Genomic DNA, 66,967 nt, shown 5'->3' with positions numbered 1-66,967 from the left:
GAGGCGCGCTATGGGGCCCAGCTGGCCCAGCTGCAGGGGCTCATCAGCAACATCGAGCAGCAGCTGTGTGAGGTGCGCTGTGACATGGAGCGCCAGAACCACGAGTACCAGGTGCTGCTGGACGTGAAGTCCAGGCTGGAGCAGGAGATCGCCACGTACCGCCGCCTGCTGGAGGGCGAGGACTCCCAGTGAGTGGCCCCTGCTGGGGTGGGCCCAGAGCTACTCCTTGCAGCAGGGGCCTGTGGCAGAGGCATCAGCAAAGGCCGGAGGCCGCGGAGAGTTGCAGGGGTGAAACTGAGAGCACTGGCTGGGGTGTGACTTGAGCACAGAAGGTCGAATTAAAGCATCTGGACTAGATGCTCCCGGTGTCTACCCGGGAGGGGTGTGATCCTCAGGAGTTCTTAGAACCTCCACTCTGGCTGCAGGGAGAAGAGCAGATCAGAGGGGTCTCGGTGGAGCCAGGGAGGCCCTGGAGGAGGGTGGAGCGGGCAGTGGGAGCAGGGGCCAGAGAAGTCCCGCTGTGTGGTGGGGGAGGGCAGCGAGGGACGGGGGTGTGCAAGCAGGTGTGTTACAGCTGAATGCAGCAGGGCTGGAGTGTGGGGCGAGCATGGCTCTCCGGGGGCTCGGTGGATGTTGAGTGAGCGCATGGAGTGGGTAATGCCTGGGTTTCTGGCTCCGGGGACTGGTTGGAGACCTCGTTACCCGGGTTGGCAGTGCTCTGGTTTAGAATTGGGAGGGCTGATGGGGCCCGGCCATAAAGGTGCTGACAGTGTCCTGGAGTCGCCGTGGTTAGTTATGTAATCCAGCATTTTGCTCTGATGATGGGGAAGTCCATCTGTAGTCCAGCCACAGCCTCTCCTGCTTTAACTGAGTTGGTTTGTTGGGCCCTTTAGGATATGGAAAATCTGCTTGCTCAGCTTCTTGTAAATCCCTGGTTAGCCACAAGTGCCTCTGGCCTAGGATTGGGATGTCCTCTTTCCTTGTTTCTTCTTCCTGTCTCACTGGGCCCTTTGATTCTTGTGGTGGACATTCTTCGCTGTGATTTCTCTCTGGTTTGGGAGGGACCTCTTCCCAAACCTCCCCAGCCATGCCTCTTCCCAGTAGGGAGCCCCAGGGGGCTGGGTTCCACCTGCATCTCTGGGCTGACCGGTCCTTTTTCCCTGCAGCCTGGCCACCCAGTACTCCTCGTCCTTGGCCTCACAGCCCACCCGAGAAGGTAAGAGCCTGCCCGATCCTATCTGGCGGGAAGTGGGGGGAGGCCGAGGACCTTCCCAGTGGGAGACTGGGGGAGGGCCTTGGCCTGAGTTTGCTTGTGTTTCCTCCACTGCCCGCAGCGGTGACCAGCCGCCAGGTGCGCACCATCGTGGAGGAGATGCAGGATGGCAAGGTGGTCTCCTCCCGCGAGCAGGTCCACCGCTCCACCCACTGAAGCCCTTCCTGCCTGCAACTGCCCAGCCTCGAGGGCCAAGGGCCGCCCTCGCTTCCAGCTCCTAGCTTCCAGCCCCCAGCATGCCACCGCCACACCCCAAGTGCCTGACTGCACCCCCGGCCAGGAGCTGTGGCCTTTCTGTTCCCTGTAGCCCTCACAACGGGCCTCCTGGGTTTGCCTCAGTGACTGCTATTAAAGCTTTGCCTGAAGTTTCATGCCTGGTGTGATCTGCTTGGTTGTCGACTCAGGGCAGTGTGGAGGGAGGGGCGGGGGGAGGGGAGAGTTTGCTGAATGGTCAGGTGGTGTTTGTCACCTGCCAACCTGGGCCCCACCTGTCTGGGCCCTCGGGAGGACCCTGGAGGGAGGCAAGGAGTGAGCGTGGGGAGTTGGGACATACGTCTGGCTGGGAAAGCTCCTAAGAATCAGCTCCTGGGTCTCCATTGCCAGGGCTGGTCCCTGGGAGGGCTCCACAGGTTTTCCCGGGAGCCACACCTGTTACAGACATTGCCCTGCCTCAGCCAGGGCGGGCCCAGGTTCAGGATCAGAGGGAGAAGGGCTGGGCGGGGGGCTTTCCGAAGGAGCGGTCCAGAGCGCTGATGGGGAGAGGAGGTGGCAGCCGCACAGGCACAGTCAGCGCAGGAAACCAGACCGGCTCTGCCCGGCCGGGGGTGTGTGCGGGGCGGGGTGGCGGCGGTGCCTGTGAGCGTGGGGGGCGTCCTGTTTGCTTTGGTGGCTTGGCAGCAGCTGGGCTATTGGGGAATCTCTCTCAGCTGCTGGCAGGGGCTGTCTGGGCCTGCCTGGAAAGGGGAAGCCACCGGCAGTCTGAGACACGACCGCATTCCGCCCAGCGCCCAGCGGGCCTGCTGAGACCCCGACCCAGGCTGGCTGGGCGGGGCTGTGGGCGGGCTCCAGCCCCCCCAGGGGCCTGGTCTGGTGGAGACTCCAGAGGAGGCTGGAAGCAGGGGACTGACTTGGGGGGGTGTCTCAGGAAGACCTGGCCCAGTGTCCTTTAGGGTTCCCAGCAGGACCTGCAGTAAAGGTCCCCACCTTGGGACACCGTGGCGGGAAGAGGGGGAGCGGTTGAAGGAAGTGGAAGGGGCATGCCCCTCGCATCTCTTTCGGTTCCCCGTGGACCTCCCCTCCCAGCCTGCCATTTCCTATCCTCAAGTGAAGCTCCTTTTCTGCCTGCCCTAGCCCAGGACTTGTAGGAGGGAGGTGGGGAAGGCTCAAGAGGAGGCTGGCTCACCAGTGGGTCCCAGGGATGGGGCAGGGCAGTCAACTGACCAGATGGGATCAGCCTCTGGAGGGTCTCCTGGGTGATGGGGCTCTGCAGAGGGGGCCAGGGCACCCAGCACCCCGAGGACTACGGGTGCTGTGGCATGGGGGGGTGAAGGAGGCAGCCCTGCCGGCTCGGCTCTGGAGTTAGACGGATTAGACACTGCTCCTCTCTACGCCCCATTGTCCTTATCTGTGAGGGTATCGGTCTGAGACCTGGCAGCCCTCCTGTGTGGTGTGGTGGGCCCGGAGCTCAGGTCTGGTTTCCAAGGCAAGACAGCGTCTTGGTTCTGCTGGTCTCCCCAGCACGCAGCTCGGGGCCAGAGCCGTATGCAGCGAGGAAGCAACCTCAGGCTGGGGCTGCCTGGCTCTCCAGCCTGTTTCCACACCAGACACAGGGTCCAGGTGGGCAGGCTGGGGTGGCAGCTGCCTGGGAGGGCCTGGGGACGGTGACGTCCTGGCTTTTCCTCTTCCCCTATTAGGTCATGGGAAAGCATAGCTGGAGGGCCTGCCTGAATCACAGGTGACAGCCCGAGACCAGAGATACGCGCATGTTCATGCCGACGCCCAGCACGGGGGTTCAGAGAAATGAGGCAAAGCCCCACTGGTGGGAGGGGAGGGGGCCCGCAGCCACCTGGGAGCTGGCAGGCGGCCAGCGGTGATGAAAGCCCAGGGGAATGGAAAACCAGGAGCGAGCCTGTTGTAATCGCTACGCCCACTTGCCGGCCTATAAAGAAGGCAGGCGGGTCCCGGCGGCAACATGCTCCTTGGGCTTCTCTCTCCTTGAACCCTCTTGCTTTGTGCCTGCCCGCCGCCATGACCACCACCATCCGCCAGTTCACCTCCTCCAGCTCCATCAAGGGCTCCTCCGGCCTTGGGGGTGGCTCGTCCCGCACCTCTTGCCGGTTGTCCGGCAGCCTGGGTGCTGGCTCCTGCAGGCTGGGGTCAGTGGGAGGCCTGGGCAGTGCCCTCGGTGGGGGCAGCAGCTACTCCAGCTGCTACAGCTTCGGCTCGGGGGGCAGCTATGGCGGCAGCTTTGGGGGCAGCTTTGGGTCTGTGGATGGGCTGCTGGCTGGAGGCGAGAAGGCCACCATGCAGAACCTCAACGACCGCCTGGCCTCCTACCTGGACAAGGTGCGCGCCCTGGAGGAGGCCAACACGGAGCTGGAGGTGAAGATCCGCGACTGGTACCAGAAGCAGGCCCCGGGGCCCGCCCGGGACTACAGCCACTTCTACCACACCATCGAGGACCTGAAGAGCAAGGTAGGGCCTGCGGGTGGGTGGGAACTCGGGGGCACTGCATCTCCCCATCCTCATTCCGCTCCCCTGGGCTCCGGCCCTTGGCCGAGGCCTCGGGTCTAGCCTGGGGGCTGTCTCAGGTCATCCAGGGCAGTTTGGCTCTGGCTTGGTTTCTGGAGCCTGCCCTGGGGCCCCTGTATGCTTCATTCCCGCTTGGGTCAGCAGTCTGGCCCAGGGGCACGTGGGCATCGTGGGCTCCCTCGAGCTTCGGTTCCATTCTCATGAGCTTCCTGCCCCCCTTATGGGTCTGGGGGACAGTCTGAGTGGATGCCCGAGGAGGGCGGGCCCATGAGGGGCTGGATATGAGGTCCCCTCTCTCCTTGGAGCAAGAGAGGGTTTGGAGTGATGGCAGGATGGGGGTCTCAGTGAGCTCCCAGTGGCACCTGAGGGGAGGAGGAGGCAGGAGAGGGGGGCGGGACCTTAGGAAGTGTCTTGTGTGCCTTCTTTGGGCATGTTTCTGGCTTCCCCATCCCACCTGCTGCCCTCCTCAGCAAACCTCGGGGAGCCAGACTGCCTGTTGGAGCCCCGGGTCAGGGGTCACCAGGGTCCTAACTCGTGATTTGAAGCTACTCTTTAATGAGGGCTCCTTTAACCTCCTTTTGGGGAAACTCTCAGGGGCATTGTGTCCCCCAGTGTGAAAGAGGAGGCTTCCTCACATCCCCTCCTCTTTCTGGGATTCTGGGGCAGCTCCTGCCAGGGACCATCGTCCGTCCTCTCTGGGCACTCCCAACCTGCCATCTTCCCTCATGGAGGCAGATGTGCGTGTGTGTGTGTGTGTGTGTGTGTGTAGGGTGCTAGGGGGAGGCGAGCAAGTTTCAGGGCATCTGAGTCCTGCTGGTACTGCCTCTACCAACCACCACACTCAGCAAAAGGCAGGAAGGGAGGGCTCCTGGGGAAGCAGCCACATCCTGGCCTGCAGCGGGGAGACCCCCTCCAGGACCCCGGCAGATCTCCCCCAATGTAATGACCCGAGGCTGCCCCTTCTCCCCAGATCCTCACAGCCACCGTGGACAATGCCAGCATCCTGCTGCAGATTGACAACGCCCGCCTAGCTGCCGATGACTTCCGCACCAAGTGAGCCTCAGCCAGTGGGCTTGGAGCCAGAGCAGGCTGGGGGAGGAACTGGGGGCACCCTTCCCCAGGACTCCTTGATCCAGGACTAGGGGTAGGAAAGCCCTAGGTGCTGTTGAGAGCCCGCCTCTAAGTCCAGGATGCGGCCCATTCTGAAGGTCCCTGGGCTCAGGCAGGTGATGGAAGAAGAGTTGGTGGGGGTAGGAGGCAGGAGGACAGAGTTAGGGAGCAGGGGGCTGTGAGGCCTGACCCGGCGTGGTCTCCGGCTCCCACGGCTGGAGTTTGCTTCCACTCCACTCCCTTGTCATTCCTTACAAGGCCTTTGAGTCCTGGGGAAGGCAGGTGCTGGGCCCAGCCTGGACCTGCCAGTCTACGCGTCTAGACCTAATTCCCTGCATTCCTTTGCAGGTTCGAGACAGAGCAGGCCCTGCGCATGAGCGTGGAGGCAGACATCAATGGCCTGCGCAGGGTGCTGGACGAGCTGACCCTGGCCAGAGCTGACCTGGAGATGCAGATTGAGAACCTCAAGGAGGAGCTGGCCTACCTCCGGAAGAACCATGAGGAGGTGAGGGCTGGAGCAGCAGGTCAGAGAGGCTGTGCAGTGGGTGGCAGGGCTCTGGGCTGTGCCAAGGCAGAGACTGTGGGAAGAGGGCAGGCAGGTGCACCGAGGCTGGGCACCTCACGGGGCTGTTCTGTCTGCAAAGCCCCGAGTCCCGAGGTCTGGAACTGGTGTGCAGGGCAGCCCCCTCCACGTTCCACCTGCTCGATTCACTGAATCCGGAGACCTCCGGGGCCTGCAGGCCCCCTCCTGCCCATCCTGGCTGCTCTCAGGAGGCAGGGGATGAAGCAGGTCTCCCTGCTGTCCCAGTTCAAACCCTTAAATCTGGACCCTAAGTAGAAGTTTGGAAACCAGAGGGGATGTTTTGGAGAGTCCACAGTCTCATGCTACTCCCAATCTGTGGTGGAGGCAGAGCCCACACCGAGCAGGTGACAAAGTCCTTAGGAAGGTCAGCGGGCACAGGAGAGGCAGAACAAAGAGGGCTCCTAGCAGGGGCTGGAGGCTGGGAGTGAGCGATGGCGCGGCCTGGAGCCCCCCACAAACCCCGTTCTCCACAGGAGATGAATGTCCTGCGAGGCCAGGTGGGTGGTGAGATCAACGTGGAGATGGACGCCGCCCCCGGCGTGGACCTGAGCCGCATCCTGAACGAGATGCGCGACCAGTACGAGAAGATGGCGGAGAAGAACCGCAAGGATGCTGAGGACTGGTTCTTCAGCAAGGTGGGGCTGCTGGGGGCCAGAGGCCTCTCCTGCAGGTGGGGTGCAAGGTTTGACCCTTGGCAATGAGCTCAGCGCTGGGGGTCCTGGGGAACTCTATTCTCAGCGAGCCTCGTGGACCCCAAAGAACAGGGTCACCAGCATGTGTAGCTGGCGCTTGGCTAGCGCTGGGGCCGGGGTTGGGGGGGAAGCCCACTGGGAGTAAAGGTAGAGGGCACAGAGCCGGGGAGGCCACCTTGATGCCAAGGAATCAGGCTACCAGGCCTGGCTGGCTCTCAGGCTTGCCTCCCACTGGTAGCGAATAAAGACAAAATTTAGCATTCCGAAGACTCCTGGCTTCAGGCAGTGGAATGTGGGGGAGAACACAGGGTGACCTTGTTGGGGAGGGTGTCTGAGAGGCTCAGGAGTGGTGAGGAAGGGAGCTGTGCCTGGGGTGTGATGCAGAGCAGGGAGAGCCCCAGGTGCCTGGGAGGCTGTGGGGACCTCTGACGTGAGACCCCAAGTTCACGTTGCCTTCTGTGTTTTGTCTGCAGACAGAGGAGCTGAACCGCGAGGTGGCCACGAACAGCGAGCTGGTGCAGAGCGGCAAGAGTGAGATCTCCGAGCTCCGGCGCTCCGTGCAGGCCCTAGAGATCGAGCTGCAGTCCCAGCTCAGCATGGTGGGCCCCTGCAGGGTGGCGGTATGTGCAGGGCCCCTGATGGGGCATGCACCAGCCATGCTCATCCCTGGTTCTCCCTCCCTCCTGCAGAAAGCATCCCTGGAGGGCAGCCTGGCAGAGACGGAGAACCGCTACTGCATGCAGCTGTCCCAGATCCAGGGCATGATCGGCAGCGTGGAGGAGCAGCTGGCCCAGCTGCGCTGCGAGATGGAGCAGCAGAGCCAGGAGTACAAGATCCTGCTGGACGTGAAGACCAGGCTGGAGCAGGAGATCGCCACCTACCGCCGCCTGCTGGAGGGCGAGGACGCCCAGTGAGTGGGGGAGCCCCTGGGGCAAGGTGGGGCAAGGGTGGGCTTCTCAAACCCACGTCTAATCTCCTCTGTGTGTGTGTTATTTTTTTTTTTTTTGCAGCCTGTCTTACAAACCCAAAGAACGTAAGGATCTTGTTACCTGAGGTTTGGGGCTGCACGGGGTTGGGGACCATCTGCACCTGGCTGGGGGGGGGGTGGTGTCCCCAGGACCTCCGGGGAATGGCAGCTGATTGTCCGCAGGGGTGGGGGAAAGGACCCATTTAGGGTTCAGGGTTTTTTCTCAGGGGATTCAGGAGGGTGACACTTTCTGTTCAGACAGTGGGTGAGCAGGGCAATGACCCTTACTCTGGAGAGCCTAGTCTGATGGGGAGACCTGGTCCTAGCTCATGGGGAGTTAGAGGAGTTAGAGGCCTCGTGGTCTTTACTCTCGAGACCCTGCAGATGAGCAGGAGCCGTCCTGTCTCTGGGGTCTAGTCTGTGGGAGAAAGGGAATTGGTCCTTGTCCCCAGACACCAGTCTGATGGGGCAGATAAGGTCCTAGACCTAGGGTCCAGGTGACGGGGGGACCTAGTTCTTGGCTTGGAGGTCACAGGGTGATGGGGGAGGACAGAGCATAGTCCAGGCCCTGGAGATGGTGGAGAAGCAAGATAGACCTGTTCCCCACCTGCCGGGCACCTCTCTAGGGCGGGAGGACCAGCGGCAGAACCAAACATCCACGGGGACAGAGGGAAGGGAAGAAAGGGCGAGGGCAGCGGCCAGGGCAGGAGGGCACACGTGACGTGCTGTTGGGGGACCAGCCCAGGCACTGGGGGAGACACCAGTGGCAGCGGGGGAGAAGCTGGCTCTGCTTGGGCGCTGGGGGCCGAGCGAGGGTCTCTCAGCCCTGCTCACCTGGATGTGGTTTCCTGCAGCCGTGACCACCCGCCAGGTGCGCACCATCGTGGAGGAGGTGCAGGACGGCAAGGTCATCTCCTCCCGCGAGCAGGTCCACCAGACCACCCGCTAAGGACGCTGCTCCCTGACTGACTCCCCCCCTCCAGGGCCAGGAGGCAGCCTCCCCGCGGCCCCCGCGGCCCCCGCGGCCCCTGCAGCCTCCGGCCTCCCCGGCTCGGCCTCCCCTCTGCGTCGGTCCTGCCTGACCAATAAAGCTTGTCCACTCAGACGTGAAATGTGTCCTGGTTGTGGCCTGTGAAGTGGGCCCGTGAGGAGTGGGCGATGGAGTGGAGAGGGGAGATTGGAGTGGGGGGGATCCACGAACACCCCTTCACCCCTTGTTGTTGATTTGGAGTGAGGGGACATCTTAGAGGGGAACAGAGTGTAGAACTGGGCAGAACTTGGGCGTTTTGAACTTGCCAAGGGCCTGAGAGCTGAGGGAGGGTGTCCGGGCAGCACCAGATCCAAGGTGTGGTCAGCATATTGGGGGCCTCAGGTGCCTCTTGCCCTTTAAGTAGGTCTGTGACCTCGGGCTGCTGCCGAGCCTCATTTTCTCACCCATAAAAGGATGAAGTGAGAGCCGGAGGCAGACATAGCCAGCAAGTCCCCCCCCCCAGGTCCTGGGGGTAGTGTCCACCTCCGAAGCGGGCGGGAGGGGGTCAGGACCGAGAGGAGTGCCAGGGCGTCCTGGGGGAGGCGCAGGGCAGAGGGAAGGTGGGGGCCGGCTGCATGTTTGGTCTCAGCTTCCTGTGTGAGTCTCAGGGAACCCTAAAAGGTCAGTGGGTCTCTCGGGATACTCCCATCGCCTCCACCCCAGGAATGTGAACTGGAAACTCGTGCTAGGGAAGCTGCGGGTCCCCTGGAAGTGTGGGAGCAAGGGGGGCCCTCTCATGGGGGTGTTTCCTCAAGTGGTCAGCTGCTGCAAGGATGGGGCTGGAGAGCCACTGTAGATCTGGGGGGGGTTGTGCTACCTTCTCTGGCACTTTGCCTCCCCCTGACCCCAGTGGCCATAGCCTGGCAGCGGGGGCTGGTGGGAAACTGGCCCGGGAAGGGGAAGGGTGGTCCTGCCCTAGCCACTCCCAGGACTCCCCTTGAGTAAATCTGGCGCTGGGTGGGGCGGGTCTTATTGTCTAGTTTTCTCGAAGAAGTGGGGGTGAGCGGAGGGGGCACAGAGGGGAGGAGTGCCTCTGCCCCAATTCACTGGCCAGCCTGGGACTGGCTGCCGCTGCAGAGTCAGATCAGACGAGGGCCCTCCAAACATCCGGAGCTGAGGGCGGGGCCCGGGCAGGCAGGGGGCAGGTGTGGCTGAGCCCCCTGCTCCTACCTCCCCAAGCCCCAAGGCCTGGGGGCTGAGCCTTTCTATGAAGTGTGTGTGGGGGGAGGACTTTGGGCGGTCACCGGCCCTTTCTCTACCTTGGAAACCGCAGTAAACAAAGGGTGTGATGAAACCCAGGTAACGGCCCTTCGGGCCCTGACATGGGACAGTGGGCTCCTTTCTGCCAGGAGCCCCCACTCCCCTCCCAGATGCTTCAGGTACAGACGTCATCCCAACGCTCCTGGCGTCTGGGCCTGCAGTGTCTGGGCAGGGAGTGTGGCTCTGCCTCCTGGGCACCGTTAGGGCTGGATGGAGGGCGGGAAGGAGGTAATGCTCCCCCACCCTGGGCTCCCTCTCCTTTCTTTCCCTTCTGTCCCCCACCTTCCCCCCCGCCCCCCCACCATTCAGCCACAACTAGAAGAACCGGCCCTGGCCTAGGCCTGCTCATCCAGAGGGTGACGTCATTTATCTGGAAGTCCCGGAAGCAGCACGGGTGCCCCATTGTGTAGAAGGGGACATTGAGGCTCCGAGGAGCTGTGACTCAGTCCTTGTCTGGATCCCGGCATGCCAGGGGTGGGGCAGCCCATCTCTGGGAAGAGGAGCTGGTGAGCCCCACCTCCAGCACCACCCCAGCTCTCAGGCAGGGGATTCAGGGGAATCTCTCCCAGAGAGGTCCACTCCTGCTAATGGGGTGAATGAGGAGGGGCCAGCGCGTGAGGCTGTGCAGAGACATCCCTGGACGGTGCCCCTCTGCTGGGGCTGAGGCCCCTGCCCGCAGAGTGGGTGCTTGGGAAGCCATGACAGGGGCAGCAGAGCTGAGCCAATAGAGGAAGCGGTTATCACACGGGGGGCAGGGTCCCCTGGATGGCCCTGGACCCACCCTTTCCTGAGTCCCAGGCCTGGGCTGGAGGGGCTACTAGGGACTGGGGCCTATGGTCCCCTTTGTGAATGGTATGCAGAATTTTGGGGGAGTTGACCCAGGCTGCTGGGAACACGTGCCTGTGGCAGGTGTGGGGGTCCAGCTGTGGGACTCTCCAGAGGGGCTCGCAGCATCTGCACCGTGTTGGCCTGCAGTTGCCCTCGGAGCTTCATCCACTGTCATGCGATACGCACACCCCGGTTCCTGGCCTGGGCCAGCCCCTGGGACTCTCAGCTTCCACCCCCACCCACCGGCAGGGTGACCTGGCCACGCTTCCCACAGGAAGGCTGCCCAAGGTGCTGCGGCGCTCGGCGCCTACCTGTGTGGGGCTGGGGTTGGGGGTGGGGGCGAAGGGACACGGGCTCTGCGCTGGAGGCTCAGATCTCTGGGGCCTAAAGGACCCCGGTCTAGGGGTGGTAAGGAGGGCAGAGTGGGGTGCTGACAATCTTCCATTAGCCCTTCGCAGGGTGTTTCTTGTGCCTCCCCACGCTGTGGGCTTGAAGAGAACAGTGGGCAGCAGCAGGGAGGTCTTGCCTCCAGGCACAGACCGAGCTTGACCGGGCTGAGGGTCCCTCCATGATGGAGCAGCCCCTACCCTCAGAAGGGGGTCAGGCATGGAAGCAGGGGAGAGGACCAGATATGGCGGGCTGGTGCTCGCAGTCAGTGAACTCCAGGCCTGTCCTGGCCCCGGGACTGTCACCAAGCCAGCGCCCGCGCCCGAGACGGGTGTTCCCTCCCCAGGAGCCTGGACCGTCCTTGCAGACTCCCCCGCCCTCCCCCTCCTCTCACCACACGATCCCACAGAATTGGTGTTACTCTATCCCCCCCCCCACCAGACTGTATGCCCTGAGTGCCCAGCAGTGCATGGCACATAGTAGGTACTTGACAAATGAGCGTTGAATAAATGCAGTGACAGTCTGCGCCTGAGTTATTCCTCTCACTTCTGATCCTCTAACGTGTCTGTCGAGCTACAGCACCATTTCCCAGAAGAGGAAACTGAGCCTCAGGGAGGTGGAAGCCTTTCCCCAAGGTCTGACTCTCCCCTGACCACTCCCCCCGCAGCCCCCTCTGGCCCTCCCAGCCCTCCTACCCTTTCTGCTCCTCCCTCCAGTCCCCCCTCCTGCCCCAGGCCAGCTCCAGGCTGCTCTGTCCTGACTCGTGGGGAATCTTCTCTTTCTTCATCCTGCCCTGAAGCCGTGACTCTGGCTGCCACCAGGTGCTGGGGGCCCCTCTCCTTCTGTTTCTTTGGGGCTTCCTTTCCCTCCCTTTTGCCCCTGCAAGGCCTCTTGGTCAGCAGAATCCCCTGGGAGCCTGTAAGCTGCGCACAGCAGGCTCTCCGGGGAGTGCTGATTGCCAAGGGTCGAGAGCTTCCCACGGGGAGTCTGGTGCTCTCCGGGCTGGGGTTCATCACACAAGTCGGGGCGTGCATTGGCCAATAGTGGTTCCCGTCCAGCTCAGGTATGAGGTGACCTCATACCCGAGATGGGGTGGGGTGGGGGAGGAACCCATTGCCTGCAGGGGTGCCAGGTGGGTGGGAGTCCTTGTCCTGGGCCCTGGGATTAGGGCAACCCTAGGGAAAAGCCCCCCTGTTCCTTCTTTGCCAAGTCAGGCCTTTGTGGGCCCTGCTGGAGCTCCTCCTCATCACTCCAGGCACCTTCTGGGGGAGCTTCTGGGGGCTTAGGGCTGGGAGGGCAGCCCCCCTTTACTGTTGAGGCTTCGGGTGGGATAACGCCCACCAGCTGTGTCCTGTGGGGCCCCTGCTCCCCAGGTTTCCTGCCATGAGACGCTGTGTTCCCCAGCCTTAACATGCCCCTCCTTGGTCAGATGATAAGTTCCAGGGTCAGAGTCAAGTCATCACCCCCACCCCCGGCCCGTGCCCGGCGGTGGGGCTGGTCTGTGGTGTGGACTGAGTGGTTCGGGCTTGGTCGGCAGCTTCCCTCAGCTTCTCAGCCCACGCAGGTGCCCAGACTGTCAGGGCCCAGCCCTTGTCTAATCCCACCCCGACTCCTCCAGCAGGGCGGGGCGGGTGGGCTGGGGCAGAGAGCTGACTCTACAGGGGAGTCTGGTTCCCCTGGGGGAACTCGAAAACCCTCCTGGGGGGTACTGGGAGAGTGGGGGTGAAGCTTGGTTATGGGCTTGGAGCCGGCTTGGAGCCCCTGCTCTTCTGCTTCTGTGCTTTTAACTTGGGACGAGACTGTCCCTCTCTCTGCTTGGGCTTGGTGTCCCTGACGGTTATTTCCAGTTCTGAGTCTATGAATGGACCTGACCCCCAGGCCCCATACCTGAGACTGTGGGGTTTCTGTCCAAGATTCCAGGGGACCCTCTGTACATTTTGGGTCAGGGAGGGGAACATTAGCTTCTCTCCTCCGGGCCTGGCCCTGGAGATGGGGTTCCAGGGGTATCAGCCAGCAGTGTTCAGGCTGAAGCAAGTCCTCTCTCGACTCCTGTCACCTATACTTCAGAGCAAGGCTGTGGCCAGCTCTGTGGGTCCCCCCAGAACACCTCAAGGAGGCCTCAGTCTTTGGTCCCACCAGCCCCCATCCTCTCTCTAGGCCCCAGTGCCAAGCTCATGCCCACCACTGGCAGAGCTTGTCCCAGACACCATGGGGCAGGGGATGGTCCATCCCTGCCTGCAAGGCCTCATGGAATAGCAGGGTTGAGCTCTGGGTTTTAATCCTGATTGCTCAGTTTAAAGCAAAGTGACTGGGCTGATCACCCCCTTTTCTCTGGGTTTCCTTCTGAATCCCTACTCCCCAGGGTTAGTTCAAGACCATGATGTGGGCCTCCCTAGCGGTGTAGGGGTTAAAGTCTCAGCACTATGAAGCTATCACTCAAGTTATAGCCAGCCACCGTGGCACGGGTTTGATCCCCAGCCAGGGAGCTGACCCACATGGAGCAGCAGACCTCTCCTGTCTCGCCTGCTTCTCCCCTCAGCAGTGAATTTCAGTCAATTCCGCCTATTCTGCTCCCCACTCTGCCTTTGGTGATCCTCTCACCCCCACACCTTTGGCTTATACCCCAGCTCTTGTATGCATAAATAAATAAAATAAATCTTAAAAAAACCTCACCACGATGTACGATTGAGACATACCAGGTTGGTGGAAAGGACTTGCGCTGCGTGAGCTGAGGCACAGGGTTCAAACCTTGACTGGGGTCCTGGGGAGCCCCCTCACCCATCTGGCTCCCTTGTCTGTGAGTGGGTGGCAGGAATAATGCCGCACAGAGACCATGTTACACATGTAAGCACTTCACGCAGCACCTGAGTGAGCAGGTGACCAGAGGATCACCCGCCTCTCCTCTGGCGAATGGATGGAGCTGGCCTGCCCAGCCTGGAATCTGTGTGCAGAAGGATGCTGCTGGGAACTGAACCCCATTAATGACTGTTTTCTATGTGGGAACTTGAAAACCCTTGGAGGGGTCAGAGGTCCTGCATGGCGCTCGTGGCAGGAAGGGGGCTCCCTCCCCACAGCTCACAGTGGGTGCCTGATGTTGGAGACATGCACTGGGGGTGGGCTGCTCCAAGGTAGTGATGCAGGGGTGTAAAGGAGAGGGCAGGAGTATGGGACGGAGGTGTTAGAGCATAGAGGCGGGTGCGTGGAGACAGGTGAGGGGCAGCCAGGCTGGAAGGGGAGGCTGAGGGCGAGCTGGCCATCAGGGAGGGTCAGCAGGGCGCTCCGTGCATGTTTCCTGTGGCTGGTGGCATGTCCACCCCTTTCACAGATGAGAAAACTGAGGCCCAGGGGGCTCGGGGCAAAGTAGGGGTTCAAGTCATCACTTGTCTGACTCCACAGGGCTGGCTGGTTCATGTCCATGCACATGTCCCCTCTGGAGGCCCCGGGGCCTTGAAGGCAGCCTCTGAAGTTGGATTTGGACCCGATAGAGGAAAGAGCCAGGATTTTTTGGACTAGAAAGGACTCGGAGACCATCCAGTGAAGCCACGTCACTTCACTGGAGGGGAGACGGACCCAGAGAGTTGCGGGGAGACAGCAACAAACAGGTCACACAGCAAACAAAGCAGAGGGAGGTGTGGGCCCAGCTCTGCGCCTGGAGCCGGCATAGAAGGTCCCCATGTCCCAGACAGCCCCGGTCCCCGTCACTGAGGCTCTTTCGGGCAAGGCTGTCACCGTGGGGCAGGGAGACCTTCCACTGCTGACTCACCGCCTGGGGACGCAGCCGCCACAAAGCCGCCGTGTCAAGTCCCCGCTGGCCCCTGGGGCTCCAGGAATAGAGACAACTCCTGCCGCCCATCCTGAGTCACGATCCACTCCATTTGTGTTTTCTCTCGGCCCCACACCCCCAGAGCTGGGTGGAACTCCCAGCCAGCGCACGGCCAAGTGAGTGGACCCCAGCCTGAATAATCCGGAGCAGGGAGTTGGACGGGACCGGAGTGACGAAATCCCGGGGAACCCGAGTCAGCAGTTGGGAGCGCCCCGCCTTCCCCAGGTGAGTATAAATGTTCCTGGGGTTTGAGGCAGCACCAGCATCTTCCCAGCCTCGCAGAGCACCTTTCTCCTCTCTCTGCCAACTCGCTCGCTGCTCGCTCACACCCTCCTCAGCACCATGACCTCCTGCAGCCGCCAGTTCACCTCCAGCTCCGTGAAGGGCTCCTGCGGCATCGGCGGTGGCTCCAGCCGCATGTCCTCTGTCCTGACCGGAGGGTCCTGCCGGGCCCCCAGCGCCTGCGGAGGCCTGTCTGTCTCCTCCACCCGCTACTCCTCTGGGGGAGTCTGCGGGATGGGGGGCGGCTACGGTGGTGGCTTCAGCAGCAGCAGCAGCTTTGGTGGGGCCCTGGGTAGTGGCTTCGGCGGTGGCTTCGGTGCAGGATATGGCGGTGGCTTCGGTGGTGGCTTTGGTGGTGGCTTCGGTGGTAGCTTCGGTGGTGGCGATGGGGTCCTCTCTGGCAACGAGAAGATCACCATGCAGAACCTCAACGACCGCCTGGCCTCCTACCTGGACAAGGTGCACGCCCTGGAAGAGGCCAATGCCGACCTGGAGGTGAAGATCCGGGACTGGTACCAGAGGCAGCAGCCCAATGAGACCAAGGACTACAGCCCCTACTTCAGGACCATCGAGGACCTGAGGAACAAGGTGAGAGCTGGCAGGGCAGCTCTGCAGGTGGAGTGGAGGAAGGCCGTGGCTGTGGTGGTCCGTAAACGGGGAGACTGAGGCCTACCTTGGGGAAGTGGCAAAGGGCACCCAGACAATCGATGGCATAGGTCCCTTTTCAGCATTTAGGTATCTCCCATTCCCTGCAAGCAGGCCTTGCACTGTGCCTCTAGCCTCTCAGTCTCGGGCCCAGGATGGGGAGGTGGGAGATGGCGGGAGTGCATCCCCTGTATGTCCTGAGCTAGGGGACTCCATACTAGTGGGGGAGTAGAGCCTGATCTCCCAGCCAGTTGGTCTCCAAATTTGGGGAGACTGTTTTCTTCCCTCTCTGCTCTTTGCTCTTGAGCAAGGGTTCTTGGCTCACCAGGCCTCCTGTCCTTCCATCCCCTGCAGATCATCACGGCCACCATTGAAAACGCTCAGCCCATTCTGCAGATTGACAACGCCAGGCTGGCAGCCGATGACTTCAGGACTAAGTGAGCAGACACCATGGAGGGCAAAGGGCAGGGGAACAGTGAGGTTGTCCATGCAGAGGACCAGCGGGTCTTCAGCTGTGGCAGCCTCATGGATGGAGCCTGATACCCTGACCTCTGTCCTGCTAGGTATGAGCACGAGCTGGCCCTGCGTCAGAGTGTGGAGGCCGACATCAATGGCCTGCGCCGGGTGCTGGACGAGCTGACCCTGGCCAGGACCGACCTGGAGATGCAGATCGAGAGCCTGAAGGAGGAGCTGGCCTACATGAAGAAGAACCATGAGGAGGTAGGTCGCCCCTGGTGTTGGTGGGGAGACTGGTGGGTCCGGTGGGGTTGCAGCTACACTAGGGTCAGGAGACAGGTGAGGTGAGCTGACCATCTCTGACCATCCTTTTCTAGGAGATGTTTGCCCTGCGGGGTCAGACTGGTGGGGATGTCAACGTGGAGATGGACGCTGCCCCTGGCGTGGACCTGAGCCGCATCCTGAACGAGATGCGCGACCAGTACGAGCAAATGGCGGAGAAGAACCGCAGAGACGCCGAGGCCTGGTTCCTGAGCAAGGTGGGGCATGGTCCTCAGGCCTCCGGCTGGACTTCCCAGCCAGGGCACCTCAGGAGTGGAGCCTCACTTTCTGCTCTTCTTTCCTCTCTCAGACAGAGGAGCTGAACAAGGAGGTGGCCTCCAACAGCCAGCTGGTGCAGAGCAGCCGCAGCGAGGTGACAGAGCTCCGCAGGGTGCTCCAGGGCCTGGAGATCGAGCTGCAGTCCCAGATCAGCATGGTAAGAAGGACCTGGCCCAGCCCTGGCCCAAGTCACCAGTAACGACCACCCCTCTTCAGCACTGCCACATTGCAGTTCTGCCCTCTCTTCCCAGGAGCAGGGCTGGAGGGATCACTCTACCCTTTATATAGAGGGAGAAAGGAAGGCCCAGAATAGTGGAATAACTTTTCTCCATGTTGCCTGCCCCATCAGTAGTTCAGCAGGGGCCTAACGCTTGGTCTCTCTCAGGAAACATGTCCAGAGACCCAGAAGGGCAGGAGTGACATCCCCTTCCCCTCACCATTGACTCTGACTCTTTCTTCCCCTCACAGAAAGCATCCCTAGAGAACAGCCTGGAGGAGACCAAAGGCCGCTACTGCATGCAGCTGGCCCAGATCCAGGGTCTGATTGGCAACGTGGAGGAGCAGCTGGCCCAGCTGCGCTGCGAGATGGAGCAGCAGAGCCAGGAGTACCAGATCCTGCTGGACGTGAAGACCAGGCTGGAGCAGGAGATCGCCACCTACCGCCGCCTGCTGGAGGGCGAGGATGCCCAGTGAGTGCTGGCCCTAGTCCTGCCCCATGGACCCTTCAGGGCCTGGCTGCTCCCAGCACATCTAATGGCTCTGTCTGTTTCCCCACAGCCTCTCCTCCTCCCAGCAAATGTCTGGCCAGTCCTATTCTTCCCGGGAAGGTAAGGCTCCTGAGTGAGGGTCCTCTGCTTATTTCCATGAGGGCTGGGGTTGGGGCCAGTGGGGGTTTCCTCTCCCAGTGTGTGTGTGTGGGTTGTCTGGCTCCCACAGCCCTTTTCACCTCCTCTTTTCTCTCCCACAGGTTTCTCCTCCTCATCCTCCACCATCCGTCAGACCAGGCCCATCCTCAAGGAGCAGGGCTCGTCCAGCTTCAGCCAGAGCCAGAACTCCAGGCCCTGAGCTGCCTCTCCCAGAGCCTGTTGCCCACTTCCCGGCCTCACCTCCTGAAGGCCTGGGTCAGGCCTCTGCTCTCCAGGCGCAGTTCCCAGCTGTCTCCCTGCCCCCTCTGCTGGTGGTGGGCTAATAAAGCTGATTTTCTGGTTGATGCAAACCTCTGTGGTCTCCATTCTTGAACCTGACTTGGGGGAGGGTGGCAGTTGAAGGTGTCTCCCAGGAACCATTCTGGGGCCCACAGCTGGAGAGAGGCAAGTGACAGAGCACAGAGAAGAGCTTGCAGGTTCTTCTGGGAAGGCCTCATGCCATCGTGCATTGGGGGGAGTGGGAGGAGGGAGCCCATGTGAAGCATTTTATGGAGGTGATTTCTTTAGACCCTCCTACCACCTCTGTGAGGCTGGGGTGGTTGGGTCCTTTTAGATAGGAGACAATCCCAGCATTCATAAAGCCCTGTGGATGCAGCAGTTGGGGTCACCCAGGTCTGCCTGGCTACCACATCCATGCCTTTCTCTTATGCTGCTCTAACGTTTTTAGGCATTTTAACCCAAGGACTCCAAAGCTGGAGGTCTTCACTCTACCCCTTGACACCTCACATTTGTACACAAGGATCTTTGTGTTAGTGGATGGAAGGAGGAGCCTTCTGCCTTGGTGTCCATGGTTAGAACTGGGCTCTTTCTTCTCCCAAACCAGTCCTTTTTATCAGCCCTATTGATGCCTGCCTCTCCCTCATTCCCCTCGCCAGTGAATTGAGTGCTGAGAGTCTCCTAGGAAATATCTTCCCTCTGTGCCCAACTCTGCAATCTCCCCCTTTCCCCCCCCCCTTACCCCCATCAGGTCTGCTTCCTCTCTCCCTAGTACTGGGCCCCTTGTCATCCATCTCCCCCATTCTATTTCTGTCTAATGACCTTTCTAACAAGAATCAAGGACAAGGATGTGCCTATCCCATTAACCACTCCATGTTCCCTTTTCCTCTAGTGCTCAGCGCTCAGCCTCCAACTACTTGGGGCCTTCCTGTCATTCTGCCCTGCACCCCAAGAAGCAACCGTACCAGACTAATTGCAGTGTCCCACATCTCTCATTTTCTATGGGGGCCTTCCATATTTAAAATTTATAATAAAAAATCTAAGTTGTATATGTGTAACATTGTAAGACTTATTATGAAAAAGAGCCATTCCTAGCGGGTTGTACGTCTCCATTCCCACCTCCTACTTTCAACTCTTAGCTGTTAGTTTTGATATTTTCTTCCTTATTTCTAAACAATGCACTTATATTTTTTGGTTATTCTAGCTTTAGTTTTTAATCACTAGAATTCCAACTATGAAGGGTGAGGATTTAGTTTTCTTATACAATATTGTCCCTCCCTACTTCTTCCTACCCTCTCATATTTTCACTAGACAAATGCTTAATGTTTACATTATGCTTATTTAAAAATTTTGATTTGCTGAAGCTTTCTATTTACCTATCAGTCCCTAATTCACTCCAGAAGTATAAATTTCCTCTTAGTAAGTTTAAACACTGTATAGCACATCAATTTCATCTTGAAGCTATCCCTCCTGGAGTCCCCTCTCTGGTCTGGTGTGTTCTGGGTGCTCTTTACCCCTGCTATCGTCCTGGAGCCTCCTTCTGTTGTCATCATGGGCATTCCTTCTTTCTTCACTGTATTCTTTGTTTCCCAGATCCCATGTCTTCTCTTTTCTTTTTTTCTCCCCTTCATTTTAGTGAACTCATCCACTAGTAGTTTCCAGAGAAAGGACATGTGACCTTTCATGTCTGAAACTATCATTAGTCTACCCTCATTCTTGATGAATAGTTTGGCTGGGTATAAAATTATAGGTTGGAAAGAACTTTCCCTCAGCATTTTGAGGGCATTGTTTCATTGTTTCCTAATGTCCAGTGTTGTCACTGGGAATTGTAATGCTATTTTGAGTCTACATCTTTTGTGCTATTCTATTCCCACATCTTTCCCCAGAGCTTTTAGTTTTTGCTCTCTCTCTCTAGTAGAGAATATCACTATCTATAGCTTTTCCCCTTGGGTAGTTTTTTTCCTAGGAAGGATGCCGTTAATGTCCTACCTGGAGTTTAAAAACATACCGACTTTCAGGAAACCATGTGAAAGAAGGGGGTGTCATTTTAGTTAATCTGACTTATTTCAGTTAATTACTCCACACTTTGCTGTGCTTGGTGTCTCAGGGTTTAAAACCCTTCTGGGTAAATTCTCTAGAGTAAATTTCAGTTTCTCCCCAGGTAAAGGAGGAATGACTGGCATTTGGTTGGGTGGGGGAGTGAGGAGTTTATGGACCTGCTTTTTAGACAGAATTTTGATCCATCTATCTTTCTAGCCCACTGGCACCCCACTTTCAGAGATACCTGGCATCTCCCATTCCAGAGACTTTTAGCACTGTGATGTGTAAATCTGCTTGCTTCTTGGCTTCTCCCCAGGAAAGCACTGAGATTTCTTTTCATGCTTTTTTCTTTCTGTTTTTCAGAATCTCATGTTTTGTTACAATAATCTCCTCTCCTGTTCTCTCTGTCTAATATGGATTTTTTTCTATTTATAGTAATTTTAGAGGTATTTAGAAATTGAAGATAAACCACAGGTTTCACACAAAGTGCTGCTCTACGTGGCAAAATATTTTCCACCTTTCAAGCCTGCTGAGTCTGATTCATCACTCCTAATGCATTACCATCATTGGTTTTTCAGCAAACACATCTCCCTTCTTTTGGTCAACAATCCTATCATCAGGGTCATAGGGTGAGCTTATGATTCAGACTGGGCCCCAAATTCCAGTACCAAAGGTAATCACTAATAACATTTTGATGAGATCTTTCATATAGATAGGAAATACATATTACAAGTTTTGTGTATACATGTATATGTTTTATATACAAAACATAACTATAATCACCCTGAGTATCTATACTGTCTCACATAATTCAATTTTTAGTAATATAAAACAAACACTTCCTTGTGTTATTAAAAATGCTATACATTTTCAACACTTTCTGTGGTTGTTTTTTCTTTTCTGGTTGCCATTTAAATCAAAACAACAATGAATGTCTTTCTGCAGAAAGCTTTTATATATATTTTGCCTCTATTCCTCAGGCTAGATTCCCTGATGTATAATTACTAGATAATAAGATAACAAATAGTTTGAGGCTCTTGATTTGTATCATCAAATTGCTTTAAAGAGACGTTGTACCAGTTTACATTTTTTGCCAGCAGGGAGTGGGAGAGGTTATTTCAATACACACTCACTAACTTTGACTATTATTTAAAAAAAAAACACCTCTTTTGTACATTGATTGACCTGCTATTTTTAAAACTGAAACTACACAGAGATAGAGCATCCCTGAGCCTGGGTTTTTAAAAATTCCCACGCTGGATGGGGCACGTGTTCCCAAGATGCTCAGTGAGCTGTCAGAAGGCGGATGGAGAACGCCCTCTTCCTGGGCATGAGGAGTGATTGAACAAAGCTGCCCTGAGGTGTCTTCAGAGAGCTGGCCACTCAGCAGTGGACCCTTGGGAAGCCCCGTGAAAAAGGCCTCCATTTGACCAATGGGAAAACTGAGGTTCCAACTAATCAAGAAAAAATAACCCAACTCCTTGGGTTTCCTCGCTAGTTAGGTAAAACTCCCTGAGGGTGGAGCCACACTCCTGTTCCTTGCTGTGTTTTGTGGAAACAAAATCTGAGCCCTTTTCAAGATGAACACTATCAACACAGAATGTGCTGGGGCGGGGACCGGCTTCTCTGTCCAGAAGCGCCTGCTGCCTGGGTTGCTCAAGTTAAGCCCCAAGTCCCAAGTCAGACCTCATCTGCTCTGTGTGGCCTTCCCCAGTTCCCAAGATTCTGGAACTTGGGATGAGAAGGTTGAGAACTCGCTAGTGTTTCTGTAATGTCTCTATTTTGAACACACCCTTAGATTCTTTATGCTTGAGTTAGTGTCAAAGTTTGTGAAATACTGTTTTAGATAATTGCATAAGTGCTGAAACAATGGCCAGAGTGAGAATTAATGATAGCCTATAAAGTGCATCTGCTGATGTAAATGAATTAGTGGTACGCTTGTAAGTTTTAGCTGTCTTTGGGCCCATTGTTCATGGAAGCTATAAAAAGCACAGTTCCCTTTTGGAGTCTGAGATAAGTGACTGCTGTTTGCCTTCCCATTGCTGAGGGTTGTTGTTTATGCTCTTCTAGCAGCTTCATGAAACATAAACATGAATCAAACCTGTTATTTTGCTTGTCCCCAACAAACTTAGATAGCACCCAGCACAGAAGGGACATGCAATTAATATTTGTGGAGTCAAACCATGGGTTTGGGTAGAAGACTTTGCTCTTTCTGGTCTCCATGGAAACTTCTCAGAAGCAAGTTCCTTGAGGACAGTTTTCTCTGGCTTCCACCTGCCTTTTGTCACATGGGTATCAGGCAGCCCCCTTGGGCAGGCGTTGCTGACCTGCCTTGGAGAGAAAGTAAGAATCTTCCTGAGCCATGGAGGCGCAGAGCCTGGTCTGCAGGAGCTGGGGCACCAGACAAGGACCTGCCTCTGATGAGCTATGTGGTCATCTCCGTGAGCACATGTAGTTCTGTACTCCTCCCACACCCCCATCCCCAAGAGTCCAGGAGCCTTGAAGGGCTTTGAGCAGATCAAGGGGTGTTACAGCAAGGATGATAGCAACTTGGGGGAGTTCAGGGAGTTCATTTCTGACCAGTGTTCCTGTTGACACATGGCTGGAGGCCAAGGGTCTCTTTCTTTTCTACAATGATAGGATTGTTACACATCAAACAGATCTGTTTGGTTCCTTCTGATTTTTTTGTCAATATGTTTATTGTATTGCATTTATCTGAAAAGTCTCCATAAAAAATGATGGCTTGGTTTAGGAGCTCTCAGCAGCCTGCCTCAAGCTCTGAGGAAGCTTGCCTTCATCTTGGGATGGCTGCGCTTTTTTTTTTTTTAAAGATTTATTTATTTATGTGGGCCCCACCTGGTTGAGTGCTGGGCTGCAAAGCTTCCCCGCAGCCTCTGCAGTGCATTAGATCCCTGGCTGCTGGCGAGGGTCCCACTTGGCACGCAGACCTCTCCTGCCGCCCGCTGCTCCCCTCAGCAGTGTACTTCGGTCCTTCTGCCTGTTCTGCTCCCCACTCTGGCTCTGGTGAATTCTCTCACCCTCCCGCGCTTCTGACTGTACCCAGTGCTTGTATAAATAAATAAATCTTTAAAAAAAAGATTTATTTATTTATGCATACAAGAACTGGGGTGGAGGCCAGAGGTGGGGGTGGTGGTGAGAGGATCCACCAGAGATAGCTTGGGGAGCAGAACAGGTAGATCCGGTGAAATACACTGCTGAGGGGAGCAGTGGGCAAGACAGGAGAGGTCTGCTGCGCCATGTGGGTCAGCTCCCTGGCCAGGGTTCAAACTAGTGCTGCAGTGGCTGGCAATAGCTTGATAGTGCTGTGTCTAACCCCTGTGCCACCAGGGAGGCCCTCTGCCTCTTCTTTTTTAACTTCTTTCTTCGACTTCTCATAACTGGGCTCTCTGATAAGACAGCAGGAGGTCTTGGCCACCTCTTCTCTCATGTCTGGACTCATACTGTTGTTTGTGTACTGAGAAGACTTGACATTACTACCGCCTTTCCTTCTTACAGCAGGTCTGGGACAGGCAGCTATGTCCTGCCTCCTGAGGCTGAGCTGGTCCAACTCCTCCTCCCCACCACTCCTGCTGAAACTACCCCCTAGCTCCCTACAGCATGCAGGAGCCCCTTCACAGGTGAGGAAACTGAAGCTTAGGAGGCTGAATGCTTTGCTCAAGGGTGCATGACTGGAAGGTGGGGTGTCAGCTGGGCCCCCAAGCCATCTCCATGGAGCTCTTTCAGATGACCAGACACCTGGCCTTGCTGGACTCGACCAGGTTCCCAGAGAAGGAGAGTTTCATGTGGACGCAGCCCATGTCCACCTGGAAGCTGCTCTGGGCCAGGGTTTGTCAGGGCTCAGCATGGATGGTGCTGCAGGGAGAACCTTGTCCTGGGCAGCGCGTCCCTGGCCATCCTCTCTTCCTCTGCCTAAGGCGGTGGGGTGTCTATACCTTGGAAATTGTAAATTCGACAAACCAGGGCTTGATCTGTTATGTTTTCCTGATTATCTGGACTGCAGTTGAGGCACAGGGCTCAGTTGTTTTGGTTTTACTTTTCTCTTTAACATAAACACAACTTCACCTGGTATTCATGTCACAATTAACCTGTTTGTCAATTGTATCCATTGGTTGTAAGAATTTGGCGAGAGATTAGACCCAAGAGATTGGCAAGAATCAATGAGAGCATCCTATGAGAATCAATGGATGTGAATTTCCGATAAAGAATATCTCTTACAGTTGTAAGCTGAGTTCTTATGTAATCCTTTTTATGAGAAAACTTACATATAAAGAGAGAATCTTGCTTAGCTCTTAAAGGTTGGGGCCAAATCTGTGTGCCTCCTTCCCCTGATACCGGACCCTTTGTTTTTGATCATGGGGGGTATGATTGCCTGCTGGGCTGCTTGTGCAGGATTCTAGACACTGGCCACACCAGGCCACGAAGAAGCTTCCTGGGTTTTTCAATTTTGTGCTGATCTTCTCCCTTCCTGAGGCTGAAGGGTGAGTTCAGGGCTGCCTCAGCTATGGCTCCAGCCTCATGGGTGGTTGTGCTGTGCACATGGAGCCAGGGGCAGAGTAAGACGAGGCGCACAGTGTGCGTGTGCGTGTGTGTGTGTGTGTGAGAGAGAGAGAGAGAGAGAGAGAGAGAGAGAGAGGAACTACTTCCTTCATGTTGGGTTTGTGACTTGCAGTCACACTGTGCTCATCTGTGTATCTGTTACCTAATTTCGTAATTTATTTTTCGTGCCCCCTTGCTGGGTATTTGGACTTTGATTATACACAGGTCGTTTATCATTAGCTGCCCAAATAACCTCTTTTGGAAGTGAGCGACACAGAATTGGGGGGTATAAGTGCAGATATGCTGATGGGCGGGGCTGTGAGGAGAGGCACAGGCCCCGGGGAGGCTGCGTGACCGGGAGGTCACTTCCACCCTTGGGCCTCAAGACCCCACTGGGGCACCTGAGCTGCAGATTTCCCGCCTCCTCACCCCAGGCCAGGGGAACTGCTGCTCCCCTAGCCCTCGCCCAAGCTGTCCTGCTGACGCCTCCTTGGCAGCACTCCTGTCCCCCAGACTCCACCCTGGCCAGAGCTCTCACTCTCCAGCTCGCTGCTGGCGGCCTCAGCGGCTCTCCCGGCTGCTTCTTTCTGTCACTCCAGCGCCCGGCTCGGTCCTGGACTCCTCTTGTTCCTTGTTTCTCTATTCCTGATTTTTTTTGCCCGCTCTCCCCATGAGATCACCCTGCCCCCTGCTCCAACCCCAGGGCTAATTGAAGGGAACTTCTAAGCCTCCCGATCACACTGTGTCCAGTGCCAGGCTGGCCACTTGCCACGAATCCTTTGCTCCTCTCAGTGACGCCGCCAGGTGGGAACCGGTATTATGTCCACTTGTTGGGAAAGAGATTGGAGGGCTGCAGTGGCTGCCGTGGTGGGGGGTGTCTTCAGACTGGAACCCAGGTCTGATGGACTTGGGGGACCCGCTGCTTCTCTGGCCCCACGTGGTGTCTCAGCCTGGGGTCAGGGAGAAGGTTGGGGGGGTGACCTGAGCCTGCTCCTGAAACTCTCCCTAGGGAAACTGCTCCTTTCCTTCTGCGCAAGGAGCCAGAGCTGGCTGGGCCCTCTCTCTAGCCTTTCCTTTCCCCTCTGTCCAGCCAGCCAGGACTCCTGACACAGCCGTTCCGCCTCCCAGGCGCGGCCTTTCCTCACAGGTGCAGCTGGAGTTCCCACAGCCACACCCTTGCCTGGGAATGCCCTCGCCCCACCCCACCCAGCCAGGCTCTTCCTCCTCTCAAAACCTGAGTCAAGCACACCCTTTCCCAGAAGCCTTCCTTCCGCGTGTCACCCATCCCACCGGGGCTCCACGGCTCTGGGCTCCCCACAGCCCAGGGAGCAGTGAGCTCCAGGCCCCTTAGCCCTCCCCCATCAGGCTGGGCATCCCCCAGGGCAAGGGTGTGCCTCCCCCAGCAGGCCAGAGCAGCTCCAGCAAATGAACAGGCCAAGTGCCTGCTGTGGGAGAGCAGTGTGTGCCCCACAAACCACGGCGGTAAGCGAGAATGGAGGGAGGGGGGCACAGATCACAGAGCCAGGGGGAGGGCGGAGAAGGGGAGAGGCCCAGGTGTGGGAGGGACTTCCTGCAGGGCTGAGCCAATGCCGTCTCTCACCTGGATAATGGCAGGGCGCCTTCCTGGCCCGCTCCCTCTCCTGCCCCACTCCCAAAGAGTGTTCCACAAGCTCGCCAGCCCGGCTCTTGTAAAACACCCCTGGCAGCGTCACTCCCCTCCTTAACGTCCTTCATTGGCTCCAGGATAAAGTCTGAGCTCCCTAGCGTGACTTTTATCACCCGGCCTCTGCTCTCCTCTCATCAGGCGGACCCAGCCTTCGGCCCTGCGCACCGGCCAACTTAACTGCTGGCTGTTTCCGTTAGACCAGAGTTTGGCACCTGCTCAGGTGCTGCCCTGAGCCGTGGGGTGTCCGTCCTCTGCTGCCCCCACTTCCTCTGCTGTCTCAGCATCTACTCACCTTGCAGTTCAGCTCAGTTTAGATGGGGTGTGTGTGTGTGTGTGATGGCGCTTTCTCTGGGTTTCTTTGACTCTTCACCCTCTTGTCCACCCACACTCCCACGCCCACCCACCCACGTCCATTCATCCTCCATTGGCCCATTCATTTGCTTCCTTCCATCCACCTGTCCACTCGCCTGTTCATCTACCCATCTGCTTTCTACTCATCCATTTATCCACCCCCCCAACCCCCCACCCACCCATGCTTCCATGTTCCTTTGCCATGTCTCCTTTCTCCTCTTCATCTTGCCTTAGTCTTTCCTTCATGGAATATCTACTTCATGCCACAGTCTATAGAAATAATTTCTTATCTCTGTATGCTGAACTGAGGCTTAATCATAAACAATGTGAGGAATTTGCGTAGGAGGAGAGGACAAAGTGGAATTTCTAGCAGAATACCAAGCAGAAGCGAGGAAGCGGGTGGGGTCAGGGCTGCTGGGGCTGGAGCTCAGGTTTGGTGGGCACTACGGGTGACTGGTGGAGGGTTGAAGGCTTACTTTCTCTGAGCTGGCAGGTGGGTGTGAACCCATCTGTTGCTGGCTCCTGGCCACGAAAGCCATTCATATTTTTAACAACCCAAAGGTGATTCTGGGGTGCAGACACCGCTCTTTTCACCCCACATCTCACCCTGCTTAACTCAGATTCCTGAGTGATGCTTGTTAAATAAACACTTTGCACCGTCAAAGCAGGCTCTGCTGTGTCGCTTTGAACACAGCCCTTCTCTGGGACTCAGTGTCTCCACCTGTACGGTTCAGAGGCTGGTCAAGGTGACCACTCTGTTCATCTCTGACTTTGGGGTGCCTTCTAGCATGGGGACACCTGCTGCTGAAAAGTGAGGCTGGCAGCCTGGCAGAACTGGGCTTGGGTCTGGTTGAGCAGCTTCCTTGCTCTGGGCCCTGGGGACTTCTGCCACCTCTGAACCCTCGTCCATGGTGTGGGATGGTCAGTCTCGGTCCAGTCAGCTTCAGCAGCTGGCAGGCTCCCACAGGCCACGCCCATGGCAATGCTTAGTCAGCCCAAGACTCTTGACCCAGACAGGCAGGCGGATCTGAGAAACCAGAGGGTGGCAACATTTTCTCGGGGAGAGGGGACCCAGGGCCTCGGGAGGTGCTCCAGGCTCCTGTTGGCGTTCATGTTGGCAATGCCGCCCCCAGGCTGCCCCCGGCCCCATCATCTCAAGGGAGTGTCTTAGGGCACAGAGAGGGTTTGAGGAGGCCCCACCTGGCCGCAGGGCTGGACAAGAGAGGAAGAAAGAATTCTTTTATGGGCCTGCACCTGACTCTCCCACCCCAGCCTCTCCCGAAGGTCCTGGGCCCGAAGGAGTCCAGAATGACCCTGCAGGTCACTGAGAGCCTTTCTCCTCCTCTGATGGACACAAAAATGAGTGGGTAAGAGTTGAAGGGAACACACTATAACTGCCTCCTCTCGAAGTACCTTCCTCAAGGTATTTATTAATCTCAGCAGAAAAGGCAGTAACATCGGGCCTCCCTGGTGGTGCAGCGGTTGAGCGCTGGGTTGCGAAGCTGCCTGCAGCCTCTGCAGCGCCGGTTCGATCCCCGGGCTGCTCCCCGGCCACCGGAGGAGGGTCCCGCATGGCGCGCAGACCTCTCCTGACCTCTCCTGCTGCCCGCTGCTCCCCTCAGCAGTGTACTTTGGTCCTTCTGCCTGCTCTGCTCCCTGCTCTGGCTCTGGTGAATTCTCTCACCCTCCGGTGCTTCTGGCTGTACCCAGTGCTTGTATAAATAAATAAATAAATCTTTAAAAAAATTAAAAAAAAAATAAAAAAATAAAAAAAACTTTTTAAAAAAAAATAAAAAAAATAAAAAAAAAAGAAAAGGCAGTAACATCACTGTGCAGGGACTGGGCAAACACCGCCTGGGCCGTGGGCGAGGCCACCATCCCCAGCAATCAGACACGTCAACTCGAGTCTCGTGTGCCCGAGACAGGGAAGAAGACCCCGCAGCGCTGCATGGTTTCTTCCCAAATGCATGACCTCCCGTGATGGCGAGAAAATGTCAGAAAACCCAAACGGAGGGATTTTCTAAAAATAACTGACCGGGATTGGTCAAAAGTGTCGAATCACGAAAGGCGTAGAAAGACAGAGGGGCTGTCAGGTCATGCAGGAGACGGAGGAGACGTGGCAGCTAATGGCAGCTAATGGGACACGGGTCCCGGATGGCACCTTCGTGGAGAAACTGGTGAAATTTGAATCAGGTCTCTAGTTGGTCAGTAGCATTGCATCAGTGTTAATGGACTGGTTATGGTAAGTGCACAATGCTTACAGAAAATGCTCCCTGAAACAGGGTTCAGGGGACACATGAACTCTGCACCACTTTTGCAACTTTGTCTGAAAATCTACCATGATCTCAAAGTAAAAAGTTAAAAAAAAAATAAGTTTTTTTCTGGAGCCATCGTCTACCTGTGAAGGAGCCAGAGAAACTGGAGAGTGGAAAGTGTGGCAGAGACCTGACATTCGGTGACTCCCAAACTTGTATGTTGCCCTAGAGGCTGCTTCCAGAAGCTTCCAGATTGGCCCTGTCCACATCTTATCATCACCATCTCTCCACCAAGTTTTCACCACCGCCTCTGCAGCGCGTATGGTTCCCGGCCTCTCACACAGCCTAGTGGGTGAGCAGCGCCCGCCTGCCCCATGCATGTCCACCTGCAATGCCACAATGTGACCTTATTAGGAAATAAGGTCCTGGCAGATGTAACAACTGAGGGGAGATTTTACTAGATTAAGGTGGGCACAGAAGGCAACGTGTGTCCTTGTAAGAGAGAGAAAGGAACACGTGGACACCCAGAGATAAGGCCACATAGGACTGAGGCAGAGATTGCAGTGACCCCACCATAAACCTGGGGGGAAGGAGCCCCCTGAGGCTGGAAGAGGAGGCAGGGGGCTCAGATGCCCAGGCCAGGAGGAGGGATTCTCCCCGAGCACCTTCAGAGGAAGCGTGGTCCGCTGACACCTTGACTTCGGGCTTCTGGCTTGGGGACTGCGAGAGTGACTCTTGGTTCAGACCCTTTGTGGCCCTCATCACAGCAGCCCCGGAAGCAGACACGCGGACTATGCTTTTCTGACGTCCGCCGGCATCCCGAGTGATTCTGCCGCGCACCCTGTCTTCCCTCCCAGGCTGCGGGTTCTTAGGGGCTGGGGCAGCCTCTTCCATTGGACGGGGCTCCAAAGGCAGGGCCATGCCTCCCTCCCCAGACTGTGCAGCCCCAGGTCCCCTCCTTAGCCTCTCATTCCCTGGCGTCTGGCCTGGTCCTCAGCACACAATGCCGGCTCTGTGGGGGGAGGGAGGGGTGTTTGGATTGGCATTGGTCCCCCACTGAAGGCTGGCGCAGGGAGACTTGCTAACCGCAAGAGGCACCACCCCGGCTCCTCCTTCACTCTCCTTCCTGAGGCAGCAGGAGCAAGGGTCAGGCAATGGCGCCTGCAGGAAACCCACCTAGGACTCCAGCAGGCAGCACCCCCATCCCACTCACCCCTGTTGCCCAGCGAGCTGCCTCTCCTCAAAATGTCATGAGCTCGGGGGGCCATTTGCTTCTAGCTCTGGTCTGCAGAGGCAGGGGGCTGGCTTCGGGTTCTAATCCCGGTAGATCCGGGTACCGGGTCAGACTTGACTGTGGGGTGGGGGTGGGGCTGGCGAAGGCCTCTTCCTAGACTGTGTGTGTGGGTTTCTCTGTCATCAGTTCCCACTGCTCTTATTTTTTGGATTTCCTTTGAAGGAGGTGAGGAGGGGTCTCTTTTCCTTTCCACTGAATCGGGTGAGGGAGAGGGGGAGCTTTCCTGGGTGCTATGTGCCAGGATTCTATTTGTGGAGGGAGACAGGATGGTGGGGGGCAGAGGAAGCCAGTGTGGGCTCCTGCTCCCCAGATCCCTCTGGATGCTGCATTTTTCTTGGGTGAGCACACCCTCCCCCCAACCCATAGCCGACAGCAACATGCCTTCGAACAAAAACATCTGTTCTGCAGCCAAAATCCCTCCAGCCTCTAGTGGGGAAATTGTAGGGCTGGGCCAGGGTGGGGGGAATGGCCCCTGGAAGGAGATTAGGAGTGTCTGTCAGGGGTGGGTGGGGTGGGGCGGGCCCTCGCTTACTCACATCCTTTGAGTCCTGGGTGGCAGATCAAGGAGCCCACAACCTCAAGTGTCTGCCTCAGCATTGTCTTCTGAGCCGCGAGTCTGTGTGTGCATGTGTGCATGTGTGTGTGCATGTGCGTGTGTGTGTGTGTGTGTGTGTGTGTGTGTGTGTGTGTAGCAGCTCTCTGATTTCTGCTGTGGTGGCAGCTGGGAGGCGGGTGGGGGCAGGGGGAGGCTCTGCTTCCTTTCTGGGAGCTCATGACTCCAGGAAGAGCGGGAGCCTCCAGCGGGGGCTGTTGGGGCCTGTCTGGGGAGATGGGACGTGTCAGGCAGCCCTAGACATGACCACATTCCTCCCAACATGCCTGCAGGGGTCCGTGAGTTGAGGGGCTGGTGGTAGGGTGGGGTGGTGACGAAGGGGGTGCTGTTGGAGGTTGTCTGGGAGACATGGGATAACTGAGGTCTTGAGTGTCAACCTGGAAAACAGGACCAAATGGATTCCTGGGAGTGTCCCCCAACCCTAGGGACCTCAGGAGTCAGGGACTCTCGAGTCCACTCCCAGGTGCCTGCATTCCCTCCCTTCACCAAAAAACCCCCAACAAAACCCCCTAAAAATCCTTGAGCCAACTTTAGAAGGGGCTCAAAGAAGAGACCCTGCCCCAGTCCCTTCCACCGGGGCTGCTCTGGGGCCCTGGAAGTCACGTGGGGCTGGAAGCAGAGAGGACCTTCCACATGGCCTAGTCCAGGGATTCTGCTCCACCTGCTCTGGGGCCCAGGTTGGGTCGCGGCAGCACTACCAGGCTAGCCATACTCCCTCACAGCCTCCCTTCACATGCACAGTCACAATGAGTCCTCGGAGCTGACTCTGCAGGAAGCAGGGTGGGGGAATCATTCCCGGTTTACAGATGAGCGCACTGAGGCTCAGAGCAGGGCCTGGCTCACACAGGAAAAAGACAGTGCGGGTACTCCTCTGACCTCATGCTCTTTCCTCACACCTCTGGCGGCACCTGATGCCACCTGCCCTGGGCCAGACTGAGCAGCCCGGCTGGGTCCTTCCCTAGCTGGTGGGGGATCTTAGGGTTTGTGCTCAGGTTGGGAAAGTCACCTGGATTGTCCTTCCTGGGGGTTTCAGAGTGGAAGCTCCAACCACCTGCCTGGCTGGCATCTTTCAGGGATGTGACAGGTTCCCTTGCCCAGCAGGAAGGCCTGGGAGGGGCGCGAGTCCATCTTGTCTCCCTTTATAGATGGCGATGCAGGGGGTACATCTCTGTGGGTGCTCGTCCAGCAGTTGCCCCGAGTGGTGGGTTTCCTTTAAGTCGATATCAAAGCCCCCCCCCCCTTTGTGAATGGGGAGCTACAGGGTCACCAGGTTTGTGGTCAGAGCTGCTCCTGCCACCTGGCCGAGCCCGGCACACGGGCACCCAGGGCTGTGGCACCCAGGGCTGAGGGGAAAGTGTAGCCTACAGGCCCACACCTCCTCAAGTGAATCACGCCTGGCGGGACGAGAAACCAAAAACACCCCAAACAATGAGTTTCCAGTAAAATATGATAGACATGATGAGGCGGAGAGGAGGGATCGACTGGGAGTTGGCGCTGGCCCCTGGTGATGAAAGCCAAGGGGAATGGAAAATGCCAGGCCCGCCCCTTACTCAGGCGTATAAAGCACCTGCATCCTTTTCCAACTTACCTGAACACCTTTCTCCTCTCTCTGCCAACTCGCTCACTGCTCGCTCACACCCTCCTCGGCACCATGACCTCCTGCAGCCGCCAGTTCACCTCCAGCTCCGTGAAGGGCTCCTGCGGCATCGGCGGTGGCTCCAGCCGCATGTCCTCTGTCCTGGCCGGAGGGTCCTGCCGGGCCCCCAGCGCCTGCGGAGGCCTGTCTGTCTCCTCCACCCGCTACTCCTCTGGGGGAGTCTGCGGGATGGGGGGCGGCTATGGCGGTGGCTTCAGCAGCAGCAGCAGCTTCGGTGGGGGCCTGGGTAGTGGCTTCGGCGGTGGCTTCGGTGGTGGCTTTGGCGGTGGCTTTGGCGGTGGCTTCGGTGGTGGCCTTGGTGCTGGCTTCGGTGGTGGTGACGGGCTTCTGGTGGGCAGCGAGAAGGTGACCATGCAGAACCTCAACGACCGCCTGGCCTCCTACCTGGACAAGGTGCGTGCCCTGGAGGAGGCCAACACCGACCTGGAGGTGAAGATCCGGGACTGGTACCAGAAGCAGCGGCCTGCTGAGACCAAGGACTACAGCCCCTACTTCAAGACCATCGAGGACCTGAGGAACAAGGTGCGTGACTGAGCAGTAGGAGCTGCCATTCCAGCCTCGTTGTGGGAGTAGGAGAGACGTCAGGCCACAGCAACTTTAGATCCTCAGACAGTACAGACTCCCAGCCCGGATTCCTTCTAGCCCCCAACCCTCACCTAGTTAGGGAGAAGTTGGCCTCCCTCCCCCCACCTTGCTCATAACCTTCTGGGCTCCAGATCTTCAGAACAGGTGAGACCAAGGATTCCTGCTCTTCCACTTTACAGAGAAAGAAGTAGGTTTGAGAGGTCCAGGGACCTGCCCGAGATCACACAGCAAATTAACAGCAGAGCCGAGAATCCTTGTGTCCCACCTGTACCCCCTGCCATCACAGGAGGCAGCTACCTGCTCTTCAGCACAGGGGTGGAGTGAGGCTGTAACGGGACCGGGCTAGACACCCAAACCGCTCATTAGCTCATTAGTCTGGGCTGTGGCGGCTGCCGCCCATGAGCCTTGGCACCGCTGGCTCCTTCCCTACAGATAGGCGCGCATGGAAAACCCTCAGGTACCTGGGGTCGGTCCACCCTAGATGCCCTGCGGGGGAGGGAGCCTGGCGGCTTGGCCCCCAGCTCTTTGCTCCCACATCCCCGTGGAGCCTTCCTGCTTCCCTGGGTGTCAGGCTCTGCTGCCAGGTGTGGATTAGGGAAATGAGACATTGAGGGCGGGAACTCCAGCCAATTCAGGGTTTCACTGAGCTTCTGTTTATTCTGCATCCTCTTTTCTAATCCCCTGTGTCAGCTGGGACTCACCTTCTTGGAAAGCCCCGCCTGAGGCCCCATGCCCTGTCATGTAAAGGAATGCCCTCAGAGCAGGGCCAGGGCCGGCTTATGCGAGAGGGAATCAGCACGGGAAGGGGGTCAGAGAGCCTCCGGCTGCCTCCCTCACCTGTGGGGGAGCACAGGTCCGTCTCAGGTCTTGCAGTAGAACCAGGGCCAGAACTGAAAGGGTTGTTTTTTTATATCCCCTCTGCTGTCCAGGGGGCAGCAAAGTTGCCCGACTACTGGGGGTTGTCTTTTAGGCTGTTATGGTGGAGGCAGGTGGGGAGGGGGCGGACAGGCAAGAGCATGAACACCAAGGCCTGACGCAGGCTGCAGGGAGGACTGGCTGGTTGCGCCATTGACAGACGACCTGTCCTTCCCGCCCGCAGATCCTCACGGCCACCGTGGACAACGCTAACGTCCTCCTGCAGATCGACAACGCCCGCTTGGCTGCTGATGACTTCCGCACCAAGTGAGTTTGCAGGACGTTCTGTCTTTCCAGGGTGGGGCATTTTTGGAGCAGTGCTCCCTACACAGAGCTGGCAAGTGCCAGGATGGCTGTGTGAAAAGCCCTGAGGGTGCTTGTAAAAAGACAAGTCTTGGGACCCACCCTTGCAGTTTTGATTCAACTATTTTTAACAGGCTGCCTGGGTGATTGTGACCCACAGCCAGGTTTGGGAACCTTTGCTTTAGGGAGAGGCACTCCCCACTTCCCGACCTGCCCCAGTAGGCAGGAGGGAGTCATATTTGGAGGTCTTGTTGGTTGAAGCTAAAACATCTCCCCTCCCTGAATCTTCAGCATGAATAAGATGAACAAACTGCTGTATTCCCTGCCCTCCGTTCCCCTCCCAGGAATGTTTAGATCTGAGCATTCAATGAGAACTGTGTCCACCCGTGCCATTTTCAAGATTGGCTCCCTAACTACCCACGGGGTGCCAGCTGTGGGAAGAAGCTTCAGGGGCAAGAGAACAAAGCTTTCAGTGTGGCCAGGATGGGTGTCTCATTCCTTTTCTCTTGGGTCATTTCAGGTACGAGACAGAGCTGAACCTGCGCATGAGCGTGGAGGCTGACACCAACGGCCTGCGCCGGGTGCTGGACGAGCTGACCCTGGCCAGAGCTGACCTGGAGATGCAGATCGAGAGCCTGAAGGAGGAGCTGGCCTACCTCCGGAAGAACCACGAGGAGGTGAGAGCTCATGGGAAAGCCACTTGGGAGATGAAGTGGGAAGGGAGAGATGGAATTTAGATGATGGAGGGTGAGGGAGGCCCAATGAGCTGCCAGAGTGAGGCTCCTGACTGTGGACTGTTCTTTGGTTGTGCAGGAAATGAACTCCCTGAGAGGCCAGGTGGGCGGGGATGTCAACGTGGAGATGGACGCCGCCCCCGGCGTGGACCTGAGCCGCATCCTGAACGAGATGCGCGACCAGTACGAGAAGATGGCGGAGAAGAACCGCAAGGACGCCGAGGACTGGTTCTTCAGCAAGGTGGGTGTTGTTGGGGGTGAAAGGGACCCAGGATATCGGCCTCCCAGAAGCTTCCAGTGTGAGCAATGCTTTGTCTTCTGCAGACAGAGGAGCTGAACCGCGAGGTGGCCACGAACAGCGAGCTGGTGCAGAGCGGCAAGAGCGAGATCTCCGAGCTCCGGCGCTCCGTGCAGAACCTGGAGATCGAGCTGCAGTCCCAGCTCAGCATGGTAGGGGCACTGCCAGGCCTGGGGAGGGCCCAGGGCTGGGAGGGAGGAAATGGCCGCCTTACTGATGCCTGATCCTCTCTCCTCCCCTCACAGAAAGCATCCCTAGAGAACAGCCTGGAGGAGACCAAAGGCCGCTACTGCATGCAGCTGGCCCAGATCCAGGACATGATCGGCAACGTGGAGGAGCAGCTGGCCCAGCTGCGCTGCGAGATGGAGCAGCAGAACCAGGAGTACCAGATCCTGCTGGACGTGAAGACCAGGCTGGAGCAGGAGATCGCCACCTACCGCCGCCTGCTGGAGGGCGAGGATGCCCAGTGAGTGCCCAACTCTCCCTCCTGGTCCCTCCCCCTCCTCACTCACTGTCCCTGCCATGTGTCTAACGATCTTGCTCTTCCTGTCTTCACAGCCTCTCCTCGGCCCAGTTCTCCTCTGGCTCTCAGTCCTCCAGAGACGGTAAGACTTTCTTCTCCATACAGCCTGGTTTCGGGACTCTCTAACTCCCAGCAAACCTAGGGTTGGGTAGGGGCTTCTTGTGGGGCTGAGCTGAGGTCTTTTCATCCATGTCCCTTATAAACCACCTTGAGTAGAAGGAACTTTCCTCTAAACCCTCCAGTCTAGGAGCTAGTGGCCTCCACCTTAAACTTCTGTGTCCAGTGTCTGCAGAGCCTGTGGTCCTGGTGGTCAGCACCATGGACAGGGCCCACAGCGTTCTTCCCTCCAAGGCCAGTCCATTTGGGGTGATCTGAACTGAACCCATTAGGTCTGAGTTCTCAGGAGGCTCCTGTCTGAGAAGATAGACTCTGCCCCTGACCTCAGGGCACCCTATTCTGAAAAAATTGTGTTGATGCTATCAGCATTTGAGCAAGAGCAATGACTAAAGTGGCAAATAGGGCAGCAGGAGACAGTTCATGCAAATCCCTTCAGGTCCTTGGTCTCCCCACTCCTGGTTTCTCCACCAACTGTCCACTGCTGGTAACATCCTCTCTCCCCTCTTCCCCAGTGACCTCTTCCAGTCGCCAGATCCGCACCAAGGTCATGGACATGCACGATGGCAAGGTGGTATCCACCCACGAGCAGGTCCTTCGCTCCAAGAACTAAGGCTGCCCAGTGCTGCTCGGGCCCAGAAGACCCCCTGTGTGTGCACAGGTCTCAATGGGGGGCCCCCGCTCCTTCCCCCCAAGCACTTCACATTTGAGCCCTGCCTCACCCTTGCCCCTTCCTGGCAATCAATAAAGCTCATTATCTGAATTGCACAATTCCGCCTCTGTCCGGTCATTGTTGGGGTGGAGGTGGGAGTCAGCGGGGGAAGCTGCTCTTTGAGTTCAGCATTGCACCTGGTTTGGCCTCTGGGATTGGGAGAAAGGAGCCGGGGGAGGATTGGGCTCGGGTCCCAGGTGACTTTCATCACTCGGGAAGGTACAGATGGATGTGTGTACTGGGTCATTTGTTGTGTCCTAGGGGATGGAGGCACATTCATGCACCCACTCACTCATTCGTTTGGTCGTTCACTCATCAGACAGCATGAAGTGCCTTTTGTGTGCCAGATAATGTGCTAGATTAGAGATAATCTTAACATTTTTGTCATTCAGGGATTCCTCTCAGAATATATTGAAAGCTATAGATCTTCTTCCTTCAAATTCCATAAACACACACACACATATACTTGTATACAATTCATGAGCTTCGTGGGTCCCCTAAAGCTCTCCAGTGGAACTCTATGAACCCAGTAAGAACTCATGCTTTACCAACAACTGGTGGCCTAGGGGTTAAGTCTCAGCATTACCATGGCTTGAGTTAGAGTCCCGGCCAGGGAGTAACCCAAATATGGTTCAGCAGACCTCTCCTGTCTTGCCTGCTGCTCCCCTCAGCAGTGTATTTCAGTAGATCTGCCTGTTCTGCTCCCCACTCTGTCTCTGGTGACTCCTCTTACCCCCCCCCCATACCTCTGGCCTACACCCCAGCTCTTCTATGCATAAATAAATAAATCTTCAAAAAAAAAAAAAAGAACTGTCTCCCCCCCGCCCCCCATCCCATCTGCTTTTCCCTCCAGAGTTGAGTCTGAAATTGTCTGATCTTAGCTGATGTAAGGCAACTGATTATCATTGCCAAGCCTCAGTTTCCACAACTGTAGAGTGGGCATGATGGAAGTACCCATCCTGTCCTGAGAATTCCTTAGAAGCTTGCAAACAAACCCCTGCAGGGTGCCTGGCGTGGCGCCAGCTCAGGGCACTGAGTGAGTGATCCTGGGTGAGCTACGTGTCTGCATGGTGGCTTTGTCCATGACAAGGGCATTGTTAGAGGCTTTAGGGGTAGTCTGAGAGTTTCCAACCCGGGCTCTGCTCTGTTAGCTCTGCGGCTTGGAGAGTCTCAGTTTCCCTGCCTTTACAGTAAGCATGGCGTTCTCTGGGAACACAATGAATGAGCGCATATTCAGTCAGGCTGCAGGAGCCTCCCTTGAGGGGGAGTGTCTTTTTCTCTCTTTGGGGGAATGAAAATGGGGGGAGGAATAGGAGGACCTCATCTGAGTGAGGAGTGAAGATTCCAGAGGTGGGTAGGGCTCACTGCCCCGAGCGAGGAAAGAGTTGACTAGTTACTGTGTCAGTCTAAACAGCTCAATCATTCGGTTCTATGAATGAAGCTTCCAGGGGGAGCCAAGGGTGGGACAGGGGTTAAAGAAAGACTTAGTTTTTGAGGGCAGGGCGGGGTATGAAAGCCTGGGCTTCAGGATCAGACACTCTGAGTTGGAGTCCTGGCTTCTACACTGACTAACCTTAAGAGTTTGGAAAGATCCTCTCTTACAAAATGGGGAACAGGCGCGCTCACGACACGTGGCTGATGAAGGATTAGATGATCTCATGAAGGCAATGAGTCAGCATTGTGATTGGCACAGTCAGTGCTCCAGAAATGGCATCGTAAGAGGGTGAGTTATTTAGGAAAAGGAATGAAGTGATGTTGACTCCACCTCACTCTATCTTCACCCCATGAAAAAGAGGTCTGCTTTGTGTTCTGAAAACTTGGGGTGCCTTTTTATCTGAGTTTTGGCATTAAGAAGATTTGATATGGGGTGATCTCTGGGTGAGGGTGGATAATTCACCAGAATGGAGATGAATGTCTACAGTTTTAGGTATCAGAGGACAACTCAGGGAGGAGGAAGATTTGAAGGTACTTCCTTGGGGTCTGGGATAAGATGGTTTTGTGACTCTAGAAGTGATAGGACCCTGGTGGGGAGGGGATGCATGATACTTCCAGAGCACCAGCGATCCTAGCTGTGCAACAAGGTCAAGTGTGGCATGGGGTGTGGGGCGTGGTTCATGTTCTGGCAGCCACGTGGGCCTGGACAGGGGTCAGAACATGTCAGCAGCATCCGTGTGGGCTGAGCCCCGAGTCAGCATTGTGATTGGCACACAGTGCTCTAGAAATGGTATCGTCAGATACTCTGGACTGTACAGGAATCCCCAGACATCACTCTGCCTTGCACCTCCCAAAGAGATCTGCTTTAGAGGAATCTGGGGATGGGAGATTTCCTAGACTGGGTATGGTGGGGTGAGCCCCTCTGCTCCAGCAGCTGCCATTGCTGTGCCGAAGGAATACAGGGGATAAAGATGGTGGCTGGAGGACACCTGACTGAAAGCACAGTCAGAAATAGGAGCGGAGGAAGTCAAGCTTTGGGTTTTGAGGCCCCTGCCCCCTCCTGTGTGCCTGGGCTCCAGAGGAAGAGAGCAGAAGGGGCAGCTGCCCCAGGGTCCCACATAGAGCCCGCTCCCCTCTGCGGTTTCCCCCCCTACCTCACTGGAGCGAGTGGCGCCAATACTTTGGGTCCTGCCCTGACCAGTGCTTCTGTCCACACCAGCATCCCACCAAGACCCGGCCAGGCCCTCTGCCACTGGCCAGACGCCCTCCCGTTTCCCACCCTGGAGCGAACCTATAGGAACCGAGAAAGTGACTCCACAGCGCAGTCTAGTGGAGGCGGCGGGAACTGCTTCCTGCGGCCTGGGGAGGTCACGTGGCCCCTTGGGCTCCAAATCCCAGAGCCACCTGGAGGAGCCATCCGCCACCCACCCTCTCGGATGGCGGAGATCCGCCCCTGACCTCCTCTACCTCGGCGCGGGTGGAGGCCTGCCCAGCTCGTGTGGACAGCAGTGGGGGTGTATATGTGAGCAGCTGGGCTCCATGGCCAGAGGAAGGCTGTCCTCGCCCCTCTCCTCAAGTCCTCATACCCCTGCCCTTTGGGGATCCCTCCCAGGTGGAATATGTTGCCTCACTGTTCCCCTGGCTGTCCCTCTGTGTTCCCCTGTCTGTGCCTTCCGACCCTTGCCCCCAGCATCAGCCTTCCGGGCTTCAGGTCTCTTCTCTTTACTAGCCACCTTCTCACCCACCACCTTGCAAGATGGAAAAGAGCCAGGGTGGACTTTCTAAGATGTCCCTTTACCCCAAGATCAGGGCAGGGCAGGACCCAAAGAATTGGCGCCACTCGCTCACAGCCCCTTATCTCTGCTTGTTCCCCCTTGGGGCCAGGGGCTGCTGGGTGGGGCTGGTTCTCCCCCGCCCAGGTGCAGGGCCCCCAGCTGCATTTGCTGCATCCTTGTTCATTCTTTGGAAGTTTCCTGTGGGAGGTGCTGGAAGTGGGACTCGAGGGGCAGCAGCTGGGCAAAGATTTATCTATGAAGGAAATTTTGTATTGCACTGTTACCAACAAGTGAAAATCAGAATCACTTGCCGGAAATAGAAGGACATGATAGAAATAAATACTCAATTCCTTGCTGGATGCTGTTGTTCCTACAGAGTCTCAGCCCAAGGCTACCTATGGTTTAGTTAAACAGGGCGATTGACAAGTATGGAAGGTGTGGAAGAGGACAAGGTGTCCAATGGACACTGCTCCTTGACTAATAAAAAGGTCAAGAGATAGAAAAAGAAAGCACTTTCCTCCAAAGGGGTTCACTGTCAATGAACACAGTCTCTGTGTGTTGCCCAAAAGAGTCTCAGGGAACCCTGCCCCTTGAGGAGTCTAAATATGTTTTAGCTTCAGCCCATGGCTCATTGCCTCTTCCAGACCCCTCCTGAGAGCCCAGGCCTCTCTCTTTGTGCCTTTGGCTCTCTTTCTGCTCTTAGCATCTACCTGGAAGGGCTGGTCATCTCACCCTCATCTCATGCGTGTCAGGTCCCACGTGCGCCAGACACAGTGCCAGCACTGGTCAAGTACAAGAGGAGCAGGTGCAGGCACAGAGGGATTCCTGCTGTGGACATGGGTGGGGGACCTGAGATACAGTCTGAGAAACTGCCACAAAATACAAACCCAGAGGGAGGGAACCCAGGGAAGCTTCACAGAGGAGGGGGCACATGGAAGGCTTGGCAAGGGTGCATTGGAGTTTTCTGGGTAGAAAAGATGGAGAGGGACATTTCAGTGGGAAGGAATTGGAGGCCCTGAGAATTAGCCGAGGCATGAAGGATGTCTGAGCACATCATACAATTTGGTTAGAGAATTTGGGGAGCTTCAGGAGATGGAACTAGAATGGAAAGCTCTAGATGGGCCTTTAGTGCCATGAATGTGGACCTGATCTTGGGGTAAAGAGACATCTTAGAAAGTCCACCTTGGCTCTTTTCCATCTTGCAAGGTGGCGGGTGAGAAGGTGGCTACTAAAGAGAAGAGACCTGAAACCCCGAAGGCTGATGCTGGGGGCAAGGGTCGGAAGGCACAGGCCAACCCCCTAAGAGGGGAAAGCCCCACACAGTGGGAACCATCCCAGTGACAGGAGTGGGCAGATACTCCTCACCTGCTGTGTATTCCAGAAAGGCCATGCACAGGAGGAAGTGTTCAGCTGCAAGATCCAGGACTGAAAAGAAAAAGAGGAGCTTCTTGCTACCGTCACAAAACCAGCTGGTGGTGACAAGAATGTACCCGGGTGGTTAAATTTCACAACATGCCTCGATATTATCCTATTGAAGCTGTTCCTCGAGCACTGTTGAGCCACAGCAAAAACCCCCAGTCAGCATGTGAGAAAACTGAGCCAGTATCACTCCTGGGACTGTTCTGACCATCCTAACAGGGTGTCACAGAGTCAAGATGTAGTTTTCTGGAAGCAGCTGGGCAGTAGCTTGCTACTTGGGACCGGTCATCTGTCCCCCAACGAGTTCCCCTGCACAGACACACCAGAAATCTGTCATTGTCATCTCCACCAAAACTGGTATCAGTGGCGTGAAGACCCCCACACACCTCCCTGATGCTGATTTCAAGAAGAAGCCAAGTCAGCCTCAGCACCAGGCAGGTGAGCTCTTTGACACAGAACAGCATGAGGAACAGCATGAGGTTGACCAGAAAGCTGTGGACTCGCAAATTCTGCGCCACATTAAAACTCAGCTCCAGGGCCACCTCTGCTCTGTGCTTACTCTCGCCCCTGGAATTCACCCTCACAAATCGCTGTTCTAAATTTCCTACAAAGAACCTAATTAAATAATGATCTATTGAAAAGAAAAAAAGCAAGCAGGACAGACCACGTGGAAGAGGAGCAGGACAGAGGCCGGGGAACAGTGGGGAAGTGATGACAAAGGGCCAGGTGAGGGCAGAGTCCAGAGCGTTTGGGGGTGAATAATTGGGGACAGTGGAACATTTTTTGAGGGTTTCTCAAGCATCTCTTTTCAGAAATGGGTAAACTGTTACATCATCACTGAGAGGAGGGAGTAGAGGCTTGAGCAACCTGCCAGCTGGTGAGCACAGAGCTGGCTGCAGGTGGCATGGCACCAGAGCCCACTGCCCTCTGTGCCTCTCTCCTCTGGCCGCAGTGACCAGAATATGCTCTGACTTTGCCGGGATCAAGGGGTCATATGTTCCAGAAGGATGGGGGGAGCCATTCATCTCTGGAGCCCACCCAGGACTCAGGATGGGCCAGGTGCTTAGCCAAAGCCCCGGGCTTTCAAGTCCATGCTCACCTCTGGGCCCTGCGGACAGACCACAGTGGTCGAGTGGCTTGTGCTTCTGCTCGAAGGTCTGTTGGCATCAGCACCTCGGCATCTCTCAGTGCGCTTTCCCCCAAATCCTTCTTGTGAATTTGCCCTTTTTGGTGCTGGCAGACACCTTGCTGTGGAACCAGCCCAGGCTTCCCGCCTTGCCCTTGTCTCGGAGGCAGGAGGCAGGGTCGGTCTCCCCGAGGGCAGGGTCTGTCTCCCAGTCATCCTGAAGGATCCCCGAGAGCAAGTACTGGGCCCCCCCATCAGGTTGGGGATTTGTGAGCACAGGGTCTGGACTTCCCAGTCATACTGGCAGCTCCTGTGGGCAGGGGCTGTGCCTCCCCATTTCCTGCAAAAACTCCTTGGTGCCCTGTTCCAAGTGGCTCAGCCCACATTAGGCCCAAAATGAGGGCAGGGAGGGGTTTGGACAGTAACTGTCATCAGTAGGGAGGCGTGAACTCTACTCCGGGGGTTTCTGTGCTGGAGGGGCTCAGTCTTAGATCTGCTCTCCAGCCGTAGATTATCAAACTCCAGGATCTAGGTCACCCCCTTGGCAATGCTGCTGATTTATGGTGCCCAGACAGCCTAATATCATTAAATTACCCCACACAATGGAGAGAGGCTGGGCCACCTCCCGGCAGGCACCGAAGGACGCGGAGCCTGGGGCAGCTGGCGGCCTCCCGGATCCCAGAGCGCCTGGGAGTCTGGGGGAGTCCGGCTCGGGCAGCGGCACACCCAGGCGTGCCACCTTCAGTCGCGGTATAAGTAGGCAGCCTTGGGGACAGCTCTGTACCCGTGCTTGGAACCAGCAACACTGACCCACTGCTTCCCACCTTTGAGCTGCGCCATGAGTTGCCGACAGTCCAGCTTGTCCAGCAGCGGTGGCTGCGGAGGTGGCATGAGGGCCTCGTCCAGCAGCCGCTGTGTTTCCTCGGGGGCTGGTGCTGGAGCGGGCCGCTCTAGCTCTTCCAGTGGCTATGGAGGAGGGAGCGCTGGGGCTTGTGGGAGGGCAGGTGGAGGCAGTTTTGGGTCCAGCTGTGGTGGAGGGTCTGGGGCCGGTATGAGGGGTGGCAGCTCTTGTGGCAGCTTTGGTGGAGGTGCTGGGGGCTTTGGGAGTGGGTCTGGAGGCAGCTTTGGGGGATCTGGAGGCTTTGGGGGCAGCATTGGTGGTGGTTCTGGAGGTGGCTTTGGGGGATCTGGAGGCTTTGGGGGTGTTTCTGGAGGAGGCTTTGGGGGTGGTTCTGGAGGTGGCTTTGGAGGGTCTGGAGGCTTTGGGGGTGTTCCTGGAGGAGGTTTTGGGGGGTCTGCAGGTGGCTTTGGGGGTGGCGTTGGTGGTGGTGATGGTGGCATCCTGGGTGCTGATGAGAAGACCACCATGCAGGGCCTCAACTCCCGCCTGGCCTCCTACTTGGAGAAGGTGCAGGCACTAGAGGAAGCCAATACCCACCTGGAGAATAAGATCCGGGAATGGTATGACAAACAGGGGCCCAAGAACGTCCCCAAGGACTACTCCTGTTACTATGACACTATGGAGGACCTCAAGAAACAGGTAGGTGGGAGACTGCTCCCCCAGCGCCCCCTCCACTCATGCACAAGCTTTATCTTCTGAAATGATAAGATGTTTAACTCTAAGCTCAGAAAATAGCCAGGGAATCCATCTTTTGGAAACTGAACTTTCATCAGTAAGAGCCTCGTGCTTGGCTCCTGATGACCTGGTGCTGTGACCTTGTGCTGTGCTCTGGGCTGTCATTGCCATGTTCCCAGCTCTCAGAGTCTCAGCAGAGCAGGGGAAGGTTAATATGGGTGACTTGGGAGCCTCCCCATGGCCTGGGCGCAGCTCGGGAGTGTGGAGGCAGCCTGGCAGGAGGGCAGCCAGGAGGCTCCTCTTAGAGCCAGGGGTCCGGTTCTGGGTTGGCCACCAACTTACTGTGTGGCCACAAGAAACCCAATGCCTCGCTGGACCTGTTCTGTACCTTTAAATGCAGAGGAGGGGCAGACCATCTCTCAGCTTCCTGCTGGCTTAGAACTTCTGTAATCTTATGGAAAAAAAGAAGAGGTAAATTCTGTTGCCAAAAACACGGATCATGTGGCTCAGGCGAGGGGAGTGTCTGTGCCTGTCTTTCCTCTCACTCTGTAAACATTCAGAGATTTCTACTTTGGGAAACTAGAAACTATTTCCCTTCTTACTCCTCCTGGGCTTCTGTAGGGGTCTGGCTTGGTCTTTCCCTCTTTGCTGGACCTAGAGATGTATGCTCAGATGGTGGAGAGGATCTAGAACTCGGGATGGAAGTCACCTCTCCACTCATCCACTCATCCATCCATCATCCATCCATCATCCATCCATCCATCCATCCATCCATCCATCCATCATCCATCCATCCATCATCCATCCATCATCCATCCATTCAGCCATCCATCCATCCATCATCCATCCATCATCCATCCATTCAGCCAGCCATCCACCCATCCACCCATCCATCCACCCATCCATCCATCCATCCACATGTCCATTTATCCATTTAATTTAGTGAGTTTTAATTTAATTCACTGAATTTAGTGAGTTGTTGCTCTGGGAAGACAGAGGGATGTACCAGACTTGGTCTCTGCCCCCCAGGAAATCAGTAGCTAATTCCCCGTTTTCACCTGTTTCCCTTGCCTTCACACCTCCTGGTGAATAGCCTCTGGATGTGTTTTTTGTTCCACCCCCAAATCTTTTCCATATTTTTATTCATGTACAATCTTAGCCATCCTTCGGGCACCAACTCGGTTGCCTCTTCTTACCTCAATTTCCCAAAGCCACAGTTGATCTTTTTTCCTTGAACCCTTCTAGGATATCTGGAACATCATAGTTGACTGTGGGTTCCTTGTGGAGATGTGTCTCAGTGATCCCTAATCCCCCCAGTGCCCTTTGTCACAGCACTTCAAATATTTATTGAGTGACTAAATGAAGGCCACATTGACCATCCTTGGGGAAGGGGCAACGACTCTCTGCCATGTACCAGCTGCTGGAAGCTTCTCCTACCTCTTGAGCATCTTCTGGATGGCGTCTTGACCTTCTGTGGCTATGTCTGGCCTCTTGTCCTCCCAGCAGTGGGTCATGGCCTTGGGCATGGGTTCCACACTGTCTTCTCTTTTTTTAGATTGTGGACCTCACGGTGACCAACAACAAAACCCTCCTGGACATTGACAACACTCGCATGACAGTGGATGACTTCAGGATGAAGTGAGTCCTCCTGCCTCTCCCTGTCCTGTCCTCATCCTTCCCCTACGCCACAGTGCTCTGACAGTCCCTGGCGTGGGGTTGGTGCCTTCTTGCTCACCCCTACCCCTGCCTGGCCTGCAGGTTTGAGATGGAGCAGAGCCTGCGCCTGTCAGTGGAAGCTGACATCAACGGCCTGCGGAGGGTATTGGATGATCTGACCATGCAGAAGTCTGACCTGGAGATGCAGTACGAGTCTCTGCAGGAGGAGCTGGCCGCCCTCAAGAAGAATCATGAGGATGTAGGGTCATGGCGACTTCCGGCTTTTTGGGGAGAGGGAGGAACAAAAGTATAGAGCCCTTGGGGGTGTTAGGGGGGCTATGGAACACTGCCTGGAAACTCCCTCTCCCTTACTCTTGAGGACACTCCCGGCTCCTCCTTGACACTCCTATCGTGGTGGTTGGGCTTTGGCTTCACAACTGTGTCCCCCTTTTGTTCTCTGGGGAGAGCAGAGGGAGCAGGTGAAAGGTGGTGGGAAGACTCCACTTCCTGACTCCATCTCCCTCCATCCCTGGCAGGAGATGTGCCAGATGACCGGGCAGAGCAGTGGGGAAGTCAGCGTGGAGATGAATGCCGCTCCCAGCGTGGATCTCACCCTGATCCTCAACAACATGCGCCAGGAGTACGAGGAGATCAGTGCTAAGAACCGCAAGGACATCGAGCAGCAATACGAGGCTCAGGTGGGTAGGGGCCGCCATTCAGCCTCTGGTCCTCTGCCTGGATCCCTGCATTCACCACGCCCCCCCTTTACCCTCCACTCCCTTCACCCCCACCCTCCCTCTCTCCTGCTCGCTGTCATCCATCCAGCTGCCGATTCGTCCATTGCACACAAACATGATTAGTGAGTAGCTGTTCAGCACCAGGTTTTATGTAAAGTGCTGATGTCTCAGAGTCTGTAAGAGTACCACCCCGAGAACCTTCTTTTATTACATGTGTGTCAACAAAGACAAAACATGAACAACTTACCCAGGGCTTTGTGCTAGGAGATTCTAGTCGAGGGGACGAGTGTGTCTCTCGCCTTACCCTGAGCTCCTTGCTGCCTCCCCTTCTCCCTAGGTCTCGGGCTCTTACCACAGAGCCTGTTGCATGCAGACATGCCTGTAGTGTGTGTGTGTGTGTGTACGAAATAATGTTAGAAAGGTGGTTTAGGGACAAAGTGTGAACAGTCTTGAAGCTTCGCAGAAAGGGAATGTTAAGTTGGGAGAACGAGACAACCCCGCTGGGCTGGAGGGAACCAAGGCTCAGAAGGACTTGTCCTTGACTTTGGTTCAGCCTTGGCCTTGGAGCTGAAGATCCAGGCAAGTAGGGGAAGAACTCGTTGAGTCCTGCCCCCTTTCTCTGTCTTGTCCTCCATCCTTGCCCTACTCCATGGTGCTCTGATGGCCCTGGGGCAGGGGTTGGTGCCCTCTAGTCGGTTGGCAGCCTCTGGTTCATGCTGGTCCTCACTGAGGTCTGGGTTTGCAGATGAACAAGATGCATCAGGAGGTGGCGACTAATAGCCAGGAGACGGACACCTGCAACAAGCAGGTGATCCAGCTGCGGCAGACCTTCCAGGCGCTGGAGATCGAGCTGCAGTCTCAGCTGAGCATGGTTGGTAGTCCTGCTCCAGCCCCTCTGCTGGGAGGTGGTGGGGGCACAGCCAGCTGGGCAGGAGTGGGTCGAGCGGGAGGGGAGAGCGATGGTGTAGCATCCTCCTTAAGCCTCCTCTTGCCCCTAGAAATCGGCCCTGGAGAAATCCTTGGAGGACACCAAGAACCGCTACTGTGGGCAGCTGCAGCAGATCCAGGAGCAGATTAGTGCCCTGGAGGCCCAGCTGGCTGAGATCCGGGGGGAGACTGAGTGCCAGAATCAGGAATATACCCTTCTGCTCGGCATCAAGACACGGCTGGAACAGGAAATTCAGACCTACTGCAGTCTCCTGCAAGGCGGCCAGGATGACTTGTAGGTGCCCCGGGCCTCCATGGGCCCCCTGGGAATTGCTAGGCCCCTGATGCTACTTCAGTTGTTGTGGATGGAGGCAGCTGCGAAAATCCCTGTACACAGGCCTGATGGGCTGAGGCCTTCATCCTATGAGGGCATCTCTGGCTTCTGGGCTTTGGGAAAGGAGGCTGGTGACCCAAGAGAAGGGACTGCTCCCTGCTGTGGGAGAAGCTCTCCCTTGCCTCTGTGCTCTGCTTTGCTGGAAGGAACGTGTAGGAGAGATGATGTTTAGTCTTTTTTTTTTTTTTAAAGATTTATTTATTTCATACAAGAGCTGGGGTACAGGCCAGAGATGCGGGGGAGGGGTGAGAGGATCCACCAGAGACAGAGTGGGGAGTAGAACAGGGGGATTGACTGAAATACACTGCTGAGGGGAGCAGTGGGCGAGACAGGAGAGGTCTGCTGCGCCATGTGGGTTTCTCCCTGACTGGCCAGGGATCAAACTCATGCTGCAAAGGCTGCAGATCGCTTCATAGTGCAGTGTTTAACCCCCTGCCCACCAGGGAGGCCCCCACGTTTAGTCTTGATACTGTGCTTGTGTTTGTATGCGGGCTCACTAGTTTTGTCTGTTTTCTTTCCTGCTCAGTGATTCTTCTGGAGCTCAGCAAATTGGCTTAGGAGGTAGCGGAGGAAGTGGATCCAGGGGACAAAGTGGAGGTGGTCATGGAATAAGCAATGGAAGTGGATCCAGAGGAGGAAGTGGAGGTGGTCACGGAATAAGCAGTGGAAGTGGATCCAGAGGAGGAAGTGGAGGCAGCCATGGTGGAGGAAGTGGATGCGTGGGAGGAAGTGGAGGCAGCCATGGTGGAGGAAGTGGATCTGGAGGAGGAAGTGGTAGCAACTGTGAAGAAGGAAGTGGATCCAAAAGAGGAAGTGGAAGGCTGCAGTCCTCATCCTTGAAACCTGGTAACTGTGATGGCGCACAAGGTAAGGGACAACTCTAGGATGTGGGAGGCACAGGTGTTACTTGTCAGAATATCACTTCTTTTTGAGTATCTTTGAGTTTCTCAGGGGTACATATTCTGAACAGAACTGAATTTTAGGGAGATCTCTAGACTTACCCTGGTCCTGAATTGCTCGTTGTTTTTGAGCAAAATGAAGCTAAGGCCAGATCAATATGTGACATGAGCATCACTGGCACAGGAGGTGGGTGGGAAACTGGGCATTATGTTGTTTATTCCCACATCCATTTTACAGATAGGAAAATGAGGTTCAGAGAAGATAAGCAGTGTATTCAAGGTCATACAACCCATAAATGAGGGACTGAACCTGTGGGACTCCACGAGGGGCACTGGTAACCATCCCAAGAATGGGGAGACCCCATCAGCAACAGTTCAGGGGGTGCAGTCAGTGGTTGGCTCACACACACCAGTTGTACAATGCAACAGCCCAAAGGGGCATACAATGAGTGAAATAATCTAAATTTAAGAAAGAATCACTCAGGTGAATGGTTCCAGGTCAGAGGAGACTTCCCCTGGTGCATGTTGAATTTTATAAAATACAAACTTCATATGAAATTGTTATACAGGACTAGGGGACAGGACTGAATGTGTTGAGGTTAGAGGAACCTGGACGTGCCTGGGAGCTGACCTTCTCTTAGGTGGCCAGTTTTGTGTGTCAAGTAGCCTTGCAGGGCTGTGGAGATGCATCTGGGGTGGGGGCGGGGCCATCTTTGCCTCACTATTGGATAATTTGCTAACAAGACTAACTGGAGGAAGGGGCTGCCTCTTGATCTGTCATCTTGAGAAATGGGAGACCAACTGCCAGGGCAGGAGAACATCAAGGCTGGAGGGGACCACTAGGACCCCAAGGTCTTTCCATCTCAGGAGTCTCCAGCCCATTGAGCCCCAGTTTCCTTGCTCCCAGTTCTCATCTTTCTCCACACCCCAGCCTCTGTCTCCTGCTCCAATCCCTAGCTTCTCCTTGTCACCGCCTTCTGTCTCCACAGGCTACCGGCTGCAATACTAGAGCCCCTCTAAACGTCTACCCAGCCCCAACTGAGGACCCCCAGACAGACAGCCCCTGCGTGAAGCCTGCTCATTGCATCCTGGCATCCGGAGTATCCAGCAACAAGCCCAGGGGCTGGTTTGGGAGGGGCTGACCAGGCTTGTGTGTGCTTCTGGCTGCCCATTGGCTCCCTACCATGGCGACACCTCTCTTCCCCTGACTGGTGTGGGGTGACCCCCTCCCTCCCTGATGCTGACTTCCTAATAAAACTTTCCTACTGCACATCAAACATGGATCTTAATTCATTTGTTCTTTGGGATTAAGAAGGATGAAGAATAGAGGCAAAGAGAGAATCAGTTGAATCCACCTCAAAAAGAGCCAGTTATATCTTCTATGCTCACAACAAAGCATCACATGATTTAGTGGCTTGAAATAACAACCTGTTATTGAATTCATGCTTTTGCAATTGGCAATATGGACTGGAAAGTTTTGTTTTCCTTGAATTGTGGTCGGCTGAGAGTCAGATAGGGGGCTCTGCCTTGGGTCTTGGTTGCATGCTGATTGGGGGTGCCGGGGGTGAAAGAGCCATAGGACGCTCATCCTCCAGGCAGGTTGAGCAAGTGTCCCGAGATAATGAGGAGAAGTGTGCAAGGCCCCTGAGGCTTAGGTCAGAGCAATCATTGTGACTGCATTTCATCGGCCAAGGCATGTTATAACCCAGGCCATGTTCACGAGTAGTGGGGAGAAACGTTTCTTGGGGGGAAGAACTGCAAGGTCATATGGCAAGGGCATGGGTCTAGAGAGGGCAGTAACTGAGGCCAGTTTTTGCAAACATCCTGTCATAGTCTGTCAGCAGGTCTTGTGTTAGCTACAGAGGAAAATAACACAAATGATGTGCTTTTTGCTTTGGAAGATATCACAGATGGTAAAAAAAATATAGATGCAAATAAATAAAGTGCTTTAAGGCAGAGTAAGGAACATTCCACAAGACAGCAGCCAACAATGTTCCCCTTGGACTCTGATAAACAAAACTGCCTTTGCTGCCTATGGCCATTCAGCTGACATTCCAGAAACTACAACTGCATTCCACACCTCTCTAGATGGGTGGGGGAGATGACTCTAGACACATGATTTGGGGTGCAAAGGTCCTAAGATGGGAACATATTTTATGTGTTTGAAGAATAAGGAGGTGAAGGTAGTCGGAGTAGAGTGAGTGAGGAGATAGAGTAGAGGAGCGTGGTGAGGTAAAGGGTGCTCGCATCATGTGGGGCCCTCTAAGAAACTTGGCTTTGTTGCCAAGTGAGGTGGGGGAGGGCACTGCATGCAGAGTTGGAATGAAGGGGTCCAAGATGGGAGATGCCAGAGGATGGAGAAGCCCAGATGCTGGGTTCATTGGAAGGGAAGCTTCGGGGGAGCTAGCCAACCTGATCGCTGCATCAGTCCTTACCTGAGCAAGTGATGGATGCTCATCGTGCTGAGCCAGGGAACGATTTGAGGGTATCACAGCATCTGGCAGTGATGATCTGGTTAACACACTGGGCTTTGAGAGGAGACAGCATGCTCTGAGTCTTATCTTAAAAGACTCTTTGGCTATTATTTGTCAGGAGCCAGCAGGGCAGGGTAGAAGCAGAGACCAGTTTGGAAGGAGGTAATCCAGGTGGAGACTGAAGCTGAGGTTAAGTTGCCCTGAGACGCTGAGATCAAACAGAATGTATCTAACATTTCTTAAAGACTGCTTCCACAGACACAGCAGAGCTGGGTGCCTATCTGCGGATGATACAACCCAGGCATGTGCAGAGGTGGCTGACCTTAACGTGATCCCCAAGCTGAAACTCAGAGACTGCTGATGCAGAACCAGAAAAAAAAAACCAAACCAAAACAAACCAACAACCAACAACCAAAACAAAACACAAAAACAGGAAACAGCTCCCTGGATGGCACTGAAAGACGAGGGTGTCCATCAGCAGGCCCCTCCCAAACCCTGTTATCTGACAAAACGCCATACAGAGACCATTTTATGAATATATAATCAAACTTTGCCAAGTCCATAATTCCCTCTTTCCTAATCCTTTTATGCTCCTTCTGCTCCTCCTCTAAAGTCCCTGCTCCTTCAGGCTGGAGAGGCAGATCTGAGGTTTTTCTCCTTTGTCCTTGCCAGTTGACCCTGCAATAAAGCTTTTTCTTTTCTCAGAAGTCTGTGTTAGAGCACTGGCTCTCTGAGCACCGAGCAGCAAGCCCATCGCTCAACAAAGACTGTGGCCCTTGGAGAGGAGATGGTCAGCGGTGTCAGATTATGGACATCATCTGAAGGAAGCACCATCAGGATTCTGGCAAGACTGTGTTGGTGTAAAAGAATGTCAGGAGTCAGGACGTCTCCGTGTCTTTTGTCTGAGTGACTGGATAACAGGGGTTGTCACTTACGGCCATGGGAAGGCTGCAGGGGAGATGGCAGGGGTAGAAGACGAGTTATAGTCAGATATGCTGAGTTTACAATGTCTATTAGACACTGTTATGGGCTGAAGTGTGCCCCAAGTTTTATCTGTTGAAGCCTTGACCCCTGGTACAGTCAGAATGTGATGTGTTTGGAGATAGGGCCTTCCGTTAAAATGAGACCGTGGTGGTGGGCCCTGATCCAGTCGACTGGTGTCCCTATAAGAAGAAATTTGGACATACAGAGAGACACCAGGGGTCCACTCCCACAGAAGAAAGACCTTGTGGAAGGACACAGCAAGAAGGCTTCAAGTCAAGGAGAGAGGCCTCTGAAGAAATCACCTTGATTTTGGGCTTCTAGTCTCCAGAACTGTGTGAAAATATATTTCTGTTGCTCAATCCATCCAGTCTGTGGTATTTTGGGGTGGCACCCTGAGAAGACTAGTACAGACACTTGGGTATAGATTTCTAGGAGTCTCTTGCTGGCAATCACCCCTTTTCCTACAGAGATCTAAACCCAACCTGAAGCCAGCTTGTTAAGGGAGGTTGGGTGAATCATAAAGTCTCCAGGAAGAACTCAGGAGAATGAAGCTTAAAGGTGGTGCACTCGGAGGGAGGCCCACTCCTGCCACTGTCTACGGGAACAGACTTGGCGGGATGTCCCACCCCTTGCTATGCTAAATCACTGACACTGTTGCTTCCTGAAAATGGATGTTTCTGTGGTCAGTCTTGTCAGAAGGGATTCCATGGGGGTGCTTCCTCCTTTAGGACATTGGCTCCCAGCTGCAGACAGATGGGAGGTGCCGGGTTGGGGGATCCTGGTCATGTCCAAGCTCCCTCTGCGAGGAAGCTGGAAGATTGATTTCTGACTTTTACATTGGGGAGGCACAGCCCCACCTGGAGACTTCCTTTTCAAGGGAGCTGGGTGTCCAAGAAGAACAATGGCCCACAAGAAGAGGGGGAGGGAGAGCAAACATTTATTGAGCACTTACTGTGTGCCAAGCACTGTGCCAAACACTTTAGATATATCACCCTACTTAATCCTCACTGCGGCCTTTGATGTGGTTCATTTTTTCATTTCTGGAAGGAGGAAACTTGCTTCAAGGAATTAAATGACTTCTCCTCCTCCGCCCAAACTCACGGAGCGTGAAAGGTGGAGTCAGCGTTTGAATCCAGGAGCTCTGATGCAGCGAAGCCAGGGTTGTTATGTTCTTACAGGTGAAGAAACTCTAGTTCAGTGTGGTTAAGTAACTTGTCTGAGACGACAGAGTCTATGTGACTGGGTCAAGACTCACCTAATGTGGCTTGGCTCCCAAATGGGTGCTCTTCCTGCCCTCTCTGACCTCAGGCAATGAGTGAGCACCCTACTGAACACAGATAACTCCCATGGGCAGAGACTAGTGAGAAACGCCCCATGTGGAAGCGTAACTGAGCACAGAGCTGAGAGGGGGGCTGACCTCACACGTGGGGAGTCTACCCTGGGACCTCAGTTTCCTCCCCACATTGGCCAGGTCTGGGCTTGCCAAAGAGAGGAGCGGATCACCCCCACAGCGGTGGAGTGCGAGGGACAGCAGCTTGGGCTCTGAAATTCCTTTTGACTCCAACGTTTATTCCAACAGTCTCAAGGTTGTGCTCTCCCTGAGTCCGCTCCCCCTCCAGTCTCTCCTGGAGTCCCTGCTGCTGCTGGCTTCCTGGGCCTCGGGCCCTGATGCTCCCTCTCTCTCAGGCAACTAATTATTGGAGACTTTCTGCAGCAACAGGGATTGGAAATGAATAACATGGGGGACAAAACAGATGGGGTCTCTCTCCCTCGGGGGTCCCGGCCTAGCGCCAGAGCAGGTAATTGCTGACTGGTGCGGACAGTTAGTGACGCGGTTGTGAGGCTTCCTGTGACAGGTGAGGCACATGTCACGTGTCATCTCATTTATTTCTCAAAAGATTTCACAACAAATGTGACAGGTCGATATTGTGACAGGTAGATATAGGGCATGAGGTTCTATTGGCCAATTTACAGATGAGGAAACCAAGGCTCCGAGAAGGAAAATAATTTGCCTGTGCCACGCACTCCAAGGTTGGCCTGGCTCCAAAGCTGGCTCGGTTAGCACCATCTAGCTGCCTCTAATAATTTCTAGCACTTTCTAAGGCCTCTGAAGAACAGAGAAGAGTCCTTTTGAGACAATCCTGCAAACAACTAAGTGAACTCTGTCGTCGCTGGCTGAGGTTTCCCCCCTGAAGGCTCTTTGTCTGAGCTTGTTAAAGGAATGAAAGAGTGAACAACTAAGGAAGGAAATGGGCGTTGGACCAGATGGTTCTGCAGGACCCTTCCGCCCCGACATGATCTGGTTGTGACATGTCCATCCTCGGATGACTTTGATCTTCCTGAGCCTTTGGGAGTCTCTTGCCCAGGAATTTCTCCATCCATCTCTGTGGCCACCAGCGCCCTGGCCTCAGGGACACACCATTCTCACCTTTACTCAGATCAGACCCCGTCTAACCGGACCCCTCTTGCCTGCTCCCCAGCACGACTAAGGCACGTTTGGATTTGTCAGGACACGCTCAGGTCAACACAGGGAAACATCAGGGAAGTGAATCAAGAAAACAGAAAACCCTGAGAAAGAGTCAAGCTTGAGAGCTAAAAGGGGGAGCCCAAAGGGAGCCTCAAAGGAGGCCCTTGATCAAGTCATCACCCTTTCCTTCAACACACCCCTCTCCTGGCCTGCTCTGTGCTGGTCTCGCGCCTCTTGCTGGGGCCGCAAGAGTGACCCAGGCAGACACAGAGGCTCATGGGGAGACCAAGAGCACCGGCAACACAACACAGGGTGCGGAGCTCCCGCCTGGGGACAGCAGGGGCTTTGGGGCACACAGTGCGAGTGCTCTCCCCTGGCTTGGGAGTCAGAGAACATTCCATGGAGATAGTCTGGAGACCTGAAGCGTGGGCTGGGTTGATCCGGTGGCAGTGATGGAGGGGGTGAGCATGCGTGTGCGTGTGTTGGGGGAGGGGCTGCTCTAAGCAGGGGGGTCTGCACCTGACGAGGCCTGGAGGTGAAGCCTTGGAGGAACAAAGCATGCAGTGGGGGCTGCAGGACAGTGTGAGGTGGGCTGGTGAGAGGTAAGGGGGGATTAGTGGGTTGGGGGGAGGATTTGCCCGGTGAGGTGAGGATGCTGAACTGTACCCCAAGTGCCATGGAGGAGCCCACACTTTCTCCACTCTTATCTTTTTCTAACCCCGTGAAGGGGGATGAGCCTCTATTGGCCAAGAACTGCCCATAATCTTGGTTTCAGACAAAGCTCTTCTAGTGGGGGATGAATTTGGTGGGCTCCATTCTGGCTAAAGCTGCACTGGATTGGGGGGTCACCTACCCCACTCCCAGCACCGCTTTCTGTTAGAATCTCAGAGCTCCCCCAGTGCACCCATCACTTGGGCACTGTGCCTGAGAGTCTGGGCCTGAGGGGTGCCTCCTTCTGCTCCCCCAGGGGGTGGGTGTGCTCCATTCAATGGCAAGAGCCTCAGTCCTCATTGTCCTCATATCCTCCCCTCCAGGCGTCCTCATCTGCGTGACTGGCTGGTCCGTGGGGATCTTTATGTAAGTCATCTTTTACCTCCCAACTTCACAAAAGGGAAACTGAGGTGCAGACTGGTATGACTCAGCAGATGGAGGGTCTGGTCTGGTCTCACTCTCAGGCACACTCTCTTCACATCGGCAAAAGCAACCAGAGTGCAGGGGTGGCCAACCCCGCCGGCCCGAGGCCTTGGGATGCCCAGTGGGGAGACCAGGCAGGAATGAGAGCGGTGGAGTGGGGTATCCATGGGCTTTCTGACCTTGGAAACCCACCATTTCTCTGCACCGGGGGTCTCACATCCATCTCTGCTCTTTGCAGCCCCTCAGGGCCCGGCCACACGCCCACCCTTCTCTCAGGCCTGAACATGAATAAAACCAAATCCCTCTGTTCCCTCCCTCAGGACTCAGACACGCTGGGATTTTCCAAGGGAATGTCTGCCAGCCCCGCTGGATGCTCAGGGAAATACAGAGGGAACAAAGAAAATTCAAAATCCCTGGTCTCACTCATAGCAGGAATCTAGAAAACTTAAATAAGGGACCAGGAAAACAAATAACTATAAGAAAGTGAAAATCAAAATCAACAAAAAACTATGAACCAGAGACACTTTTTGGGGGGTGGGGGGGCGGGAGGGGAGGGATTGGGGTCAGAATGGGGGGGTTGCAATTGTATGGGGAATATAAAAATAAAATTTATTATTTAAAAAAAAAAAAAAAAAAAAAAATTCAAAATCCACAACAAATAACCACATTTGAGACACAAAGAGTCTGCGTGTGTGCCCGGGTGTGGACACACGCTCAAAGCATCCTCTTCATAGTAGTTCCCATCTGGAGGACATTCCTGAATTCTTTGGGCCTCCAGATTTCCCAGTGTATGTTTCCCTCTGCCCCCAACACTCCTCAAAGTTCTCCAGATCAAATCCAGTGGAGATATGGAAACAAAGAAACCAGTTTTCTGTATTTCAGACTTTTTCTCCTCCCCCCTCAAATTTTATTATTTTATCCGTCACTGATAAGATTATATGACTTTGGGGGGTTCATTGTATTTGCAGGACTTTTTAAAGTCTTTGTTTTCACACGGTACTTTGTTAAGTTTCCAAGAGAAGCTTATTGTACCCAGAATTGCAAGGATTTGCCAGCTCCTTGGTGGAAAGAGCTGGTGGCTGCTGATGGAGGCTGCTGGGCCAGTTGGGGGTCCCCTGACCCACCTTCTTCAGCAGGTCAGAGACCTTTTAGGAATTTTGGGGGTCTCACTGAAGGTGGACATAGGTCATCTTAGAATTTCTGAGAAACTCCACCCCCAGGGTGAAGTGGGTCAAGGGAAAACAGGTGTACTTTGCTCTGGCCTGCAGGGGCCGACACTGGAAATGGCAGAGAGACTCCCAACCTCCCAGCCTCCTCTCCCGCCTCCCAGCCTCTTCTCCCCCAGGAGCTAGCGGGGCAGGGATACCTGATCGGGACTTGGGGAAGAGCAGAGGAGGAAGTGATGTAGATGGGATGGGTTGGGGAGGGCACATGCAGAGGCCTGGAGGTCAGAGTCAGCCTGGCACATTCAAGAGACTGGAAGAAGTTGGTGCTGGGAAGGGGAGCATTCCCAGGGCTGTAGGTGGAGCGGAGGCTGGGCTGGATCATGAAGGGTTTTTGAAAAACCTGCCAGAGAGGTGGGCCCACTGACGGGGCCTGTGTTCAGGTGTGGAACCTTCTCATATCACATCTCTGGAGAGACCACGGGGGCTGGGCTGAGGCTGCCATGGGCCTTTTGTTCATGCCCACATTTCCTACTTGTGCAGACCAGCTGCTGGCAGTGGGAGAACTGGATGAGGGGCACCCCAGTCCTCATGCTGACCTCTCCCCCAGAGTGTCCCCTCCCCTCCCATGGTTCTGGGAGGAAACTGAAGTTCAAAGAGGTACAGAGACTTGTTTGAGTATCAACAGCTTTGGGGGACTTGCTGCACTCTTGGATCTGAGTCCACGGGCCTGGGACTCCACTGGTGGCATTCCAAGTGGCACCCTCTCTCAGCCCCTCACGAGGGATTTGGGGGCAGTTCTAGACCTCACTGGATATTTGCTCCTAGTTTGCCTGGCTTCCATAGCTTGATGCCTAGGGTTCCACTAAACTCCACCTGTCCTCTCTGCCCCCCAACTGGGAATTGAGGGGACCGTCTTCTTTCAGGAAAATTTTAAACATTAAGGTCACATAGTGATTCCAGCAGGTATGGTACTGGGGAGCGGGCGCTGGGCTGAAGGCCTGCAGGGACGCAGGGCAGAGGGGAGGTAGGCAGGCAGTTAGCACAGAAGCTGTGAGACACCCCATCAGCTCCAACTTCCTTTACAGCTGTGGATGCAGCGACGCCTTGTGGCCATCTTATGCACAAGGCAATGCAGTGTCAGAGAAACACAAACTAGAGCCGCAGTGGAATTACCTTTCCTTAGAGAGAGTCAGCCTCCTCCACTCTTTTGTTGACCAGAGAGGGAAAGACACATGCCCAGGGTCACACAGCTATAGTCCAGGTCTTGGACTTCTCTTCCTTCTGTGACTCTTTCTCTCGTATTATTCTCAGCTCAACACCCCTTTGCAGAGAGGCCATGAGTAGCTTGGAGTGTAGGACTTGTCCACGTCCCAGACAGGTCCTGTCCGCCCCCTCCTCTTTTCAGAAAAGAGCAGGGAAGGGGGTACAGAAAGAGGGAGGTAGGTGGTAGCAGGACGGCCAAGGCAGAGCGGTGTGTCCCGTGTGGCCCCCAGGGGGCACTGTGGCACCGGGTTGGTGGCCCTGGGTACCTCCCGCAGAGAGCTGTGCTTCTCAGGACCAAGGCTTGGTCCCAAGCTAGGGCTGGCTCCCAAGTGGACACTGCCACCTCTTTGCATGGCTCGGATGCCATGAGTCCTCCTGGCAACCAGCTCAGCGATACTATATTTAGCAGAGGCTGCCTTGTCTCCTAGAGCCTCTGAGTGGGGGGAGCTGGGCAGGTGGGATCACGGTCCCCATAGACTGGGGATTTCAGAGACTGAGGATTGCACAAGGCCAGACAGCTGCCGAAGGACTGGCCCCGGTTGATTAAGGGTTGGCCTCTGCGTCCACTGCCCTTTCCTGCATGACAAGCAGCGGCTGCCCTGAGTTGGGCTCACTGCGAATGGGTGTGCCCCAGCGAAACGGAGCCTTGGTGTCAGCTCCAAAGTCCCCCAGGTGGCTTTGGGCAAGTTCACGTAACCCCTCTGTGCCAGTCTCCACAGCTATAAAACGGTGCAATCACCTACCTTGGGAAGTTGTTGTAAGACAGGGTCGTACGGATGTGGAAAGAGCAAGGCTGGCATACAGTAGCTGGCATTACTAATACGGGGGCCTGGGGTCCTTTCCTCCGGATGGGCATCCCTGGAGCAGGCAGCAGGCATTTCTCTTGCTGTTGGAGAGTGCAGGGAGGAGCTTAGAGGAGCCAGGTCTGGTGGGGTCAAGGGCAGGGCAGGGTGGGATGGACGTTCAGGTGTCTGAGGTTGGCCAGGCCTGGTGGAAGCAGGCACCAGGCACCCCCAGATGAGGAGGCGTGGGTTGGGGTGCCCTGCCAGCCCCTCACTGTCAGTCCTGGTCCAGCCTGGGGTGCCCAGGAGAGGGAGGGGGCTGGAGGAGAAATGTAGCCTGGTGCCTCTCCGTGGGGGGCTGTGTGGGGAGCTAGACAGGGAAGCACCTCTAGCAGCTGGGGTGTGGCTACAGGAAGGTGTGGTTTGGGGAAACAGGCCTGGAAAATCTGAAAGGGAAGTACCTGATCTATTTTCAAATAAATGCAGGTGGCCTCAGAGGTAGTGGGGCAAATACTGTCCCCCTGGAGGTCCTGCTGGAGGCCAGCAGCGGTCACTGCTTTACTCAGGCCCTGGTCCTCGGTAAAAATTCCCCCAGGGGGTCCTGCATTTAGCCCCTCCTGTTCATGGATGGATACCTCCCCCTCCCCTGCCAAAGCTCCGACCTGGGTTTGGGGCTCCCCTCTTGGCCTCTGATTCTTTCCTCCACTTCACTCCCCAGTCACATTGAACTGCTCCCAAACCACATTCACACAGGCCTAGGCCCAGGCCCAGTCCTGCAGATTTCCCTGTGCCTCCCCCTCCTGCCGACCCCCGTCTTTAAGCCTCAGCCCAGCAATTGGAGGAAACCTCTCTCCCCTGCACACCCATCCCTCAGTGGCTCCCCCAGGACCCTGTCTCAAAATCCGGGCCTGCTGAGTGGTCCTCCGGGCCGGGATGATGGGGTCCTCACCTTTTTTCTCCTCCTCTGCTGAGAGCTGTGGGCCCTTGAAGGCATGCGTGCACCAGGCCCTGTTCATTACACACCGTGTTTTCATTTACCCTCAACAAACCCTCCAAGTCGGTGTTATTGGCTCTGTTTCAGAGAAGAGGAAGCAGAAGAGGAACCCTAGAGATTAACCGGCCTTGGATGACACAGCTCTAAAATCTGCAGTGCATCTGAGAATCAAGCCCAGGCCGCACTTTACAATGGAGGAAATGGAGCTGGGGAGGGGGACATAATCATCCACAGGTGTGGCTCATTTCAAAGACCCAACTCATCATGACCTCGCCACGTGGTCACACTTTAGCGTTAAAGGCTCCGCAGCACTGCCCAGTTGCTGTTTTGGGGTCATTCCTTGTCCAGCGCTTCTACCTGCCCCGCCTCCACCTGGCTGGCTGTACAGGGAGTGGGCCTGGGGAACCTGGGCTCGCTCATCTCCATGTTCTGCTCCTGCCACCCGGCAGACATGGGAGCAGGGAGGGAAGGGACAATGCATCCCAGGCCGGGCTCACCTGCCACCACGGAGAGCCAGGAGGTCCAACCCATTCAAATTTCTCGGCAGATTTCAATATTCAAGTTTGTCTTCTTTTACAATACATTATATATGTAGTTTTTGGAAGACGTACTACACAAATAATACAATATACAATTTAAAAAGTATGTAGCAACTACAACAAAATGCTAGTCTTGTGTGTGCCACCTTGGAATCTCGTCTCCCAAGGAAGCATCCTTTGCAATCACTTCCTTAGGTGTCTCTTCCTTCCTTCCTTCCTTCCTTTAATTTATGTCCCAAGAACTGGGGTGTAGGCCAGAGGTGTGTGTGTTGGGGGGCGGTGAGAGGACTCACCAGAGACAGAGTGGGGAACAGAGCAGGCAGACTGATGAAATACACTGCTGAGGGGAGCAGTGGGTGAGACAGGAGAGGTCTGCTGCGCCATGTGGGTCAGCTCCCTGGCTGGGGATCGAACTCATTTCTCAGTGGCTGCTGATAAGCTCATAGTGCTGAGACTTAACCCGTTGGGTGAACAGGGAGGCCCTCCTTGGGCATCTTTCTCAAGATGTACTTATGAAAATATTGTGTTTCTCTTCTCCCAGGGAGCAATCTTACTTTGATAGATGTTGGAAATCACTACTCCTGGGTTTCTCTTGACTTTACCACTACCATCCATATGGGGATTACCCAGTTCCCCCACATTCTTAACAAGTGATAATTTATCAACCCTTTTCATTTTTACCAATCTGATATGTAAAAAAGAGATTTCGTGGTAGGCAAAGTGTGCATTTCGCTTAGTGTGAGCAAGGTTGAGACTTTTCATATGTTTAAATACAATCTGCATATTCTTTTCTGGAAGGGTTTGCTCCTATTCTTTCTTCTTTTTTCCCCTCCTCTTGGGTTGTTGGTGTCTTAATTATTGGTAGGGACTCTTTATATCTTGATGATATGAGCCTTTGTTCCACGATACTGGCTGCAAATATTTTCCACATTGTTTTTCCCACAAGTTCTGTTGTGAAAGTCTCTGCTTATCACGTGCCACCTTCGACTCTAGTTCTTTGCAGCTTGTCTTATCTCCCTGTTGTGATCCCTCATACACCCAGCTTTCACTCCCACTATCTGATTTACACCTTATAACTTCCCTGTAAGATTGACATTCCTGTTTGTGTTGGCAGACAGTTCTCCCAGATCTCTTTTATTTCTGCCCATCTTCCAATCAGAGGTCCTGACAGTTTTTATACTGGTCTATCTTTGCCAGGATGTTTTGGTGGTGAACTGCTTGGAGAGAACCTCTCCCACTTGAGTAGAGGTTTGTTTATTTATTTTTAATTGTTCTTTATAATAATGATGATACTTCCCCCTGGAGCAAAGATCAAACAGGTTTGCAGCTTGTTATAAAAGATTTGATTTTTCAGCTGTTATGCAAAACCCAGCATATGTAAAACTCAAGCTTTGTGTTTTCCCCATGGTGCTTGGGAGGGCAAGAGAAAGCAATACAAATAAGAAGCAAGAGACACTTGCTGTGCTGTAACAGCAGGTCCTTTGTCTCTGACCCAGGAGACTAGTGTCTTCTGCCAGCATCCATAAGACTGTGGGGGGCTAATTTGTTAGTTTGCCAAAAGGGTAAACCTCAGACTCTTCTAGTTCCTGACAATTTGGCAGCTGGACAAAGTGAGGCTTTGATTGCTCAAGTCCAAGGTCACCCAGATAGAAAGCAGCAAAATTGGGTATAGAATCAGCTCTCTCCCTTCTTACCCCATTTTGACCACACTAACCTAGCTGTCCCCCACCGGCAGGTCAGCTGCCTATGGCCAGGCTTCTCGTGGCTGCTTACCTCTGTGTCTCTTCTATGTCCCCTGCCTGCTCTCAGCAAAGGGGTTGGATGGATCTCATTCTGGGCTAGTGGTTCTCAAACTTTGGTGAACCTCAGAATCACCTCAGAATCACTGAAAATGCAGGTAGGCTTACCCACCGAGGTTTGATTCCGTGACCCTAGGGTGAAGTCCAGGAGTCAGCCCGTCAGGTGAAGCTGTCTGGGGTCTGAGACCCCAGGCTGAGTGTTGCTGCTGTGGAGAGCCGAAGGTGTGTGAGCAGAGCGGCCGTGGAGACAGACGAGCCTGGGGAGGCTGTGAGAGGTAGCCCAGTTGTTTGGTCTGAAGCAACAGGCTAGGATTCTGCGGGCGGTTGAGGGAAGGAATGAAGTGGGGGCTGGGACAGTCCCCTGGCACGATAGCCCTGTGTTCCCAGTTTCAGGACTCCCTGCTCCTGGCTGCCTGACTCATCGGACACTTTGGGTCACCTCGCGATTCTAAAACCCCTGTTGGTTTCTGCAGGGGAGAAAAAAGAACCAAATCCAGGGGCCTGAACACCCTTGTCCGTGTCTTGCCAGCTCTGAAGCCCACGGCTCTGCTTCTCCCCGGACATAGAGGTTAGACCATCAAACTCATTGCCAGACTTCTGGGTTCAAATCCCAGTGTTGTCACTTACCAAACTTTAGCTTAAGCAGATTGCCCTCCATTTCACAGTCAGTAAAATGGGGATAGCACACTATCTACCCAATAGGGGACCTTCGGAGTCAGACATATAGTAAGGGCTCGATACATTGGGCTTCTTTTTACAGGATCTGTTGTTACTGGAACTTTCCACCCACCTGCGACCTCCATGTCTGCTCACCCTGGGTCTTGCTCACAGCCTTCCTCTTCCAGGAAGCCCTCCAGCTTGCCCGAGGCCTCACTTAGCCTACTCTCTTCCCCTGAGCTCTGGCAGCCCTCCCTCCCTATCTCTCCTCCAACCCTGGCCTGCCACCTGCTTTTGTCAGGAGTGTTCATGTCTTTCTCTTTTGTTGTGTTTGCTTCTTTCTCTTCAGGAGCTCATATCTTCCCCTGGGGGCAGGCAGCCAGATCCAAGACACCTGCCTGCTGTCCCGGCTCAACAGGAAGCCAGCTGTATGACCTCAGGCAGGCCTAGTCCCCACTTCTGTCTCAGTTTTCTAATCTATAGACAGCTACCAGTTACTGAGCTTTATGTTTGTTTATTTTTTTATATTAACCATTTAATTTATTTTTTTATTGAAGTAACATTGTGTTAGGATATCATATAAGTTTCAGGTGTGTGTCATTATAAATCAAAGTCTGGGTATGCCACAGGGAGTTCACCACTAAAAGTCCAATTCTATCCTTCACCACACAGCCGACCCCTTTAACCCACGGCCTGGTCCCTCTTCCCTTCTAGTAACTATTGATTTGGCTGTGTGCTCTGAAAGTTTATGTTTCTTTACTTTTTTTTTTTCAAAGATTTATTTATTTTTATGCATACAAGAACTGGGGTATAAGCCAGTGATGTGTGGGGTGAGAGGATTCACCAGAGATAGAGTGGGGAGCAGAACAGGTGGATCTACTGAAATACACTGCTGAGGGGAGCAGCGGGCGAGGCAGGAGAGGTCTGCTGGGCCATGTGGGTCAGCTCCCTGGCCGGGGATCGAACTCAGGCCGAAGGGGTGACAGTGCTGAGACTTAACCCCTAGGCCATGAGGGAGGCCCCCTTACATACATTTGGAATTAATCTCTGCATCTGGTACTAGAGCGTGCTCTAGTTTTACTCTTTTGCACGCAGTCCTAGTTTTCCCAACAACCATTTATTGAAGAGTCTTTCCATTGCTCCTTTGTGAGCTCTTGGCTCCTGGGTCATAAATTAGTTGTCCTTATACATGTGGGTTTATTCTTGGTCTCTCAATTCTGTTCCCTTGATCTGTGTGTCTGTTTTTGATTACTATTATCTTATAATATAGTTGGAATTGGAGCGATGTGATGCCTCCTTTTTTGTTTCAGGATTATTTTTTGCTACTGAGCTTTAAAATAGGGAGAAAGCTTTGCTTATGTGAAATCTTGCAGAACATTGGGTACGTAAAACCAGTGACAAAGGGTTGCTTTGAATGTGTCGGGGTTCAGTGAGTGGAGTTCTGGGGTTCCCGCTGAGGAAGATTTCAGCAGCATTTCCTGTTCAGGTGAGTTTATTAAGGAAAAAATGTTTGCATAGACACAAAGGCAAAGGCTGCCCTTGAACAGGGTAGGTTTATTAAGAAACAGAGAAGCTGCATAGATATAGGCGGGCAAAGCTGCGTTTTTGCTGGAGCAAGGGGTAGGCTTATAGAGTGTTCCTTGGGGGGTAATTCGTTCCTCTGTGAAACTTTATCTATTGTGAAATCTAATGCTTCTAGGGTCTGCTTGGGTTAATCTATAAGGAGTGGTGATCCTCTTTGGAATGACCAACCATTTCCATGTCCCTACCTCTGGTTTCCATCTTTGTCTGCAGACCTTTCTAGCAGGTTTAAGGACTCATTCATCATTTCTATCCCCACCTCTACCATTGGCCTTGTGAAGCTTCCATCCTAAATTTTCTATTCTAAGCTTCCTTCGGTCCTCCTGGATGAGTGTGAATGAAGTGAGTGTGTGACTGCATGAGCTTGGAGGGAGTGTGTATGAGGCTGTGAGTGTATGAATGTGGAGTGCGTGTGAGTGTGAGCATGAGTGTGTGTGCATGTGTTTATGAGTGGTCAGGGGCAGGTCTGCTTAACTCGTACCTCTCTGCTCCCCAGGCCAGGCTTGAAAACCAGTTGGCTAGGAGATTTTTTTTCTTTCTCTTTTTTTTTTGGCAGGATGGGGGGCGGAGGGGGGCGGCTAGGAGGTTTCTAGCCTTCCATATCCCAAGTGTAGGATTGTGTGATTCATCTCGCTAGGCGCAGAGTAGATGCTTAATATTTCTCAGCAGCCTTAGATGATGATAAGGACAAGGCACAATGAACCTGGCAGGAATGGCGAGTTTAGGATTCCTGAACTGCTCCCCCAGACCCCATCCCCCAAGCTCACACACTTCCTTGTGAAATCCCAGATACAGATAGTTCTGAAGGTTTCCTGGTTTTTGTGTGCTGGGGGCCTCTCTGTGTGTTTACACAGCCAGGTCTGGAGTCTTTGGTGTAGGATCTGGGCCCTAATCCCAGAAGTACTCCCAGCCCACATTCCACGGAGGGGAGCTAGGTCTCAGGCAGGGAGGGCAGGAGGTGACTGGCACTGGGCTCATCTCGGTTTCCCCACCTCTGCGGGTGCTGGTGCAGGGAGGCCTCAGCCTGGTGCTCGGGTGCCTGGTGAAGGTGGGGCTGGCATCTGGTAGGTGCTGCCTGGAACAGCAGTGAGGCCTCACGGTAGCCAGTGAGGTTTTGTCTTCTGTTCTGCTGTGTGTGTATGTACTGTGCATTCCCTCCCAGTTAACTGTCCACTGAGCAAAATGCCCCTTGAGGGTTAAGACGCAACCTATGAAGCTGTCCACAGCCATTGCAGCACGAGTTTGATCCCCAGCCAGGGAGCTACCCACATGGCGCAGCAGACCTCTCCTGCCTCGCCTGCCGCTCCCCTCAGCAGTGTATTTCGGTCTGTCTGCCTGTTCTGCTCCCCACTCTGTCTCTGGTGAATCCTCTCACCCCCCCACACCTCTGGCCTGTACCCCAGTTCTTGTATGCATAAATAAATAAATCTTTGAAAAACAAACAAACAAACAAGCAAACAAGCAAAAAAACCAAAATGCCCCTTGAGCGCCAGACTCCTGGGAAGGTTGGGCCTCAGCCGCTCTTCCTCTGGGCAGAGGGCGTGCCCAGCTCCTGGCAGCCCACCTGGTTATGGGAGTCTTTGTGGTTTCTACCTAATGAATGTTTATTCTGCAGCCGGCTGGAGCCAGGAGGAGCCAGGGCTCAGCCTTCTGTCTCTCAAGCAGCTCTGAATTTCAGCTTCTCTTAGGAATATCCCTCCTGCCTTCCTTTCCCAGGAAGAAGCTGCTTTTCTAGAAATTCAGCTAACCTGACCATCGCTCCCTCCACTGCTGGGCCTCACTTTGCTGCTTGAAAACTCCAAGCATGGAGTGAGTCAGAATTGAAAATGTATAAACAAGCCCCCACCCCTCATTCTAGAGGTGACGCATGCTCACTGCTGCTTTGTCGAAAATTGGGAAAATATAAGTCTGGTCAGAAGTCACCTCCTTTCTCCCCACCCTGACGGCAAACTCCATGAGGGCAGGGCCTGGTGGGCACAACCTTTGTCCTTCCTTGGGCATCAGTGCTGGCAGACTTGGGCACAGTGAGTGCTTGGTGAGTAGAACCCAATTTGATCTGGGAGGAGCTGGGGTGACTGGTGTCCTTCTGGAGGGGCATCTGACTGTCCCCTGCCTGTGGCACTGCCTAGACCCCAAGCCAGCAGCCATCCTTGGTCCTCTCCTTCCTGATGCATTGCTTTAGAATACCCCCCCCCACCACAGCAGGCCCTTCTCCCCCAGTCCTCTCCCCTCAGCCCCTCAGACTCTGCGTGGACTTAGTAAGAGCCTCTCAGCAGAGCTCCAGCTTCCCCCGGCTCCGGGCTCTCCTCCAGAGGCAGAGAAACACTCTCAGAATAAGCCGGCTCGCTAGGAATACTGGGGTCCATGCTCTGGCTGGCCCCCTCTCCTGCATGCTGCTCCCTGGCATGCCTTCTCACTGCTGGGCTGCAGATGCTCCTGGGACAGATGAGGCCGGTTCTTCCCAGGGAGTTAGCTTCTGCCTGGAGGCGTCTCTGTCTCCTTCTGGTCTCTGTCCAAGAGCCACCTCCTCAGGGCCATGCCTGGACACCTCTCAAGGCCTGTCCTCTGCTCTTTGCTCCCTCTATTCACCCCTTACTCTTAGAATCCTCCCCCCAACAAACAAAAACAAAGGCTCAGGAGGACAGGGAGGTTTGGATTGTTTTGTTCCAGAAACCCAGAATCTAGACGGTGCCTGGCACACAGAATAGACCACAGGGCTCAAGTCAGCCCCAGGCTGG

General features: G+C 55.0%; 5 protein-coding genes and 1 pseudogene across 6 annotated transcripts in view; all 6 read left to right on the top strand.

Moving 5' to 3' along the window:
• The window catches only part of LOC119231934 (keratin, type I cytoskeletal 42), a 6,658-nt gene extending 5,229 nt beyond the window's left edge, over window positions 1-1,429 (top strand). The window contains exons 6-8 of the mRNA XM_037493769.1: window positions 1-188; window positions 1,167-1,216; window positions 1,335-1,429. The exon at window positions 1-188 is cut by the window's left edge and continues 33 nt beyond it. Coding sequence (XP_037349666.1) covers window positions 1-188; window positions 1,167-1,216; window positions 1,335-1,429 — 333 coding nt within the window. The remainder of the gene's footprint in view (window positions 189-1,166; window positions 1,217-1,334) is intronic.
• A 2,020-nt stretch (window positions 1,430-3,449) lies between these two features.
• Window positions 3,450-8,474, top strand: KRT17 (keratin 17). Its single transcript, XM_037493767.2, has 8 exons — window positions 3,450-3,967; window positions 4,995-5,077; window positions 5,483-5,639; window positions 6,191-6,352; window positions 6,883-7,008; window positions 7,099-7,319; window positions 7,420-7,442; window positions 8,231-8,474. The coding sequence occupies exons 1-8, from the start codon at window positions 3,521-3,523 to the stop codon at window positions 8,323-8,325; spliced, it is 1,314 nt and encodes a 437-aa protein (XP_037349664.1). The 5' UTR covers window positions 3,450-3,520; the 3' UTR covers window positions 8,326-8,474.
• Window positions 8,475-14,964: 6,490 nt separating this feature from the next.
• Window positions 14,965-17,903, top strand: KRT16 (keratin 16). The gene is made up of 8 exons (XM_037493766.2): window positions 14,965-15,574; window positions 15,986-16,068; window positions 16,195-16,351; window positions 16,465-16,626; window positions 16,719-16,844; window positions 17,156-17,376; window positions 17,465-17,514; window positions 17,655-17,903. The coding sequence occupies exons 1-8, from the start codon at window positions 15,047-15,049 to the stop codon at window positions 17,750-17,752; spliced, it is 1,425 nt and encodes a 474-aa protein (XP_037349663.1). The 5' UTR covers window positions 14,965-15,046; the 3' UTR covers window positions 17,753-17,903.
• Window positions 17,904-32,256: 14,353 nt separating this feature from the next.
• Window positions 32,257-36,376, top strand: LOC119230841 (keratin, type I cytoskeletal 14). Of its 2 annotated transcripts, XM_037492365.1 has the most exons (8): window positions 32,257-32,784; window positions 33,947-34,029; window positions 34,586-34,742; window positions 34,879-35,040; window positions 35,124-35,249; window positions 35,343-35,563; window positions 35,656-35,702; window positions 36,250-36,376. In XM_037492365.1, exons 1-8 carry the CDS (start codon window positions 32,257-32,259, stop codon window positions 36,345-36,347), a joined length of 1,422 nt encoding a protein of 473 aa, XP_037348262.1. In that variant the 3' UTR covers window positions 36,348-36,376. The 2 variants fall into 2 exon arrangements, with proteins under 2 accessions (XP_037348262.1, XP_037348263.1); XM_037492366.1 differs by lacking the exon at window positions 35,656-35,702 and having other exon boundaries at window positions 35,343-35,565; window positions 36,223-36,376.
• A 4,412-nt stretch (window positions 36,377-40,788) lies between these two features.
• LOC119231595 (60S ribosomal protein L6-like) lies at window positions 40,789-41,673 on the top strand (annotated as a pseudogene).
• A 1,578-nt stretch (window positions 41,674-43,251) lies between these two features.
• On the top strand, window positions 43,252-47,395 carry LOC119231594 (keratin, type I cytoskeletal 9-like). The gene is made up of 7 exons (XM_037493297.1): window positions 43,252-43,438; window positions 43,502-43,740; window positions 45,332-45,414; window positions 45,535-45,691; window positions 45,969-46,130; window positions 46,915-47,040; window positions 47,168-47,395. The coding sequence occupies exons 1-7, from the start codon at window positions 43,252-43,254 to the stop codon at window positions 47,393-47,395; spliced, it is 1,182 nt and encodes a 393-aa protein (XP_037349194.1).
• Window positions 47,396-66,967: the final 19,572 nt, after the last annotated feature.

The sequence above is a fragment of the Talpa occidentalis genome, unplaced genomic scaffold, assembly GCF_014898055.3.
Source record: "Talpa occidentalis isolate TD23 unplaced genomic scaffold, MPIMG_talOcc4v2.1 talOcc4.7, whole genome shotgun sequence".
In the NCBI taxonomy this organism is placed as follows: Eukaryota; Metazoa; Chordata; class Mammalia; order Eulipotyphla; family Talpidae; genus Talpa; species Talpa occidentalis.
This window is presented reverse-complemented; position numbering and strand designations above follow the sequence as displayed.

Coding starts and splice junctions, on each gene's coding strand:
- KRT17 (XM_037493767.2), top strand. CDS start 3,521: ATGACCACCACCATCCGCCAGTTCACCTCCTCCAGCTCCATCAAGGGC. Junction 3,968..4,994: donor TCGAGGACCTGAAGAGCAAG/GTAGGGCCTGCG, acceptor CCTTCTCCCCAG/ATCCTCACAGCCACCGTGGA. Junction 7,320..7,419: donor CTGGAGGGCGAGGACGCCCA/GTGAGTGGGGGA, acceptor TTTTTTTTGCAG/CCTGTCTTACAAACCCAAAG.
- LOC119231594 (XM_037493297.1), top strand. CDS start 43,252: ATGAGGGGTGGCAGCTCTTGTGGCAGCTTTGGTGGAGGTGCTGGGGGC. Junction 43,741..45,331: donor TGGAGGACCTCAAGAAACAG/GTAGGTGGGAGA, acceptor CTCTTTTTTTAG/ATTGTGGACCTCACGGTGAC. Junction 46,131..46,914: donor AGCAGCAATACGAGGCTCAG/GTGGGTAGGGGC, acceptor CTGGGTTTGCAG/ATGAACAAGATGCATCAGGA.
- KRT16 (XM_037493766.2), top strand. CDS start 15,047: ATGACCTCCTGCAGCCGCCAGTTCACCTCCAGCTCCGTGAAGGGCTCC. Junction 16,352..16,464: donor TGAAGAAGAACCATGAGGAG/GTAGGTCGCCCC, acceptor ATCCTTTTCTAG/GAGATGTTTGCCCTGCGGGG. Junction 16,845..17,155: donor TGCAGTCCCAGATCAGCATG/GTAAGAAGGACC, acceptor TTCCCCTCACAG/AAAGCATCCCTAGAGAACAG.
- LOC119230841 (XM_037492365.1), top strand. CDS start 32,257: ATGACCTCCTGCAGCCGCCAGTTCACCTCCAGCTCCGTGAAGGGCTCC. Junction 35,041..35,123: donor AGGACTGGTTCTTCAGCAAG/GTGGGTGTTGTT, acceptor TGTCTTCTGCAG/ACAGAGGAGCTGAACCGCGA. Junction 35,250..35,342: donor TGCAGTCCCAGCTCAGCATG/GTAGGGGCACTG, acceptor CTCCCCTCACAG/AAAGCATCCCTAGAGAACAG.